At 38.8% G+C, this 60948-nt stretch overlaps 2 protein-coding genes across 4 annotated transcripts; both read left to right on the plus strand.

Moving 5' to 3' along the window:
• The first annotated feature begins 7803 nt into the window (after positions 1-7803).
• Positions 7804-21087, plus strand: LOC136788949 (serine/threonine-protein kinase RIO2-like). 2 transcript variants are annotated; one of them, XM_066988097.1, is made up of 10 exons: positions 7804-7959; positions 8130-8268; positions 9144-9260; positions 10262-10437; positions 12121-12209; positions 14011-14202; positions 14607-14699; positions 15606-16127; positions 16832-16925; positions 20771-21087. In XM_066988097.1, exons 1-10 carry the CDS (start codon positions 7894-7896, stop codon positions 20930-20932), a joined length of 1650 nt encoding a protein of 549 aa, XP_066844198.1. In that variant the 5' UTR covers positions 7804-7893; the 3' UTR covers positions 20933-21087. The 2 variants fall into 2 exon arrangements, with proteins under 2 accessions (XP_066844198.1, XP_066844199.1); XM_066988098.1 differs by having other exon boundaries at positions 9147-9260.
• Positions 21088-23949: 2862 nt separating this feature from the next.
• LIX1 (limb and CNS expressed 1) lies at positions 23950-52080 on the plus strand. Of its 2 annotated transcripts, none has more exons than XM_066988486.1 (6): positions 23950-24217; positions 35347-35510; positions 45168-45308; positions 47961-48056; positions 50582-50659; positions 51358-52080. In XM_066988486.1, the coding sequence occupies exons 1-6, from the start codon at positions 24136-24138 to the stop codon at positions 51640-51642; spliced, it is 846 nt and encodes a 281-aa protein (XP_066844587.1). In that variant the 5' UTR covers positions 23950-24135; the 3' UTR covers positions 51643-52080. The 2 variants fall into 2 exon arrangements, with proteins under 2 accessions (XP_066844587.1, XP_066844588.1); XM_066988487.1 differs by having other exon boundaries at positions 51382-52080.
• Positions 52081-60948: the final 8868 nt, after the last annotated feature.

The raw sequence follows: 60948 nt of genomic DNA on the forward strand, positions 1-60948 counted from the left end.
TAAAGAAATTACGCATGAATTTTTATATGTACCAGAATGCCCTATTCCTCTTTTGGGACGGGATTTGTTAACTAAACTAAACGCTACCATAACGTTTGAAGATGGAGAATTGATCATGAGAGTCCCGGAATCAAAAGTGGGACAAATATTAATGATTAAAGAGAAGGCTGTTCCTCATATACCAAAAGAGGTAGAAAATGCAGTAATGCCTACGATTTGGGAAACGGACGTGCCCGGAAAATCAAAAGTTGCCCAGCCAGTAAAAATTGAACTTAAGGAAGGGGCCCGACCGGTACGGATTAAACAGTACCCATTGAAGCTAGAAGCTAGGCTAGGAATAGTAAAGATTATAGATAAATTTCTTAGCTACCACATTCTGGAGGAATGCAAATCCGAATATAATACCCCAATTTTCCCAGTAAAGAAACCTAATGGGGAATACAGGCTAGTGCAGGACCTTAGGGCAATAAACGAAATAACAAAAGATATTCACCCAGTGGTGGCTAATCCTTATACATTGTTAACATCTGTAAAAGAGAAATATAAGTGGTTTACGGTAATTGATTTAAAAGATGCCTTCTTCTGCATACCCATTGACAAGGATAGTAGAAAACTCTTTGCTTTTGAATGGAAAATCCACGGAACGGACGAAAGATGCAACTGACCTGGACAAGATTGCCTCAAGGATTCAAGAATAGCCCGACCCTCTTCGGCGGTCAACTAGCTAAAGAAATAGAAGATTGGATTAACCAAGGACAGATTCAGGTACCAAAGGATCGATATCTGCTGTTACAATATGTGGACGATATATTAATAGCTACCGAAGGAGAGTCAGAATGTATTCAGGTAACTATTGATATTTTGAATCAATTAGGACTAAATGGGTACAAGGTTTCTAAACAAAAGGCACAAATCGCGTGCACAACAGTAATTTATTTGGGATGTGAAATTTCTCAAGGACAAAGAAAATTGGGAGTTAACCGAATACAAGCTATTTGTGAAATCCCCGAGCCGCGAAATTTGCATGAACTACGGGCTTTCCTAGGTATGGCCGGGTGGTGCAGACTGTGGGTAATGGACTATGGACTCATAGCAAAGCCCCTCTATGAAACCCAAAAGGCCTGTACATTTACCTGGGGAAAGCCACAACAAGAGGCCTTTAAGAAATTAAAGGAAGCCCTGATAAAGGCGCCTGCCTTGGGCTTGCCGGACTTATCAAAGGACTTCCAGCTGTTTGTGCATGAGAGACAACAATTGGCATTAGGAGTACTGACCCAGCGACTTGGGAGCTGGAAAAGACCTGTGGGGTATTTTTCTAAACAATTGGATGCGGTAAGCGCTGGATGGCCCTCGTGTTTAAGGGCCGTGGCAGCCACAGTCCTTTTAATACAGGAAGCCAGGAAGCTCACATTAGGGAAACGAATTGAGGTGTTCGTGCCACATATGGTGACTACGGTATTGGAGCAAAAGGGGGGCCATTGGCTATCGCCCAGCCGAATGATGAAATATCAAGCTATACTAACTGAGCAAGATGATGTAATCTTAAGAACTACTAACTTATTGAACCCAGCAGTGTTTCTAGGAACAACTACGGAGGAAGGAGACCTCAGTCATGATTGCGTGGAGATCATCGAACATACCTATGCCAGCAGAACAGACTTAAAGGATCAGCCTCTGGAGAGACCGGATTGGGAACTTTTCACGGATGGAAGCAGCTTTGTGGAAAATGGGACTCGTTATGCAGGATACGCGGTAACTAAATCAAAGGTAGTGATTGAGGCAAATTCCCTACCTCCGGGAACTTCAGCCCAACGAGCAGAAATAATTGCCCTGACACGAGCCCTGGAACTAAGCGAGGGTAAGAACGTGAATATTTGGACAGATTCAAAATATGCATTCGGGGTAGTTCATGTACATGGGGCATTATGGAAAGAAAGGGGAATGCTATCCTCACAAGGGACTAATATAAAATACCAGGAAGAAATATTGAAATTAATAACAGCTGTACAGAAACCCCAACAGGTGACCATAATGCATTGTAAAGCCCATCAAGGAGGGGTGTCAGAGATTGCAGAAGGTAACAGACTGGCAGATTTGACGGCCCGGAAGGTTGCGCGTGAAGTATGGAAAGTAATGGCTCTAATTCCATCAAAGGTAGGCCTCTCTTGTTTTAAATTACCTAAAGACCCAAAGTATTCGGCAGAAGATGAGAGACTTGCAAATTTGATGAAGGCCCAGAAGAATCCTGACAGATGGTATGTGACTACGACAGGACAACTCATAGTGCCTCCTATAGTAATGCGAGAAATCTTACAAATAAAACATAATGAATGTCACTGGGGTGCAGGAGCAACGGTGACCTATTTGAAACGAGGTGTCATCTCGGTACACATGTTAACAATGGCAAAGTCAGTAATGTCAAAATGTGAGCTTTGCTTAAAGAATAATCCAGTAGCGAGAAAACATGCTGAGATGGGAAGAACTAGGGCTGGTATAGAGCCTGGAGATTACTGGCAAACAGACTTCGTGGAACTGCCTAAAGCAAGAGGTTATAAATACCTATTGGTAGGGGTTGATACTTTTTCAGGATGGCCGGAGGCCCTTCACTGTCGCACCAACCAAGCAAAGGAAACGGTAAAATGGTTACTACGGGAAATAATCCCTAGATTTGGTGTACCATTGGGTATTTCTTCAGACAGGGGACCACATTTCATTGCCAATGTGGTTAAGGAGGTTAGTAGGTTACTGGGAATTACCTGGAACTTACATACCCCATGGAGGCCTCAATCTAGTGGTCAGGTAGAGAGGATGAACCAAACTTTAAAAGGACAATTAAGCAAAATCTGTCAGGAAGCTAAGATACAGTGGCCACAGGCCTTACCAGTAGCCTTGCTAAGAATTAGAATAAAGCCAAGAAGTGGGATGTCAGTAAGTCCCTATGAAATCATGTATGGAAAACCTTATGAGTCTCCTGAACCGAACCCGAATATGCATGTTATCGGTAAACAGGATGTATATAATTATGTTTTATCCCTTGGTAAGACTTTAGCTCAACTACGCGGCGTTCTGGTGTGGAACCGACCCCTGGCCTTGGAGAATCCAGTGCATGATATACAGCCAGGAGACAGAGTCTACATCAAAAATTGGAATGAGGAACCCTTGAAGGAATGGTGGGATGGACCTTACCAAGTTCTACTGGTAACCTTCACCGCTGTTAAGGTAGAAGGGGTAGATGCTTGGATACATTATACTCGGGTGAAACGAGTACCGAGACTTTGGGAGGCACAGCCACTGGGCCCTACGAAATTAAAGATCCAGAGTATTTGATATGATTGTTTATCAAATTTTGGGAGTGTTTTGGGGTTGGTGGGTACTATAGTATTATAGTGAGACAAATGCTGCTTCTCTGAAAATACCTCAGAAGAAAGAGAATAAGACCGTATATGTCGGAAATAATGCCACTCTGATCTGCAGGGTCAAAAGTGATTCCCCGATAGATCTGTCGAAAGCCCGGATTGTACAGGAAAAGATTCGAGACCCCCCGCAAGACCCCAATACAATTTACAACAACAAGGGCGGGCATGAGGGATTATGGGAACGCTGGAAAAAGAAAAGGTGGGTAAATGAAAAATGTCAAGGGAAAGAAGGAAGTGTAGAGCTGCACCCCCGGAACCTGACTCTCGAAGACCAAGGAAAGTATAGGTGCTTGGTAAGAACTGGCGAGAATTTGAGAGGAAAAGAGGGCTATGGAATTAGGCCTGGTCATTGTTGTAGGTTACAGGGTAACAGTAGAGCCAATACCAGCTGGACAAGGAACAACGATCCAGTTGAGGAGGATGAGAAACACAAGACAGATACAGGATTGGGAGGCCAGATGACCCTAACAATTAGAGGAGTTACCAGGGAGAACTTAGAAGAATATCAATGTTCGTATAATAACGGAACTGCTGGAGGATTTAGTAAGATTACAGTCTCCAAAACCAGAAGGAAAAGATCAATTCAGCCTACAACACCAGGAATGCAATGGGTAGTAAAGAATCGAGAAGAAAATCTGATGATAGGTTTGATTAGGGATTTTGCAAAAATGCAGAATGTGAATCAAGTAACTGCTTGTTTACCTATACCCAAGTCAGCAGGGGACCCTATACCACGGGGCATAATAACATCTTCATTGCCCCAAATTGAGCGGAATAAAACAATTCAATGTAAAGCAGAAAAGACTGTGGAAACGGAAAAGATCGAGGGATATTATAGGGAAAAGATAATTGCCTACTACTCACAATGCGAAAAGAAAAGAAACTATCAATTCACGAATTTAAACACCATGAGCAGACGACTAGGATGGTGTGAGTATGATGAGCAACGTACAAAATCACGGGAGAAAGTTAAATGGGAATGCGAGGAAGTAAGTGAATCAGGAGAATTAGAAGGCTGGGATAGCGCATGGACCATGAGCATACTGCAGAGATATCAATATGGAGGAAATACTCCCTGGTGCATACAGTGGACTGGTAAGACAAATGATAGCCAAAGGGACCAAGAATATATGGCAGATCAGAGGGAAACTAGTAGTCGAGAACGAGTGAAGGCAGTCCCATGGTGGAACTGCACCCAGATCCTGAATTGCGATACGGACCTGAAAACCATACCTTTACTCCCAGTAAAAATAGCTTTAGCGACCGGATGTGCATGTAGGGGACTGCGAGTCAACGGAAATATAACCAGTCAGAAGAGCAACAAGAGAATCAAGGTAAATTGCAAATATTCAACAATACGGAGTATGGGACACTTCGTATGGGCTGCTAATGATGGAACTTGGACAACACACCTGGAACTAGATGGTCCAGCGAAAGAAATAACACTAGGCTTGCCCACCTTGTGTCCGCTCTGGAAGAAATCTCCTTTTAAAGGGAGTTCGACAAACTTGCGAACTAGAATAAGAAGGGAGGTAGACCAAGATGATGACTGGCAAGACCCCTCAACTGCAATCAGGATAGGATGGGTGATAGAATCACTATTTGCCCCAATAGCAACATACCAGAATAGGGAAATAATATATAGCTTAATGGGCCAAGTAAACAGGTTGGCAAAGGTAACCAAGAAGGGGTTCAAAGATTTAAACTTACAATTACAGGCCACAACCAAAATGACCCTGCAAAACAGAATGGCTCTGGACATGCTTTTGTTAAAAGAGCATGGGGTGTGTGGATATTTGAAAGGCAGACTTGATCATTGCTGTGTACATATTCCAAATGTAACTACAGATGTGGAAAATGACATATCCCAACTAGCTCATGTGGAACGTGAGCTAGAGGAAGAAAAGCAAGAAGCTGAGCAAAATTGGTTGGGAGCAACTTTTGAGGGACTAGGCCTTCATCTGGAAGGATGGCTCAAGTCCCTCCTACAAAGCATTGTGCTGCTGCTAATTGTATTCGCTGCAATGGGAGTAATGTTCTCGTGTGTGAAAGGAGAAATAGTTAGGAGTAGTGCATGGAATCGCCGAATAATGAGAGTCCTTACTGGGAATCACCCAGAACACCCTATCCCACTTACTCCACCCCCATCCTATAGTACTAGCGTTAACAAGCAGGCATAGAGGAATCAATAAGATAGTAGACTAACGAAGATGCGTTAAGATTATACTTACTAATCTCTATATCAAGTTATACTCACTAACCTCTACTAACCTGATTCAACCTAATAGTAATGAAAATACTTGCTCTTGGTATGAGTGAAGTATTTTCAAAGGGGGGAAATGTTAGTGTTGGGGAGAATCGAATGGATGTTTTATTAATGTCTCTTATGTGATGGGTCATACAGTATAATTAAGCATTGCCAAATGTACTTACATTATCAATTAATTTATGTATACTGGGAAGTTTAGGGAGTATATTATCAAATAATCTATGTATACTGGGAAACTTAGGGAGTATACTGAACAGTCAAATGAATCTTTGAAGGGGAGCCTTGGGAGGGAACAGGTACAACCTGACCTTGGATAAGGGCCTGGAAGTGCTGAAATGAGTTGAAGCAGAACCAAGGAGCGGAGGGAGCATGTGTCGAGTGAGAAAGGTGAAAAGTTTAGCAGAGAGGAAGACTCCTTACTTCATCTGGACGACCACCTGGACGACCACCAGAGAGCACCACGCATGTGCAAATGGGAGGAGAGCTAATTAGAATGGAATGCGAGGCTGATGTTGCAACCTGTAATGAATATGTATGCCTTACGTAATGTTGAATGTATAAATAATGGCTGGGAAGTAACGGGACTTGAAGCCAGATTTGGGCACCTGCCCCGGCTTCCAGCGCTGAATAAAGCACCTTCATATAATCACTTGGTGGTTATGTGGTTGCTACGCTAACAAACACAGTGCTCCAGGTGGGGTCTCATGAGAGCAGAGCAGAGGGGGAGAATCACCCCCAGCAAACAGCTTTCGGGTCTTTTTTTTTTTTTTTTTTAAAAAAAAAAAGCTTGATAAAGTAAACTAATGTAGTTATTGTCTGAAGACTCATTTATGTACAGGTCACTTACGCATGTGCAAAGACTTCATCTGCTGATACTATGACAGTTTTTAGGGGATCATGCTACATAGGATTTACAATAACATCTAGGCTGGTTTTGGACACTCTTAAGTGGTGGTGCATTTAGCATTCTTCGTGATCTTCCTCCGTGGCTCCTTAGTATTATTTAAAACCACACATAACATTTCGAACTGGAAGTTGTGAGGACCCATCAGAGGTCAAACTGCCCACTGCTAAGCATGCTAACCACATATACTTCTTTGAAAATGACAGAAGGTGGTCCTCTGCCTTTCCCTAGGCAGGCTTGGGGAAAGCAAGGTGGCTCAGTACCAGGCAGCCGTAGTGCCCTATCTGAAGGGACTACTGATGGGCAAGACACCAGAGGCTGTCTGTGGAGAGAGAGAGACAGATGTCACCAGCCTCAGGGCCATAAATTGCACAGCCTGGGGTGCTGCCCTAAACCATCCGGGGTAAATGGGATTCTTTCTGAAATACAAACATAGTTATCGTATTTATGAAAGCACATAAAGATTCCTCAGTAGGTGGTATATTTGAACTGTAATGTAAGAAGCAAATTTTGAGAGCCCTCAGAAACATTGCTGGGCATTTTCACATTAACTGGTGTAGACAGACTTAACCTTGATAACATATATCAAAAAAACAGCCTCTGTGAGCAACGTCACACTGCAAGTTAGACATGATTTGGTTCCAAGTATTGCCACCTAACAACACACAGATGGAATAGCTGCAGCTGTATTTCCACCTCATTAGGTCCCAGTATTACTTATGACAATAACAGGATTCCTCAGCAAAGGCCGCACTTCACGGCCTGTGTCCGCCGCCGGGATTCGAACCGGCGGCTCCTGGAGCTCGAGCACGCCGCTCCCGGGACTCGAAACGGCCCGCACCCACTCCCCTCTGCCTGCGCACTGAGCGGGGTTGCCAGGCGCAGGCGCACTGGAAGCCTCCCCCCACACAGCCCCACGGCTGTGGCCGGGCGCCGCGCAGGCGCAGTTGCAGCCGGGGGCAGTTCTCTCGATGGTTCGTGCCGTGGGTGGTGTGCCCACTGGAGTCGGTCTGGGCAGATGCACACGCAACGCAATTAACTCCTTTAGAATAGAGCGAGGGGTTAAGCCATCACCAAGGGGTAGAGGCTTATTCTCTCTCGATTTTGAGCAGCTAGTGACCTCGTTACCAGCTCCGTGTGCGAAGATCCATCCGAGGACACGTGTCTATATGCAGCTGCCAGGACCCAAAACGGGCTCCGCCCGTCCGGGCGGAGCAGAGGGCGAATGGGAAGGGGGATGCGCATGCGCGGTGTGTCCGCGTGAGGCCCGTCAGGCTTGCGCTGAGGGTGCGGGTGCGGCCGCCATGGGGAAGCTGAACGTGGCCGTGCTGCGGTACCTGAGCGGGCAGCACTTCAGGGTGCTCACCGCGGTGAGGACGGGACGGGACGGGACGGGACGGGACGGGACGGGAAGGGAAGGGAAGGGAAGGGAAGGCCCCGGGGGGAGGTGATAAGCTCAGTCTCTGGGGTGATCTGGCGCTGTGCCACCCGCGAGCTCCCGTCCTGAGGTAACGGATCCGTTGTTCGCTTGCCCTGCTAGGTGGAAATGGGCATGAAGAACCACGAGATAGTTCCTGCCAGCTTGGTTGCGCCCATCGCCAGCCTGAAGCACGGCGGCTGTAACAAGATTCTGAGAGAGCTAGTGAAGCACAAGTTCCTGGCTTACGAACGGACTAAAAGTGAGTTTGTTTTTTTGCGTTGGGATCCTTCTCTTGTTCCTCCCAGTTTTTCAGCACCGTTGCTTGGCGGAGGTATTATATCTTATCTTGGTACGTTCAAGTATCCAGAGCATTTGCTAGCCTCATCTTGTCTTGGGCCTAGCTTGGGAATGTGAATTCTTTCAGCAACAAATGGCGTTGCTGATTTCTGAACTGCTGGTGCCAATAAAGATGCCAAGCCAAAAAGAAATGAACAGTTAAGGATTTTTTGCTCAGTCAACAAATTAATAGAAAAAAATAAATAATTGTTAGCTAATATAATATTCAAGTTCATGTAGGAATCAACCCAAATGTGTCTTCTAGCAGACAAACTGGAACAGACTGCAAAAGCTTTATACCTTCACCCAGTCAGAAACAATCACTAAATTAGTACTTATTCTGTCCCATTGTGTTAGTAGCGTTGGGTTTCCTTCAGTCTTGCACTTCCATCTGGCTTTGCAAGCATAATGTGGGAGTGTTCATGAGATTCATCTCCTTTTAGTCCCCATTTTTCAGAGCATTAAGGCTTGGTGTAGGTCTTTAAAACAATTCTGAATCCTTGCAGTGTCTCTGAAGTAATCATCCTTCAGAGTAATCCCATGCTATTTGAAGTACTGTCATTGCTTGCGTTAGCAAGGAGTTAACAAAATGTCTACCTTTTATCCAGTTAATTTTCGTAAGGCATGCAGGAATTTAAACTTACTGTCAAGTTGTGTTGATACTAGCCGACAGTAAAAATACTATTTGGGTGTTGTGTAGCAGAAGCAGAAAAAAGAAGAGAGACCAAGATGAGAAGTTCTTTTAAAAGAAATGTATCCATAATATGGAATTAAATGTTGTCATTTATTTTTATCTAGCAGTCCAGGGCTATCGGTTAACTAATGCAGGATACGATTACCTTGCCTTGAGAACTCTGTCTTCCCGGCAAGTCATCAGTTCTGTTGGAAACCAGATGGGTGTTGGCAAAGAATCAGGTAATTAAAAAAATGTTTTCAGTATTTAATTTTTTTAGAGGAAACATGTCTGTATTTTTGCTAATGTTTTGTTGGAAACTTGGTGAATTTCCCTTTGGATAATCATATCAGTTAATCTGTCAAACACCAAAATTTATGGGTCGCTTGGAGTTCTGTGCGAGTCTTTTGACTGCATTTGAATTTTTCCACAAGTGTTGTTCTACTCTGACTATTTCGTACAATTGTTGGATGATTCCTTAAAAGGTATTTTGCAGACAGGTGACAGTTGTCTCATGCCTTGCGAAGAATTGTGAAGCCTTCCGTCAAAAAGATTAACATCAGATTTTTCATCCCACCAAAAAAAAAAAAAGTAATATGCAGTACAAACTATTGGAGTGCTATCTTGTTTTCTCGTGCTCATATGTTGATTGTGATTTGGCACAGCATGTCTTTTCTCATTAAAGAATGAGCAGAGGATTACTGAGGACAAATAGTAGGAATGAAACATTAGCTAATTGCTAACACTGCTTGAAGTAAGAGGTCCTTTGAGTTTTCTGTCCAGTCAAAAGAAAGAAGTCTTTTCCAGTGTGTTATTAAAACCACTGGAGTTCAGCATTTGCCCTGTGTTTCACTTCTGGGGGAGCTTTTATTTGGTCTGGGCTTTACAGGTAGTCTGGAGAAATACCGGTCTATCCTGAGTATAGGAATGGTAAGTCGGAGAATTTGAATCATCTCAGTTCTTCATTTCAGTTAGTTCTTATCTCGTAGTCTGAAAGACGTTTCAGATCGGATTGATATTTCTACTAATGGAGCAGCATATCTTCAACAATAATTTCTTCTTGTTTGGATCTTTAATGTATAATATACAAGTTTAGTTGTCTTTTCTGTTAGAAGAAGTGTAGTTGCCATTCCAGAAATAGCAGTTATGAGAAGTCAAGTAAGATTTCTCACTGCACTGTTTCATTATATACCTGTCAGATACCATTTATTTATCAGATCTATGCTGCTGTTTTCTCTCGTAGATATTTATATTGTTGCAAATGAAGACGAGCAGCAGTTTGCAATGAAACTGCACAGGCTTGGAAGAACTTCCTTTCGCAGCCTGAAAAATAAGCGTGACTACCATAAGCACAGACACAAAATGTCATGGCTGTATTTATCCCGGCTAGCAGCCATGAAGGAGTTTGCCTACATGAAGGTAGGTAGTTGTTTGCACCATATTAACAAGGATGTGATAGACTGGAACGTAGTTCTCAGATTATCTTCTCATCACTTCGTATTTGCACTAGTAGGATTTATGCTTTTTTTTTTTCTAGTGGACTTAAATTATGCATTTCAGAGAATGACAGTGCTAATGTATCTTGTATACTTTCAAGTGATAAAATCAAACTTTGCCATGGAAGTCATAGGGAACTGAAGCAATTTCCATGAAATTTCAGGTGAAGCTGTCCAGTCATCTGAGTCTTAATAAAGGCAGTGAATAAACTGGCGTCATTTCACTTAACCTTGTCTTAGAAAAGCAGTGAAGAACATTCCTATATGTTAGGGAAAATTCGTGAAATATCTAGCGGTATTTTAGTCTTGTCAATTTAGATTACTTCCACAAACATAATTACAGAGTATTTGTTAGGGCTGTAAGCAGTGAGTTTCAAACTGGGAGGAGAGCTCACTGAGAGCAGCCCTGCAGAGAAGGACTTGGGAGTTCTGGTGGATGAGAAGCTCGACGTGAGCCAGCAGTGTGTGCTTGCAGCCCAGAAGGCCAACTGCATCCTGAGCTGCGTCAGCAGAGGTGTGGCCAGCAGTTGGAGGGAGGGGATTGTCTCCCTCTGCTCTGCCCTTGTGAGGCCCCACTTGGAGTGCTGCATCCAGGTCTGGGGCCCCCAGCACAAGAAGCACGTGGGGCTGTTGGAGCAGGTCCAGAGGAGGGCTACAAGGATGATCAGAGAGGTGGAGCACCTCACCTGTGAAAAAAGGCTGAGAGTTGGGGTTATTTAGCTTGGAGAAGAGAAGGCTTAAGGGAATGCTAATAGCGGCCTGCAGTACTTAAAGGGGGCCTTCTGGAAAGCTGGGGAAGGGACTCTTTTTCAGGGAGTGTTGTGATAGGACAAGGAGTAACAGTTTTAAACTAAAATAATGGTAGATTTAGATTAGATATTAGGAGGAAATTATTTGCTCAGGGTGGTGAGGCACTGGCACAGGCTGCCCAGAGAAGCTGTGGATGCCCCAGCCTTGGAGGTGTTCACGGCCAGGTTGGATGGGGCTTTAAGCAGCCTGGTCTAGGGGAGGTGTCCCTGCCCATGGTAGAAGGGGTGGAACGAGGTGGTCTTCAAGGTTACTTCCAACCTGAGCCATTCTATGAATCAAGTGAATGATTTGGTAAATATGGTTAGAGCAAGCTAACAGAGCTACAAAATACTATGGCCTACCTTTAGTTAATCTTTAATGTAGTGTAATACTGGATATTAATATTTAAGAAGAAACTTCCGCCTTACTGAAGCTGAGTGTGGATTACCTGACCAGGCCAAACTGTATTTACAAGAACTGTGGAACCTTTTTCTAACACCCTATTCCCAGTTATCTGCTGGTGGTTTCTTAAGCTAACAGACCAGATATGACTCTGCTGTTTTTCTATTCCATTGTGTTTTCCTGCCACATGCAGGATAACTAAACTCTGGAAAATACAGAAGCATATTTAGTAGTGAAAGTTCAGATTGCTCTTCCTTCTTAAGCACATGATTTGATTTTTACAGTTAGCACTTGAATGATCCGTAGGATGCTGCTTCCACAATGATACTGCTTATCTTAGATTTGTAGTTTGTCACGTATGTAATGTTTTCTTAAGGGTTATCTTTTATTTTTTCAATATGTTGTCTTTTTCCAGGCTTTGTATGACAGAGAATTTCCTGTTCCAAAACCTGTAGACTACAACAGGCATGCAGTTATTATGGAACTCCTTGATGGCTACCCTTTGTAAGTTTAGAAGCTTGAAGTCTCTGTTTTACAGAAACCCTAGCAATGATAGGTTCAGTAAGGCAGCAGGGATGGCATTTTTCCTTACCGTATGAGTCAATTGTGACCATGCTGAGTAAAGCTGTCAGGCCCACAATGGCTAGGGTTCTGCCTCATTATATTTGGAGAAACTGGTGAGAGAAGGAAAACTAAAATGATATTTTCTTTGTCCAAAGAGACTGGTGAGATAGACTTAATTTTTTTAAGTACGAATACGTAGAGAAGAGCAATGGGATATAGAGGTTAGTGCTACAACCATTTTCTACACAGACATTGTATGTTCTATATGTTAGTGGTGATATTCAGTATTGACTTGTATATCCTTCATGTTCTGACCCCAGTTCATGATCCATGATGTGGTAAAGATTCAGGAAAGATTAGAACTTGCAATTCTAGAACTTCTGTGTTGTTTTTTTTTTTAATTTATTTGTGTGCATTGAACACCATGTACACTCTGTGTTTTGTTCAAGGAAGATTACTTTTCTTCAGTTGTTCAACACCCAGAAACATGAAAAAACATTGAATTTTATATGTGAATGAATGGCTTGTTTTGTTTCCATAGCAGAATGCAAAATACCTATTTGATACTCTATATCATGTACAATAACAAAGGTTCAGTGTAATTAATCCCAAAGTATACAGTTGAAGAGTTACATTGGAGAAGTGCCTTTTAAGACTTTATCCTGTTTCCCCACCTTTGTTTGTTAAGTAGTTCCACATCTGTCCTGTAGACAGAAAGCTTTAAAGTTACATGTGGGCATCTGCAGGGGAGGTTTGCCATGCTCTCCCTGTTCTGCAGTTTTAACCTGAAGGAGATGCTGTACTAGATGAGAATTATCTCAGATGATCAACATCTCAGAAGATACCAGTTTAGATCACTTCCAAATTCAAAGAAGAAGTGATATAGTTTATGATACAGACCTCTGGCTATAAGAAATGTCACCAATTAATTTTGCTATCAATATGAAAATATCAACAGCAGCCTATTACAGAGCTGCTAGAATTCCCTTGTACTTTCTGTTAGTATGTGCAACTGATATATTCTCATAACACTACAGTGTTGCATTCAGGCCAAAACATACCACAGAATAGCTATAAATGATGGCTTCTTCTTGACAGTTCCTAGTATAATGAGACAGCTGCCTATTTACTCTGCTTGTGATGTGTAGGTGTGATAAGGTGATGTGTATTTTGCCCACTTCTGGGGCAAAATATATACTTTGCTTTTACTGGTGTATATTCTGGAGTGCTTTAAGCTTTTTTTTTTTTTTGGCTTTTCCTCACCACCAACTTAGTCTTGAAAATATGTTTTTTGTGAGGTATTTGAATACAGGAAGACCTAAGTTACCTAGAACAATCCAGACATAAAAATTTGTGGATCTATTATTTAAATTAGGCAGCATAACCATCATGCGTGGTAGGAGGACAAGAGACAAAGGGCTTTAGTTAAAATGAGAGATTTAGCCTGGAGATAGGAGAAGGTTTCTCCCCATGAGGACAGTGAGGCAGTGTGGCGGAGGTTGCACAGTATGTCTCCATCCCTGGAAACTTTTGAGCCCTCATTGGGAATGCTCTGATTAGTCTCGTCTAATCTCAGAATTGACCCAGCTGTGAGCAGAGCATTGGACTAGTAACTTCTGGAGATCCCTTATGACTCAAATTACCCTGTCATTCTGTCAGATGTAACTCATATGCCTTGTCTATATTTTTAAATTAATTCCTTCAGGGTTCAGGACATTTTCTTCTTTATTTAACTTTCCAGATGCCAAGTACACCAAATAGAAGACCCTGCTGCTGTCTACAGTGAATTAATGGATCTAATTGTAAAACTTGGCAATCATGGTTTGATTCATGGGGATTTCAATGAATTTAATCTCATACTGGATAATGATGATCATGTCACTATGATTGATTTCCCTCAGATGGTATCAACATCGCATCCAAATGCTGAATGGTACGTACAAAGTTAAGGATGTATGCAAAATGCAAAATAAATCAGTTAAGTGCTGATACCAACAAATAGTCAACCATGATGTGATTTCATACGCCTGCTTCAAATTGTAATGTTTTCACCATACATTACAAATGCTATTTGTTTTTATGAATGAGTGGAAAACTCCTTAGGATAAATTTGTAATTAATTGCTTCTCAGATAAAATTATTTCTTTCAGTTAAGAAATTAATAGAAATAATCTATATTTATGTATGTATACCTATACGTATGCTTTTTCACTTGGGATCACTGATGGTTGTTAATTTTCAAATAAAAGACAAGAAATGCAGAGTAAAAGTTTGTCATACCAGTAGACTTAATTACCTTGATTATTGCATTTGTACAATCCTGTATATTTTAAACAGGTATTTTGACAGAGATGTTAACTGCATTAAGGAGTTCTTTAAGAAACGCTTCAACTACGAGAGTGAGCTCTTTCCATCATTCCAAGATATCAGGTAAAAAATGCCAGCTGACTCTTAGTTCTCCCATGTTATGGTAGTTATGTTGGTTTTATGAGACAAATGGATGCCTCTGAGAGATGGTTTTAAGAGAAGTGAAGAGGGGGAAAAAGAGCCTAACTATGCAATTTGAAATATTTTTGTCATTCTTACAGTTAAAAGGATCCATATTGTCTTCATGTCTTCATTGGCAGTTACTAAAAGTGGTTTCCAAAGCCTGAAGCATGTCTTAAAATCTTCTGCTGTCTCCTTTGTCTTACCTCTTAGAGCTAAGTGAAGGAGATCCATCCAAAAGCCGTAAATGTTACGGTGACACAGAATTAGTTTCTCTCACTCTTAAAACCATATGTAACAGTCCTGGTGTATCAAGTATTAATTTAGTTTTCAATTTTAAATTTAATTTTCAAAATGCTAGTACATGTGGTGGCTGCCTCTTCAAATATTATCATCCTCAAAGTTCTCTTCCTAATGACATTTGTCCCTTTTGAAAAGCAAACTATTCTCATGTATTTTAAGAGCAAAGCTGCTTCAGTTAAAAGGGTTTTATACCACTCTGAGCCCTTTCTCAAAGGGGAATTGTCTGTGTGTGTGTCAACGTATCCTTCATTGTTCTGTATGCACAAGCATAATTTAAGTATTATATTTGTTAAAATCAAATTGTTTACTTTCAGTAAGTGCTGATTATGGAGATGGAATCATCTTGTATGAAAGTTTGGTTCTGTCAAGCCACATTCTGCTAACTACCCAAAGCCCTGCACTGTAATGTGTTGCCTATGTTCCAGTGGAGTATACTGTCTTTGTTAATAGCATGGTAATTATAGTCTAACTTGATAGTATTTTTAATCCAAAATCTAGCATAATGATTTGATATGTTAAAAGAAAGTTCACTTCTATTTCTCTCAGGAGAGAGAGTTCTCTTGACATAGAGATTGCTGCTAGTGGTTATACAAAAGAAATGCAGGAAGATGATGAACTGCTTTACCCAGTGGGTTCTGATGAGGATGATCATACAACAGAGGAGAGGGAATTTGTAGAAGATGCTGAAAGTAACGCCAGCATCCTCAGCCAAGATAAAGAAAACAATGCAGACTTCATATATGAAGTGGTTTCTGAAAGCAGAACCTCTGAAGACTTGTATCACAGTAAAGATGCTGAAGCCACTGAAAGTAGTGAAAATTCACGAAGACTGAGTATGTCAGAGTTGAGTTCAGCCTTAGAAAAGGTTGAAGGGCAGCCTGTGCTTTGGAAGTCCAGTGAAGATGCAGAGAGTTGTGCAATTGGATTTTCTGAGCACAAAAGAATACCTGAAAATGCTGCTGAAAATCAGATGGGTCCAGGAGAGGGCTGCAGTGGTAAGGACAACGAAGATGAATGCCCTGATCTGGTTGACTTGTCAACTTTAAATAAGGAATTGATGCCTTACAGGTAAATACTTATATTTACTGTCTAGGAGTGTGGTGAATTTTTCTTCCTTTATTTCTGGTAATAATGTGAGTAAAAGATTCGTTGATATTAAAATGCTGCTGCTGCTAAGTGACTTCTATGAATAAGTTTATAATTAGAATGCTCTTTCTCAGCCTCTGCTCCTCACTCATCTGAAAATAGCAAGAACAAACTCTTTGCAATATATTATTCAAATATATTTTCCTGAATGTCATACCATTTGGCTTTTAATGCCTTTACTGACACACTTGGAAATTCTTGCTTACCTTTAGGCTAACTCCTTTTTATATGAAATTCAAACTATTAGTTAGCAAGCTCCCCCATGTACCTGAATGCATATACAAAGTTCATACACCCTCTTTTCTTTTTGCATTTTTCCTTTTTCATGAAATTCTATGCCTAGGCAGTGTACAGAATCTGAATTAATCTTTTTAGTGTTCTGAAGCTTCTTTTTCTTACACTACTTTGTGTACTATATATGTGGCTATTGCACTATAATCCTTCCTGTCATAATAAGTGTTTTTTGAACTAGTGTTAATATTTCAAATGTAAATGTTGTGTAGTACTCAAATGTTCTGCTAGCAGTTTTGAGTATATCTCAAAAAATTGACTAAAACATGATGGTCATAAAGGGAAATGATGTTTATCTCACTAAATGGAATAAAACATTAATTTACGTATTTTAGAAATGAAGACAGTATGGTTCATATTGCGGAGCACAGAACAAGAACTAAAAGTACGTCAGCCAGCAGTGTTGGGAGCTGTTCAACCATTCCACCGGTAATTATTACCTAGTTTACTCTGATACCGTCCTGCCGTGTAGCTGTTAGTAGGTATTTGTAAAAATATCTTCTAGCAGTAACTGTGTACTGCGTACCTCTTTGGTTTGTAGTTCCTTGCTCACAGAAAAATAGGTCTGATACTTTCTAAGTGTTTACAAGTGAATTATATCCAGTGCTGTACTTCATGTGTTGCTCTTTGCTCTTTCACAAAAGCTCTACTCCAGCATTAGCAACTTTAATTTCGTTTTTGTTGCTAGAAATGAGTTCTGTTCCCCATAATTAATGTTTTTGTATTTTAAATGTGCATGCTTGAGTAAAGATTTACCTTGGCCTTTTTTCGTCTGTCTTTTTAACGCATCTCTTAACATGTTTCTGAAACATATATATGAATTCATTGTAGTCCTAGTGTCTTTGGCAATATGAATTTGACTTTCAGCATTATATAAACCAATACTTTGTGGCAGAATTTTACATCTTTCTTCATCCCTACTCAGCATACTATCCAGTATGGCTACCTCTATCACATTTTAACAAGTGTATCTAAATTTTAAATGGAAGAAAGGCCAGTTTTATGTATAAATAAATGTGTTAGGGAACAGCATGTTTGCAAGTTGTGAAAGACATTTTTACAGGACTTCATGTGAAGGAAAGAGAGAGACTTTGTTAGTCATCCCTGTTCTCACTGTAGGACATGGCCTTGTATCTTCTTAAGGAGAAAAAGAATTAGCCTTGAATTATGAACTGAAGTAAAGAAGAGCTAGGATGACAGCTAGGAATTGCCTGGCTTCTGATCCACACAATATATATTTTTTCCCTTTCAGTTTGCTAACCTAAATGTGTAGGATTTCTTTTGGAATCTCCTATAGATCTCTATTTGAAATTATATTTCTGTACACCAGGAGGTGGTAGCAGTGGTCACTCACTGTAGAAACCTTCCTGATTGTTTAGCAAATGCGTGTTTTTTCTGTAGGCAGACACATCAAACGTGTTAAAATATTCAAATGGCATTTAAGTACCTAATATTCTGTTCTAAAAGAAAGATAAAAGCAGAAGCGGCTTTTGAGAGATTCAGCCACATAAACATCCTGTGTCAATTTACTTTGTGTAATCTTTCCATTTACACGTTCTTACGCTAAGTAAAACGTTTCTGCCCATTGTTAAATCTTATTTGAAGTTTTCAATACTAGAACTAAAGGAAGGATATGCATGATGAGCTATTTGTAACATAAGAACGTGATTGCAAAACTAAAAATACAAAAGGCACTGCAGTAAGTCCCACTGAGCTGCTTAGAGCCAATGCCTCTTATTGCTTCTAGCACTTCTCTGTTGTTTATACAGCTTTCTCAATGGAGAAACATATTAAAACATAAGGAGGTTTCCAGATTAAACACACAGAAGGAATTCATATGGGCATGTATAAACAATAGTAGTAATAGCAGTAGGTGCAGTCATAGCTGGGTGACTGTGCCAGAAAGAAAGCCTTACGAGTTACAGACAATAAGCTATTCCAGACAAAATGAAATGTCTTGTTGTGCTTGTACAAATCTTTGTAGGGACTGCTGTAATTTAATTATAGGAAATAATGCGAATTATGCAAAAATTTAAATAATAAAAAAAAATTGTATATTCATTTTGCTTACAGTCAGGCTTAGGATGATGGAGAAACTAGTGAGACTTGCATGCTGTGATTGAGCAGTAGCATTTTGTGAATTTACATTTTTACATAGTGAAAATATCTGGTATTTGTATTGCAAAATTTCTTCTAGCAAGCCTTGTATGAACTGTGAAGGAAGTCATCTGTCCACCAAAGTGGGAGAAGTAGAGAAGCCTTCTTTCAGAGCTCTGCCTGTAAAAAGCAGAGGATGACAGTTGTTTTACTAACAGAAGAAAAACATCAGTGGACCAGTTTAAACCAGTTCTTATCAGCTTTCTACAGGAATTTCTTCAGGAATATTTTTAAAGAGCATTCACAGATTTAATTTCCAAAATGCTGTTGGTTAAATACTGAGTTCTGCTAAATTTCCAAGGAAAGAAGGACAGATCATATACTACTCTTTTTATTCACATTTTTGATAGTCAACCTGCATGTGGTAAAGCTTAGGAAACTACTGTTCAGGTGAATACTATGTAATTACTACAGCATTCCTACTGAAATCAGGATTGGGTACCTGGATTTATTGACTACCTTGCATTTTCTTAATTTAGTTGTATTAGTCACAGCAATTTTTAAACAGTGTAACTTGCCAAAATAATTCTTTCTGGTTCCTGACTTAACTACCAAACTACTACTTCATGTGCTGCACTGAAGTTGAGCTGACACTATGATAAACTAAAAACAAGGCAACAGAAATCGGGGTAAATGCAAAAGAAATGTTACTAGATTGTGTGGTGATTTCGCACCGGTAGGTAACTTAGGTCCTCCATGCTTCTCTTAGCCCCATCCTCAGGTGGAAAAAGGGGGAGAAAACATGACGACATAAAAAATATTCATGGGTTGTGATAAGGACAAGGAGATCACTCCTTGTGCTGGAGCAAACTGCTCCAGCACGGGTCCCCCACGGGTGGGCGGTAGCTCCCCACAGACCCCCTGCTCCTGCATGGGCTCCTGTCCACGGGCTGCAGCTCCGGCCCGGGGCCTGCTCCTGCGGGGGCTCTCCATGGGCTGCAGGCGCCTCCTCCAGGCCACATCCACCTGCTCCACCGGGGGCTCCTCCACGGGGGGCTGCAGCGTGGAGATCTGCTCCGTGTGGGACCCATGGGCTGCAGGGGGACAGCCTGCTCCACCAGGGGCCTCTCCTTGCACAGGCCGCGGGGGAACTGCTGCTGCCTGTCTGGAGCACCTCCTGCCCTCCTGCTGCACTGAGCTCAGGGGCAGTCCTGACCTTAATGGGAGAGTGCCTCACAGCAGGTGAAAAGCAGAGGAGGGATTCCACATCACTGACTGCTGCTCTCTTAGCCGCACTTGTGATAGAGTTGTTTTCGGTTAGAATTGTACTCAGACCATTTGTAATCCAAGTATTGTAAAATCAAGGTGCTAAAAAAATGTAGCCACAAACCTGGTAATTATTGTAGGGCATAAAATACTCTCTTGGTCCTTTTTCTACGTACAAGATGTTTGTCAAATCTTCAAGCACAGGACATTATCATTTTTGTTGAAGGCATGTATTTTGCACTGAAAAGTACTAGTTCATTATGATTCCTGTAAGAAAGGCACTTAAACCCTGCAAGATATCACCTAAGATGCTTTTTATTAGAGCTAACACTAAAAGAAAGAAAATAGCACAGATGATCGTAAACCCCTTCAAATGCTGGAGCCCTGAACATGACTCCAAACCGCATACCAACAGTGCAGACCTTGTCTGTAGCAGAGGTTCTCCCCTTTCTCTCAGTTGAGATAATTATATGATTTTCTTACAAGGAAACAACTCTACTTCTACTGTCAAGCAGAGGTGATGTTCTTATGAGAACTTCTTGCTGCTCTGTTAAAGGCAAGACCACAGAGCAGTGGTAATCACTGGTACCAAGCGGAAGCTGCCTGCAGGCTCCTCTGTCACAAGGAGCTGGAAGGAGTTGACTGAGTTTGCTTCAGGCCAAGGGATTTGTGCAGCCCAGCACAGGCCTGCTGGCCACACAGTCTGAGCAGCACAGCACAGGGCAAGCCTGGGCAAACTTGAGTTAACCCTGGTGTGGATCACCAGCTGCTCAGTGCATGGTGGCCTTCTCGACAGGTTCACTACTACCACATGTTCATGTTAGTACTGATGATACAGTGTCATTATGATATGTCTTAGTACTAAATGATCTTCAAAAAGTTCTGATACTGAATTGTTTGTTTATTTGTAGGAACTGGTGAAAAGGAAGATAAAACGCCAGCTGACGAAACAGCAAAAGTCTGCTCTGAGGCGACGACTACAGAAAGGAGAGGCAAACGTTTATACCAAACAACGTCGAGAAAATATGCACAACATTAAGTCAAGCTTGGATGCAGCTAGTTTCTGGGGATAATTTATCATAGCTGCCACAGAACATGAGAAAACTCACAGTACATACAGCTGAAACAGTTACTTAATAACCAACAATCCTTTTATACAGTGGAGGAAAAGTTCTTTACAACACAATGTATTTCTGGAAATTAATAAACATCACTGTGGTTCCCCCGATTTTGTTTGCATGATTTTGTTTTGTGTTTCTAGTTAAAAATTATTGACTGTAATTTAAAATAAATTAGTAGCACTAGGTAAGATCATATAAATACAGTATTTCCAACAGTATCTTAAGTCAATTTTACTGTTTTTGTATAGATTAAGAATCTTCTACTGTGCAGAGGATCCCTCTTTAAAATTTTTCCTTTGTTCCTTAAACTATTTTTTGCAATGACATGAAATTTAAATTTGAATTCTGCCCTCGTGTTACAGATATTTGATTTAATTAAAAATCACAAGAAAATACAAACTGATAGCTTGTAGTACCCTATAAAATTTCTTTTGAACCTGTACGAGGATCATCAAACAATATAATACACATTCTTTGAACCAAGCAATTGTTATTTTTCCTTTCACTCCAAGATCTCGTATAGATCTTGTCCAGAAAGAAAAGAAATAAATAAGTGCTGTACAGATCTGGCAGTCACTCAGGTTTTGAATTTGCCTGTGCAGTTACCAATAAATTTAATTCATTTAACAATTTACATGAAGTGGTAAGCATTCTGAACTCTTTTAAAAAATATCACCATGTATTTTATTATGTTATGTCCTGGGTCTCTGAAGACCTAGAAAAACAAGTACCTTGATGTATCTGTGATTTAGGTGAAGTAAGAGCCTTCCTACCGATGTGTGACATGGTAAAGTTTGTCATCAGTCTATAGTTTGCAACGTTTTAAATCTTTTACTTGCTTGGGGAAATGAGGAAGTTTGGATTTTGAGGTTGATTTTATACTTACACCTGATACTATCTATTCTCCTTTGCCCGAACTGAAAATCAGCTTTTAGTCTATTGAGGAGTCACAGCCTCTGTCCTGTCTTGCAGCATACTCTGCTTTGAAAGTTTTTAACTTCTGTCTTCTTGCTGTTACTGTAAAAAAAATAGTCTTAGCTAGCAGCAGTATACATTCTTAAAAGCATGGCAGGCCAGTGCAGAGATGCGATAGGTAAGTGTTTCTTTTAGCATCAAAGCTGCAGGAAAGTCTGGTGACAGAATTAAGGAAGTCCAACTAAATCTTACATGTAAGAGATTGTTATCAAGGTATGTAGGGCTGTTTCCTGATGCAGATAGCTCTTTTTAGCACGGGCAGAAAAGCAGCCTAAATGAATTTATTTCCATTTTAAATGTTAAGGGAAAAAACATCTTTTTATGTTTCTACACTCATCTGTTAAGAGGTTGTTTCAGTGACTGCTTAACAAGATTTCAGTTGCTGCTCTTTGCATAAGATGTGCACGCACTTTCTGGCTTCTAATTTAGAACTTTTCACAGTGAGTGAATTCTTTCTGGTGCATGACCTTAAGTCTGTCTTGGTAATGGGTTCCAAAAATATACAAAGCCTGTCCCATTTGATTGTGCTCCATGAGAATAGAAAGGATGGAATGATGGAAATCTATGCTGTTTATTTTCAAAATGTTCCTTTAAAGCATCCATTAACTCTTTTAAAGGTATTCTAATGGATAGCTGTAAGTTATCATTTTCATTTATTCTGCCAGACGAGACTTTTCAGAGAGTAGAGTTAGCGAGGGAGTTACAGCTTAATATATCTTTATTAAGCTTTTTTTTTTTTTCAAAGCAGCAGAATTCCTGAAATATCTGAAGTCATCAAAGGTCGCAACAAAGTTTACACATGGAATGAACTTTAGAGCTCTCTTCAGAGTGAACTTAGGAAAATGCAGAGGTTAAGACAATAGCATTATTGACTGTCTTAGCAAATTCACCTAGCAAGGAATGTATGGGTTATAACAAAATGGGTTTTACATATTTTAGTAAGTGTTAGTTCATTATTTGTTAGTTCATTATTTTGTAAACAAAACCTGAAGATAAAGAGCAGATACACATTGTACAATGCACACTCTATAGATGAAACAGTATGTATTGAAACTTGCAAGTGATGGAGGTACAAGGTTGTGTAGCAGTTTTCCACTGCTGCATCCTTAAAAATAATAATAATTATAATTATAAAATAATAATATAATTATAAAATAATAGTAATTATAAAATAATAATAATAATAATTATTATTATTATTACTGTTTGGGAAAGACTGCACAGTAATTAAAGAACACATGCTTGCTTTTGGATTTTTTCCAGATCAGGAAGACTTTACTGGAATTGAAATAAAAGTAATCTGAGCAAAACAACTAATTTGTACAGCTTATGCCTCTTAAGAGAAATGTGTATAACAGCAGTGTATTTGCATTCATGCTTCAAGCTTTTGCCAGTGCATCTGTGTCTGTCTTGATTGGAGTGCCTGTTCAGACCTCTGCACATCCCACAGGTCCTTTTATACATAAATAGTTTAATTCACTGGCATTTTATTACATTTACTGTATAGGGAGTGGGAAACTGCTTTTCAGTAAAACAGATTCAAGTTGGGTTAACCTAATACATCACAAGTTTAACTTTGCTAATTGGATTAATTTTCCATTTGCCGTTAATATCGTTCTTCTCCTGTTACATAGTTAAAGGAAGAAAAAAATCATACTTTTTATTGAATTTGTTTTTTTTAAACAAGTCTGCACACTACCTTCATGCTATTGAGTTTAGTACAGCTTTACATCTTAATGAAGTATTTCCTTATATTTGCAATATTTTCGTACACTTTGAGAGTCTTGGTGAGCAAAGGAGTCTCTTTATTCACTTGGTATGAGCCAGAGCAGTCTTTGTGGCAGCACATTGTCAATAACCTGATGAAACAAACTTCTTTCTCGTCGTGATTAGCTTCTCTCCCTGGCCTGTAGGTGGGTGTGTTTAACAGAAGGAAGGAGTAGGAAAGAGCCTGTCAGTCTGCCTTTACAGCTAATTAGCTCAGCATACAGCAAAGATAAGCAGTCCGGGGAGGCGGACCCTCCGGAGGGTCGTGGAGGTTGGGCAGTGCCTGATTGGGAGACGTGGGGAGATTCCTTAGGAATCCAGCGCATCAATGAGCTGCAGAAAGTTGGTACAGGACTTGCCTGACTCAGGCATGAGGGCAGCGTGTGGCTGCTTTCTGGAAAAGCAGAGCAGAGATGGACAGAACCTGGGAGTCTCTGCAACTTGTAATTGCCCACGTTCTGCCTCATCGAGACCCTGCCCTGGTATTTAAAGACTGTAAGTACTAAAGATAACTGTTTTACTTCCTTGATAGTGAATTTATTTAATTCAAATGTCTGTTGTAGCCAAAATATTAAGAGAGAGAAGTAATTAATTTGTTTGTATTTGTGTGCAAACCATGAACTATCTTTATTTTATCCTGCCTATTGAAGGCAGTGTTGCTGCTTATTTTTTAAGTTTGCATTTCAGAAAACTGATTCACAACCTTTTCTTAGGATATTTAATTACATTCTAGTAACATGGTAAAAACTTTACTGCTTGACAATTTTGGAAAACTGTATGCCAACTCCTTTTCTGTGGTTAGTTTGTCCTATAAATCTTTCTTAAGTGTCTTTCTTAACTGTAGAACTGCAAAACATCAAATATTACAATCTTTGTGTTTACACAGATACAGTGCAAAATGCTGCTTCTCAAGCATAAGATGTTTTCCTGCAAGTATTTGAAATGCGATTTACCTCCCAGCCCTGTACCAGACTTGACTATGGATGCACTTTTTAAACCTTGCCAAAACTCCTCACTTAATTATTCTCTTTCTCTCTCATTTTAAAAACTGTCCCTTGTGAAATGTTCTGAAGTACTTTTCAGTAGGTGGCACATAATAAACTGGCCTGATGTATCCCTTGAAACAGAGTTCAATGCAACTCACATCATGGAAATATGAGTATTTAAATGTGAATTTATGATTTGAGTTGGGCTATGCATGGAATGAAGTGCTATTTAATCAGCAATTTCTTAGAAAATACATCCACAGATTTCATACAACGGAAAAAAAAAACCAACTCTTCAACAGATCAAATGAAACAATAGTTAAATTCCATTGTTCTCACAGTTTTCTTCACAGGTGAATGAGATCTCTTAATCTCATGCCCCCAAATCCCATACTACATAAACATTTTGATTGTAAAATTAGTATTTTGCTGGGTGCCATTTCAGTCTGCATCACTTAGTCAATCATTTAACATGCAGACAATGCTGGAGCAATGTTAGATTTTTAGGAGGGAGTTTTATTTATTTATTTATTTGACATTCACTTCTAATTGTAATCTGCTCTGTGACCTAAGGTACACTGCAGAGACATTTATTTAATCTCCACTTCATTCATTTGTCAACAGCTCTGTTAGAGTTAATAAAATCAGTCTCATACAATCAACTGTTCCCTTTTAAACATGCTATAGAAGGAATAAAGACTTCAAGACATGGCTAGTGAGGGACCTAGGGGAAAAACCCATGTACATCTGCATTAAACAACTCCATTTGCCAGATTCTTATGCTCATAGCCACACTGAAAAGTCAGAGGCTGACCCAGTAGTTCCCTGGGACTAAGTTGGATTTACTATTGTAGAAGGATGCTACTCTTGTGTGGCTGTAGCATAAGGCTCTGTCCCAGAGTTTAAGAGTCTGACATCTGTTTCTCAGGCCACCCCACAGGAGGTTTTTATGCTGCTGGGTAGGTTTGTATTACTGTTGCAGTCTTGGGACCTCGTGGTGCAGTCTGTGAATGTACACACATCACAGGAACATAGAATTTGATCGGGGTGCAGTGTGGGGGGTGGGTTGGAGTAGAGGGGCATTCCCTTTCATAAGTTTCCACTGGTAACCAGTTCCTGCAGATCTACTGACAAGGCTTTTATTGAAAGTGTATGTACAAGCTGCTTGGACAATGTGTTTGTGACCACCCACAGATCTAAGGGAGGGAGAGATGATTAAATAGAAACAAAAGTGCAAGTGGCTTGGAGTAATTTTTTTTTTCTCCTTTAGATTTTCTGAGGTATGAAAAGAATTTTGAAGGCATTCTAATATAAGTTTAGCCTATATAGGCTTGAAGTTGCTGTGAGTATGTGCCACCAATTCTGACTGGTGACAGACATTCATAGTGCTTTGTCTAGAAGTCAGATGAGAATTTACATGCATTCTTTTTATCTTCAGCAAAAAGCCATCTTTAGATTTAGATGGTGACCATCTCTGACTTTTAATCAGATTTAAAGGAAGCAAGCAAGTATTAGACTGGAAAGAAGATAAAGGCTCATGTTTCCCCATGGGACCACGTCCACATCTCTTACAAACACATTACTTTTAGACCTTATTGGAAAGAACAAAATAAGAATGAAAGCCATTCAGGATCTACTTTGCTGCAGCAGCATCTACCTTTTTCACAATGTGGTCTGACTCAGTATGTCCACAGGACTGAATTTTGCTAGGGCAAGATGTCAGAGCAAGTCTGCTTGTCACTGCTCAGCACCACATACACTTTTTGTTCCCATTCCAGCCAAGGGGTCTTTGCTTGCTCTGGCCCAATGTTTTGTTCTGTTGGGAATGCCTCCACAGAGGGCTTTCTTCAGCAGCAGCAGGGAGAGACAGGAGGTTCAAAAGTCCCTGTCCTCCTGGATGCAGCTTGCAGGAGCAAACACAGTGAGTGGTGCTGTGCCTGCTGCAGCAGTGCTCCTTCTGGGCTAGCATCTCCCCAGCAGAGGCAGAGATGATGGGATTTGGGAAAGACGAAAGACCATGGCTGTGTGCCTTGGCAACAAGACAGCAGGGACAGTTTGTTTCTCCCAAGTCCTCCATGCCATTAGAATGCTTCATCCTTATAGTGACAGGCAATCTTTGGGAGAAAAAAAAAAAAAAAGAGAGAGAGAGAAATTGAAAAAATTTGATCATCTTTCCTAGGTTATCCTGTCAATCTATAAAACAGAGAGGTGAGTAGGCAGTTGCCTTGCCTATTAAAATTTTGTTCTTACTGTCTGCACTGAGCCCGAGTGTTTGAACTGGTCATGTTCACACTGAAACTTCCAACTGGCACTAGATTAAAAAAAAAAAAAATACCTCAATTTAACAAATTATTCATCTCTCTTTGAAGAGCTGTAGTCCATGATTTTTGACAAGATCTTGTGGTTTACCAGCACAAGGGACCTTCTGTAAGAGGATGTGAGTTAACCACATTGCTGGTTTTGGAAAAATCTCAATTAGCACGTGTTGAGTGGAGACAATCCTCAGGTGTGAAATTCCTTTCCCTGATAACTGCCTGTCTGCAGGGAGGAACCGTGCCCTCGCAGTGTCTCTGGGCTGCTGTGAAGGAGCACGGTGGCTGCAGGGGCCCTCGTGTCCCTGCACAACCACGCAGTGGGCAGGGCCGCGGAGCCAATGGCGGAGAGCAGGGGTCTGGCCAAGGCCCTGGGGTGCAGGCCTGTCACCAGCCCACCCATGGGGGACAGCGAGCAACAGGCTGCAGAGGGGCTGGCAGCTCCAGCAAGAATGAGACAGGCAAAGACATGAAGGAGGAGGAGGCCAGAAGAAGGAACCCAATGCTCAACTCGTGCTACTGCAAGAGTTGTGTTTGCTTTTTTGTGCATTTCCCTGAACTGTGCTCTTTATGTAGCTCCCATCCCAGGTAACAGAAATCCTAAAGATAATGCCTTCTACCATGCAGTCCCTAATTAACCCCAGCACTGGTCTAACTCATATGCTGACCTTATTACGGCTTTTTTTTCACATCAAAAAATATTCTGGTATCAGGTAGAAGTTACGATACAACTTGGGAAAAAGCTAAGTACTTCCAGAAAGTCTTTTTAACCCCTGACTTGAATTCATGGTTCCTAGCTGGATTGCTACTTGGTTGGTTTGTGAACATTTAGCAAAGTGATTTTGCATCAGCTGAACAGCACTGTCTCTCCATTTCTTTTTACTGGCAGCAACAAATTGTTTCCTTTGCACGTTTTACCAGCAGAGGTTTCAGGTCAGCAATAGACGGACAGGTTAGACTGTAGATGTTTTAATAAGAAAGGATGTTAACTTATGGGGATCTGTCCATAATTTTTAGTAGAATCAGCCCAGCTCACTTATCTTCATTTAACTTTGAAATAGATTTGTCAGTGGGTACCATGTTAGCTCTCTGATGCAAGCTTTTAAATTGAAGTGCAGCATAGCCAGAGTAAGTCAGTTGCCTTGGAGAAGTATTACAAGATTAAAAGTTTTATCCAACAGTCTTTTCCTTTCTAGATTACTGTTATTATTATTATACTGTTCCTGTGCAAGTCAGTTATACTTCTGATTATCACAAGAGATTGGTATAATTTCAATATCTGAAAATAGCAATAAATAATTATAAATTGGTCAAAATTTTTATCATTTTTCCCATGTAATGCTAAATAAGAATGTCGACCAAGCTAAGCTGCTCAGCAATGATTAACAGTTGTCTTCAGACTGTCAACTTGAAAACACCTGATTTTAGTACGCCTACTTATTCTGTTCCAAGTGATAACCTACTTACTCAATTCATAACACTGCAGGGATTGACTTTTTGCCTCAGTCCAATGGTGGTGTCAGTGAAACCCTCCCAGCCGCTACCCTTCCTTTCCCTAGCTGCATCTAAATCTGCTGTGACTATGAACATACCAATGTCACAAAACCTACACCATTCTCTGAGCTGCTTACTTCCAACACCTTCTTTCTTCCTTTACTTGGTAACACGTTCAGAATGGCTCAGGAGGCCATCCAGTTCATTTATTTAATTTTATTTTTTTCTTTTTCCAAATCCTTGAAGTCTAGGAACCGCCATTCAGTGCTGGATTTAAGGGATTCATTACCAATTAAAGATGTTGCTTCTCACAAATGGAGTCTCACCCCACAATCAGATCTTCTTTTCCTGAAATAACATCTTGCTACTTTTTGTGCCTTTTAAGGGTTTTAGACAAGATCATCTAGCAATCTGCTGTTAGATCAGCTCACTCATCTAGCACCCAAGTCCATTATGGAGAAGGAAGAAGGCCCCCAAAGTCCTCTCAGCATATTGTTGGTGTCCCAGTATGTGATATTTGTTAATGTTTTTATATATATTTAACAATATGCCTAATTTCATTCTGGTTTAGTAGGGATTTGGGGCTTTTTATTTTTGTACATATACATGGAGAACAGAAATTATAGCATACGGACCAGAATATCCTAATGAAATCACTGCTAACATGCTAATATATAACAAAATATGTATGATAAATGCATAATAAGATCATGGGAAAATTAATTGATATTGCCTACTCACATTTGTACCTCTTCTTCCTAAAGCTATTATTTATATGTTTAAAAATATGCAAAATGAATCAAAAGAGAAGCAATAAAACCTTCCCTCAAAACAGCTGGATCCCACTCCAATTGCTGTCCTTTTTTTCTAGAGGTTTAAACAGTATCTCTTTGCTAGCCTGAGCCCAATTTAACAGCTTCCCTAAGATGTATGCATTAAGTTACAAGCCATAATAGGCTACAGCTGGGGAAGAGTGCACTTGTAACTTATGAACTTTGTTTAAACGATATAGTTTTACTGATTATGTGCCACGGCTTGATTTAAGACATGTAAGGCAACTTTACTAGCCTCTCACTGAAGAATCTTCTTTAATAGATTTCATATTACATATTTCTTTCATTCAAAAAGCTTGTATTTTTCCTCTGCATTCACGTATTAAATTAAATCCACAAAGGCAGTTAAAAGGACTTTTAGAAACAGCTGTTTTAAGTTTTAAAATGACAAAGTAGGTGGTTATCTTGTGTGTGTTCTTTATACTCCACTCTCTCGGCAGTGAGACGTTGTCAAGTATATGACTCCATTCCACTTCAGTGGCAGAGTCACTTGGCTCCCACTCCCATTAGCCCTTGCAGTCTTGGCCAAAATTCCCCCCTCCCAGTTGGCCAGCCTCCTGTTTACGGCATTGTTTGTTTGCCTTGGTTGAGGTGAATGGCTAGCCAGTATTTTTAGCAGTAATTCACAGAAACCTGGAGCTATTTTTTTTTTTTTCTGGCATCAGTGTAGTGCAAACTTACTAACATAATCCAAGTTGGAGAGTTCTGTTTCCCACTTAGAATGATATTTAATTTGACCCACAGAATTCCTTGAGCAGAGGGAAGACAGTTGCTACTGAAAGTTGAGAAATTGTCTGGAAAACAATGCTGTGTTATAATATGCGTTATCATTTAATCCTCTTCCAAACACGGTTCACATCAAACTGTATTTCTGAACTCTGTAAAGAGCTCAGGGTTCATTTAGGGTAAATGCAACAGAATAACCCACATATTTGTTGTTCCACAGAACTTAAAGCCTGTCCCACATTCAAAAATTTGGAAAAAAAAAAAAGTAAAAAATAAGAAGTCCTTGGAGTCTAGGAAAACTTCAAGCAGTCTACCAGGATTTGCACTCTAGGACAGCTTCACCTGGTACAATGCTCAGCCCCTGGGCAAGAGGCTTTTCCGGCTGAGTAAAAAGCAGAGTAGAGAAGAAAAAATCACCTTCTCACCTCTTAACTAGGCATTACAGCCAGCATCAAATAGACTATTGTGGGACCCTTAATATTCACAGATGGGAGAGTACTAAAGGAGGTTATATGGAATTTTTGCTCTTGAACTTGGTGATGCACGTACTACTATGAAACTCTAATTGAGAAAGATCTGGGGTATAAAGTGGATAAAATATTGTCTGAATGGGGTCTTGGCATTGCCTACAATAAAATCAATACTGTTAACTAATTCAGCAACTGACAGTGTACAAAATAAATTGTTTGAAAGTATGGATGATTTAATCCTGAAGAAAATTGTTTGTCAGTGCATACAAATACTGTAAGCATTATCTTAAAAACTCAACCACTTCATAGGCATCTTTCAAAATACAAAAGTCAATTACAAGAATGAGAGAATGGCCTTTCAAAATGAGATGTAAATTACAGTATTCTGCTGCATTAAACCTCTCAGATAAAAGCAAATCTTGCTGTTTCATTTTTGTATTTCTGAAAATTCTCATTGTTTTCCATACTGCATTTTTAGACTTAAAGCCAGTTGGATGCAAAATACTGATGTACAGCATAGAGATTGAACAACATTCTGCCTGGAATGTTTAGAAATGAAGGCAAACAATGCATGTTATTACAGGAAAAATGAATATTGAGAGATCTTAATATAACATTAGTAATCATGGTACTATCTTAGAATAGTAACTTAGTATATTTGATTGTGCATCTGAACATATGTATACATTTTTCACATCTTCCTAAACAACTACAAATCTATGTGACATATAACGAAAAGAAAAACACAAATTAGTGGTTGTCAGGCTTAAATAAAATCAGATTTTTTTTAGTAGAAAACTACATACTCACACACGCACAGAATTTTTACTAGTTTAGCTGAAATTGTTTTAATTATATATTTGAAATTGATATGCTGTTTTAATTTCATGATGATAAACATACTGATTCAAGCTAAACAGTTGAATAAAATAAAATTAATTAAATCAAAACATAAAGAACTCTTGGAAAAAAAAAGTTTGAGACTTTGATGTCGTGTCTGCATTTTGTAGTTTAACCTAATGCATCTTCATGTTCATCATTGTTTTGAGGTGCTAGCTTTGGCTAGGGTTGAAAAAATCACAGCAAAAACTGCAGTGATGATTTGATGCTGCTACTACATATATATCAGCAAGTATTTCCTGCTACCATTCTCACAGCTAAGCCAGGTTTTATGTTTATCCAATTCAGTACAAACCCAGGCACCTTTAATTACTTAATTACAGAGATATCCAACTGCAATGTTGGATAGACACATAGTTTTCTTTTGACAGAAATTCTAACCAGAATAAAAATGATGCTGCTCAGCTACTGTTTCGGTGTTAGTCGTATTAATTTAATCTGTAGCAGCTACTCACTGCTTAGTAGTCCTCTGGTAAAATATTGCTTTATCTGTAAAATTTGAGACAGCTCAAAGCATGTTTGAGGATTTCAGCAAAAGGAGGGAAATGTATTTTTGCTGGTGTACTGCAGTGAAAGGAGATAGCTCTCTATAGCACTAAAAAAGTCTTTTGAGTAGTAGTTTTCAGAGTGGAAACTTTCAGCCAAGTGAGAGATGCAGGCTGTCCAAATGCTGAATTACCATCGAAAGGACTCATGAACAAAAATGGAAATTAAAACAGAAATTTTACACTGTGAACTCTTAATTTCTGTAAAACTAACAACAAAAGAGAAGCAAGGGTCAGACACACAGCAATTTAGAAGGTCACGTCTTGCTACCATTGGTACTAAACAGTTTAAATACCTGTTTCTTTTATAGACCACTATACCAGTATAATTTCCTCTCGGTAAGCAAAAGCATGCATGATATTTATGGGTAGTTCCCCCCTCCATCAATGAGGGGCATAGGATGTTAAAATCTAGGGACTTGGACTGGACAAAAATTGATCAATAATGCTTGGGATTTCCCTGTGCAGCTTTGCCAATTGCAGTGTACATCTTCTTAAAAGACTCAGCAGTTTATTATCTACAGAATAATCAATCTCATCATGATGTGGGAGAAATCAAGCTTTATTAAAATTTATTTGTTAATCATTTTACCAAAAGTTGTAGCATACAGGTTGAATGATGAGACCAGAAAGAGTACTGTGGGTTACCTAGACCACCAAATTTGTTATTCCTGTGGACTTTGCATTATTGTTTTTAAAGTCTGCACTCTTGGACAACAGTTGTTTCAAAAACCAAAGCACTTTATGGAAACATCCTAAACCAGGGGTATTCTTAAAGCTGATACATTCTGTTGCTATCTACTTCAATACCAGTAAAGGACTGAATGTCACCAATACTGTTCCCTTACTGAAGTAACAGCGTCTACTGAATTGTCATGTTTAAACTTGGAAATTTTACATTCATTAATTTTATGTTCAAATATCAGTTTTCACTCAATGGGTTTAAAATTAGGTTGTTACCCAATATGTGTGTGCATGCTCTGTGGAGCAGAAGGTCTCATAAAAAAAACACTCAGATGTTTACATCAGTGAGGTACTCAGCCAGAGACCAGTTTCTGAAGGTGGATTACCATTTAGAGTCTGTACTGGTAGCAGTTTCCCTGACTAGTAGACCAGTTTTTCTCCCACATTCATCATCGTTTAGAAAAGCAGAAGTCAGTTTTTGTGGTTAAGAGTTCCTCTGTGGTTAAGAGTTCCTCTATATTTCAGTTTTTCTCACAGCTGCACCGTGACAGTGGTTATCCCAACGTGTTTCCTGTTACAAATACTTTTATTCAGGTAGCTTTCTTCTTTATGGCGAAACAATATTCCAATGCCATGAGAGTTCTGCAGTTTTAACCGCTCAAAATGCCAGAACTGGTAGGGGCCAACACTGCTGCTGCATCTGTGACACCATCCAGTGGCAGACAGCAGTGTGCTCCAACCACCCTGCCTCGCCTCCCCAGAGCTCAGACCACGCTGCCTGCACTTCCTCATGGCTTGAGCACAGCAAGAAGGGAACTGGTGATGACCACACTCTGTTCGTCTGCCCTTGTCATGGCTAAACGCCAAGAAAAGCTGTTGTGCCAAGAAAAGCTGTTGTGCGGCTGCCAGAAGTAAGGAAACAGGCGATGACAATATTGGAGCTCACATTGCTCACCCTGCAGCAAACAGAGCAATGCCCTGTCCATAGATTGCACGTGAGCTACCACCAGGGTGACACTGTCTCAAAATTATTCACTTTTCCATTATTCCACAACTAACAAGCTCAGATGAGATGAAGAAAGGAGAAAATTATACGAGGAAAATTATCTCTGCCAGTGATTCCTGTATGAACTAATACTTGATAGCATCATGATACTGAACCAGTATCAGTACTCTGAAGTAGTAACATACTGTTGCCTAGGGCTTCCATACTCCACTGGAAGGTCCAAAGTAAGAAATATAGTTCTTACCTTCTGAATTTAAATTTTCAAGTGAGAAATGATGAACATCATACACAGCTGTTTGGTGTTTTTGTTTTGTTTTGTTTTTTCTTTTTTTTTGCATAGTGTTGTGGTTTAACCTATCAGACAGCTAAGCACCATGCAGCCATTTGCTCACCCTCCTCCCTCCCTCTGTGGGATGGGGGAGAGAATCAGAAAAAAAAAAAAAAAAGCCTGTAGGTTGAGATAAAGACAGTTTATTTGGACAGAAAAAAAAAAAAAAGGAAAATAATAATGATGATGACAACAGCACTAATACCACTAATGTATACAAAACAAGTGATGCACAATGCAATTGCTCACCACCTGCTGATCAATGCCCAGCCTATCCCCAAGCAGCCTGTCCCCCCACCCCGTCCAGCATCCCCATATTAATTGCTCAGCATGACACCACATGGCATGGGACCATCCCTTTGGCCAGTTTGGGTCGGCTGTCCTGGTCCTGTCCCCTCCCAGCTCCTGCTGCACCCCCAGCCTGCTCACGGGCAGGACAGTGTGAGAAGCTGAAAAGTCCTTGGCTTAGGGTAAGCACTGCTCTGCAACAATTAAAACATCAGTGTGGTATCAACATTATTCTCATCCTAAATCCCAAACACAGCACCATACCAGCTACTAGGAGGAAAAATAACTCTATCCTAGCCAAAACCAGGACAATAGACTGGTTTCTATGGCAAGATCTAAAGAAAGACTGGTAGCTTTGACAAAGGTAAAATGAAAATATGTATAGTGCTCTTCCTTCTGTAGTCATTTCCTAGAAAAGTAACTTATCTCTAAGCTACAAATGGCTTTGTAAAAGGAGTCTAGATAAACTACACCTAAATTCTTTTTGAGTCCAAACCAAAAAGTGTTGAGAAAACTCCACCACAGAGTGTAAAACTTTGAAGCCCTGGCTCAATAAGTCATGTCAACTGGATTTCTGGTTTTCACATTGCTATTTTCACATTAGCCTGCAACTATTATCATCACAATATACAACACCTTTTCCCAGCTACTTCATAAAGTTTTGCATTAAAAGTCAGCTACTTTCCTTGCATGACCATGTGGGGTTTTTTTTGAGAATGGATAAAGAGAAATTTGAGTATAACATTTTCTCTTGTTTGAAAGTGAGCAGCTCAATGGCTGCTGTGATATTAAAGTTCCAACATATTGACTTAATAGTACAATGTTGCTGACCTGCAATTTATGTTCTACAGTAGCCTGTAATCCCAGAAAGTCCAAAACTGCAACAAAATCATATTTTCACACCAGCAGAGACAATCACAGACATTTTATTATCGATAATGGTGTATAAATGCATCAAGCTCATATGTCTGCATTTCTTGTGTAACACAGAAAACACTAAGATCAAGGACTTGTAGTGCATCCTACATTCAGCATTTTTATGTCTTTGACAGTGAATGTCGTAGCAATATTGCAGGAATTCTGGGAAAGCAAACAGAAGCAGAAGGCCGTATTCCCAAGTGAAGGCATCATTGTGTATGAATCACTGAGCTCCCTGGGCCCACCATTTGTGAGCTATGTTACCTTGCCGGGAGGAAGTTGCTTTGGTAACTTTCAGGTAAGTGTCAGCTTCCAATCTTTGCCGGGGGAATTTTATCTATTTATTTATATATTTATTTATGAAAATTGTTTTGCTATAAAAGATACAGGGCAACTACTTCTGTAACAATGAATTCCACACTTGACTTCTCCAATCTCTTTCTGTCCCAGCCCTCACCGATTTGAGAGACAAGGTACCAGAAGGAAAACAACACACAGTTCTAGGAATAAATTGAGTATGGAATGATTTTACCAGTCTTGTCTCTGGTTTCCAGTCATATCTACAGCAAAGGGAAACATTATGAGTAACTCAAGCATTTCTGTCAGTTGAATCTAAGACCAAAGTGTGTGTAGTTTCTTTCCTTCAGAAAATAGTAAAATCTTTTATGGTAGAGAAATAGCTTTTTTTTTTTTTTTGTGTGTGTTTTTTAATTAAATGGGAAGATATTTCTCACCATAATGTAATATGCAGCATCCGATCCATGCTAAAGCTGTGCTAAAATATACAGAACAGGGAGAAAAACTAACCAGATACAGATCAAATTTCACTTTCAGTGAAATAACAATTGAAGCTAAATTTGACGCCTTCAGTCTCCAGGAGGAGGAAGGTTGTCTTGTAAAGCACTCCACCCTCTATCTTCCTTTCAGTAGATAACAATAGCTTAAACTTTCACTCCATCAGTATTGACACTATGAAACACCTACTTACTATGCAGGAATTAGGCCTGCACAGAAGGTCTCAGAATAGCAGTTGAAGAATAATCTTCAACTACCAAATATTTGACACAGAATTAGAATTCTTCCCAGAACATCAGTTACAATTTTAGTAAACTACTTCAAAGCTCCCCTTTTTCACTAGGAAAATAATAGCCTCTTCATGGACTCTTCTGAACATTCCAGGCCTATTTTTCCTAATGATTCAGCCCTCACTATGAAACTGTTGGAAGCACAGTTCACAGAGTTGCTCCTAGAACTTCCTGAATACCAAACATTTCAGGAATATGTGATGACGCCAAAGCAAGATAATTGCCGTTATAGTCTTTAAACTGTGATGTAAGAAAGGAAAACAGCATTTTTTTTACAATTTTTCTCTTTGCTAAAATCTTATGCTGCCTTGCGTGTCATTGACTTTATACATATTTTGCCAATATTTTATCAAGACCAGCTCCCTCCTTTTTTCTTTTTCTTTCTTTTTTCTTAAAAAAAAAAAAAACAAACACATATTCACTGTGCATTACAAAATGCTGAATCAGGTATTTCTCTTATATAGCTGCACTGTTACATTCAGCCAGGAATACAGTTCAGAAGCATCTGACTGACACAGAAGCCGAGGCAAGCCGGCTTGACAGTGCAGTTTCCATGCTAAGCTATTGCAGACAGACATTAAGAGACTGGTCCTATTAATGCTTTCAGGAAAAAAAAATATATATATATATATTAGGAACATACAGAGGGGTCTCATTGAAAATGTCTCAACAAAGACATGTACTGAATAGGTTTAGAACAATTTAGTAATAAATTGCCAATATCTTAATTTAGAGATATAAAGGATTTCAGTGTCCAGATCACTTAAAAAATATTGTAGTTATATTTACGACATCACTAAATAATGGTAAGCAACACAACACAGGACAAAATACAAATGTCCCTGCTTAAGTCTTTTTTTAAATAATCCTTATAATAATAATGTTCTGAATCCTTATCCCGAATGCTTATCTTGCCTAAAGACAAGCAGATATGTATTACATTATATACTTCGTGGTACTTCACAGTCAAAATTGTTCATATGCTTAGATATTTTAAAGATTTACTCTCCCGTTTTTGTTCTGGGTACTTAATATCAGGAATCATATACCATGACTAACTCTGAAAACTGCAATAATTTTCACTTATGACAAAGGGACCAACTTAAGGCCCATCTAATCGGCCTCTGGCTCCCCTCTTGCTGAAGTCAGGCATCAAACTGCTCATGGTTTTAGCATATGTTTTTGTTTTTAATACCAAAGGGAAATATGTCGAATATTTTGACTTTATAAATGCAGTGAAAAGGGTTTGAAAGTCAAGCCTAGCTTTCATCTTTGCAAGTGAGATCATCTACAGCAATGAATTCTTTTGAACAATGGGTTTGTAGCTCACCAAGGATAGAAGCACTAAACATTCCCTGAACTGATGATTCAAATATCAAATTATTGTTTTCTTATGTACTTGCTGGCATTTCTCTGCTACTATTAATCAAAATAAGCTTTATAATGAAAGATTATATCTTTTATTAGACTAGGAAATATAGCTGAGAGCAAAAAATAAAAATTACAAGATTCTGAGTGCATTAGCACTTCTTGAATCTGGAGGACTTGAATACACACAGGTGTATGCAACTAAAATCTCATCCTTTTTTTTTCCACTTTAGTGGAAGTTTAATTGATTAAATAGAAGGTCATTACCTAGTGAATATTCCCTCAATTACATCCATAGATTTTGCTCACAACAATATTAATACTATCAAAAGTACTACAAGTTTAAAGTAGTACTACAAGTTTAAAGTAGTACTACAAACACTACTTTCACTAAAAGTAAAAAGTACACAAGCTTCAAAATGTATGTAATGGTCATTGGTGACATTCATGGTGGTACTTTCAACTCTTCATCAACAACTTGTGAAGAAACTGGTCATAGCTAAATACAGTGTAGGAGATGTAGAATAAACATCCCAGACAGATATCTGGGACAACACATCATTCTTTAAGTTGAAGATTGTTTTGAGCTTCCCACAGAGTAAAACAAAAGTCTCTGTGACAGTGTCACATTTTTCAGCTTCACAACCAGGAGGGTAAGAAAGTCACCTTTTATTTATCTATCTTTTAAAGAAAATACAAGGCTGTATTATCTTCTCAAATACTAACTCTTCAACAAGATACATTATGCATGCCTCTGCATTATTTTAAATTTTTAAATTTTCGTATCCACTTTTGCCACAACATAAATAGTTTGCAAAGAAACTAGAATACGAGTCTGGAACATGGCTTCCTATGCCTTCATCAGTACAAAAAAAACCACCACAACAAAACAAAAAAAAAATTGCTTTTCCTAAGATCCCCATACTCTTAAAATAAGACCTATTCATTTACTAAGAACCCATAACACCCAAGGATTGTCTTTTGTCTTTCCTGGGTCCCCCCGACTTGGTCCACAGCTTCAGTTCTGTAATGGACTAACCCACCACCAAAGTAAAGTAGTCTTATTCCACAAATGACCACACACAAGAGATGATCCTTTCTCTACTTTTCAGTGAAGCAAGGACTACAGGACAAGAGCTCCATTAGCTTTTCTATTAATGTAAAAATTATCTAAATTATCATCAGCAAAGTGTTGGACACTTCTAAAAGAGTTGAGAGTCAAAAAGAATGGAGACACTTATGAATTTAAAAATGAAAGAACTGCTAACTTCAGAAATTTAGAATAATGTTGTGGTAGAAAATCAGTGAAAGTTTAAGCTTTATGCATCTATTATTGTCTTTGGTTTGAAAATACCACATGTATTGCAAAATAGGGAAAACGTTATTCTTCTGCAAGCTCATTAAAATATTGACACCCAGAAAGTGCTGCACAGCTAGTGAAAATGGCTGGTAACTAGTATTTGAGCTAGAACACTTTGCAAGTGCTGGTGTGAAGACAGACATGAACTCTATATATAGCCAATATAAGAGCTATATAATAGCCAATGAATTTAGAACCTTTTTAAGTCTCAATAAACTGGAATTATAAAATTAAATAACTCAAAGGAGTTATAAGTAAACAAAGTCTTTATTGTATGAATAGTACATGGTTTGTGATCTGGCCTGAATATTATTATATAATCTTAATTTAAATAAATTATGACTTCATATTTAATTCAAACATTCCTAACACCTTCCTTGTAAAGCCTGAGCAGATCTTAGCTTTAACAAGGGGTCTGTTTAAAATACTGTCTACTGTCTAGTAAAGTTACTTTAATGCTGGTCATTTCCATCTGGAGACATACGAAAAAAGGAACACCATTTTTTTTTCCCCCTGAATTGATGTACTCTATGATTTTTTTGCACTTTAACAATCTGAAGGACGTTAGTTATATGTTACTAGCACTCCCAAGTGATATATAGCCGAATTAACAGTTTAAAAGACCACCACCACAACAACAACCAACCAAAAACCAGAAGAACCATATCTTCCTACAAAGGACAGAATATTTACTTCTATACCCAGCCTTCATCCACACATACTCTGGCTGACTCTTTACCATGAAGCAGGGTGAAAGATGGGAACATCTCTAGGTAGAAAAAGAGAGTGCAATGGTGATAAAGGACATTAAAAAAAAGAAGGGCAATGAAGAAGCCAAGTAAATCCATAAAGCTCCAGTGCTCTACTTCCCTCCCCAGCTCCAGGCTACAAGTTTTTTTCTGAAATTTACCCTCATAAAGTTATGACTAAAAATAAAATAAAATAAAATAAAATAAAATAAAATAAAATAAAATAAAATAAAATAAAATAAAATAAAAACACCTTTTCGTGCAGCCTGTGTGATGTCACTAGTTAAGGTCTCAGTTCAATTCTTGTTAAGGGATTTAACAAGGGCCAAAAATCAGCCATTTAAAATCAACAAGTACTGTCTCCCTGATCTTAAAGGTTTGAATAATTCAGTAGATGTTTCAATATTTTTTTCACATGTGTATAAATAAGACAGCAAATATGGGGCATGAGGAAACAGCGTAAATAGCATAGTGTTTGTTACCAGTATTGCCTGCAGTCAGCAAGGACCAATTAGGCTCGCTCACTGTGCAGCAATATAAATTTGATGTTTGTTACAACTTGCTGTCCAAAAGAATTACATGAGGCACAAGCCAAGGTAAGGCTAGTGTCTAAACTCTGAAACCACAGCACTACAAATGGACAAGGAAAATGTTAGTTTTCCTAAAGTCGCTGGCTCATATTGGGGATTAGGTAAAGAGGCCATGAATTCTTCCCTCACTGTTGCCGTAACAGTGCCAGCAAATACTTGTGTGGGCTTTCAGCTGCCTCAACTACCAAGCTGTCCAAGATGGCTGACGTAATATTTGGGAGCTGCAGCAGTTCCTGTCCTGGATGTCAGGGTTAGGGAAGATAGCAGCAGGGCAGGAGGGACTTCCTTTTTGCCATTAAGGACAAGTGGGACTCCTTTTATTCATCCAGGTGGACACAGCTGGATAGCCAGCCCCTAGAAACAAAGGAATCACTAGAAAGACTATTGAAGCAGAGGTAGAAAACTTCACAGAGGTCAGGGGAAGTCTTCTGGGTCTGAAACATTACGCCCAATGTTTTGGTCTAAGTGATTGCTCCCCACACTTTATTGTCCAATGTCAGTTTTTTAACCTCCCTTTACAGGCCTTTTCCTCTTCTTTGCATCACAGAATGGTTGAGGTTGGAAGGGACCATCTGATCCAACTTCTGCTCAAGAAGGCCCACCAAGAGCAGGTTGCCCAGGACCATGTCCAGGCAACTTTTGAATATCTCTGTACCTGTCTGGGAAACCTATGCCAGTACTTGGAAACCTGCGCAGTTGAGAAGTGCTTGTGTTCCAGACTGTGACCATTACCTCTTGTCCTGGTGCTGGGCACCACTGACAAGAGCCTGGCTCTGTCTTCTTTACACCCTCAGACCACCTCCCCACTGAGCCTCCTCTTCTCCAGACTGAGCAGTCCCAAAACTAGTTTCACTGGTTACAGGGATGATGCTTCAGTGTTTCAAGTCCTGTCAAGCATCCAGCAGAAGGGGAGGAGACAGCCAGGAGGTACCTGGCTTTGACTGTGATCCTCTAGGGTGATTTCAGGTCTTGCTGTGACTGGCAGCAGGAGGCAGGTTTTATCACAGTGCCCCAGCAGTGCAGCAGCAGTCTGCATGGAGCTGTCATGGGATTAGACGAAGCCAGAGCTGACTTGTGCACTTTGCATGTGCTCACATTGCAGGGGGTAATTGACCAGCAGAAGTGCATTTTACATACGCAGGGTTTGGCCAGTAGCATTAATGCTTACAGCACCATGGCATATGGGAGGTAAACTTGCTGTTTAAGACAGATAGCAATTATCCAAGTAGGAATGGGTTACAATGAAACATTCATGCTTTTTGAATATACTCACCTACTGAGAACAAAACTATCATCTTTAAACTGAATGTTACTTTCCTCGTTTTCTGCTTTTCAGAAGTACTGTGATGTACCTGCTTCATTGGGTCTTGCTCATTGCCAGCCATATTAGCCCAGTCAACGTCATCTTTTCCCTGTGGGGACCGAGGCTAAGGCTTCTTTATCCCTTTTCAGTTAAAATATCAAAAGTCCTAAAAAACAGCATGTTAAGAGTGGGCATGACTACCAATATTTCAGTATGTGTTATAGCATAACGTCACAGAAGAAATGTCCCCTACCCTATCTTTTCTGGAGGCTGAAGCTCCTGAAGAGCTAGATCATTGGTATGGCTGGCTGTGAGATCTTCGCTGCATTTTCCACCAAAGCTTCAGCTTTGGATAGTGCAAGGCTTCTTTGTAAAACTGAGCCAAAGAGTCATTGAAATCTTTGCCCTCTGAGAAAATATGTTAAGATTTTACCATTTTATTCCCCAGCAAAAATGAGCTCTAATCAGTTTCATCCTTTTAGGACTGAGAAAATAATATATAAATTAAAAGAAAAAAAAATCACGGAGAAAAGTCATGTGTCATCGCTTTAAAATATAATCTCCATTTTTGGTTTAGTTCTTATATCTCCCATTAAATTTAGTAAATCTTAAGGTGTTTTTTTTGTTTGTTTGTTTTGTTTTGTTTTGTTTCACTTCTTACAGATTTGTAAATCTCTTGATCTCTCAAGACTTACCATTTGCCTATAAATATATGCAGACTGCTTTTCTGGTCTTACTTAAAAGTGAATAGTATTCTTTTATCTGTCATTTTACTAGTTTTCATCTGCACAAAGATGGTTTAAATCCAAATTCTTTGGCTTGGTTTATATTATAACATTTATTATTGAAATCACATAAGTCCATGTTCTGTTCTCAGATTTTTGGAAAACAGAGTCATGTGCAACCTGCAAGAGAATCTTTAAGGATAATGAAAGAAAAATACACAGTGATGAAAGACTTGACCTGGGCATCTTTAAACAGCTATAAAAGCATTAGATATTTTGCAAATTCAAGGAGACAGCAGCTTCTGAGACAGCATGATAGGAATAAAATTAAAATAAAATAAAATAAAATAAAATAAAATAAAATAAAATAAAATAAAATAAAATAAAATAAAATAAAATAAAATAAATAAAACTCAATTTTCTTCTAGAAAACAAATTTTTGTGAATAAACTTGTAAAAAATATTATTTTAAATGGGATGGTAAAGTGGTTTTCTTTAAAATGAAGAAAAATATATTTTACCATAAAATACAACAAGCATTTTAAACTTTACCATTACTTGTTTCAGAGTATTATGCTTCCATTTTCACTGCATATAATACAATTAGCAGTTTGTTTGATGGAAACCAACGATTACATCATAATTAGAAGCCTCCCAGTAGTAAGGCAATACAGTGTATTCACACCTCTTATTAAAGTGGATAGAAGCAATCCAGCAGAATTAAATAAAAAGTTTTAGCTACTGAATATGTTAAGGCCTGGAGGAATAAATAAATAATACTAGTAATAAAAAAAAAAAAAAAAAGCTTGTAGAAGAATCTGTAGATATTGCTGTAACTGAACACAGAAGAGTATGCAGTTTATCATTTCAAGCATTGCAAATGAAAATGGATAACTAGTTGATGTATTAATTAAAGTAAGATAAAATCTCCAAGTCCAGCACAGCTTGCCAGCCATGAAGAAAGTTAAACACTCGAATTGTAAAGGTGTTTATCAGTGTTTCTTGCCATCTGAAATACATTTAGGTATTTTTAAAAGATTGCCTTCCTTCGTGTCTAACAAAAATGTAATCAGGACATCTTTACAAAGACAGCTTTGGTCTTGATAACCATGGCAGGTTCTGATTTCCCCTGTTCTTTCACTCCATTCATAATATAGTAGAGGAACACAGTCATACATTGACTTAATTATATCCATAATACTTCATTTCTATATTAAGACAATTGAAATCAAATGTCAATTAGTTGTTTTGAAATACTAGGAAATTGTTGTTATAATTATTATTATTACAGTAAAATATAATATTTTTCTCAGCCCATTCCCAAATGAATTATTGTGTATACATGCAACTGGTGGGGTGGAGAGGCAGCAGCTGGAAGAATGGACAAATCAGATTTTGAGAGTGACTGCTTTTCATTGCATCATCAGAGAAGGGCCCTGTCTGGTACTATGTCACCAGCCAGGACAGAGCAGTAACTTAAAACAGCACAGAGCATCTGCACTCTGCTCTCCATCTTGAGTGCCTTACTTGCTTGTTCAGGTCCATACTGTTTACCAGATTTGAGATTCCAGAAAGGTTTTACCCTTTGGTCAGTTTAACATAAATCTTTGAAGGCATTTTTAAGCCTGCCTGAAAGCCCGGGGTGCAGTTTCATATGGATTTAATTCCCTGTAGTTGCTGAGACTCAGGCATTGTTGGTACCTTGATTTTTACTTTTAGCTGTCCATGGACACTATTTAGTCTTGTAAAAGCTGTGACATAATTAAAGTCTTGGGCTTGATGTAGGGTGTGTGGAAGAGTCCTGATGACATATGTAGTGCAAGAGGTTGGGCAAGATGAAGTGGGGAAGTCTTCTGACCTTAGACCACAAAACTAGCAGTGTGACACTTCGTCCAGGTCACCCCACAGAGTTCATGTTTAAGAATTTCCCATACCTCCTAAGTGAAAAAATCCCAGCCTTAATAAAATTATGAGCACATTGTTTGCTTGTTGAAAGAACTAAGAATTTTTCATACCATATTACAAAACCAAAGAAATTTAACGTGAGCTGGAACTTCTGAAGATTAGACTAAATTAGTGAGTAGCCCCCTGTAAGCTGTGCAAGGACAGCAGCTACCAGCAGCTGGTAACACAAGCAGCTGCTAGTTTAAGGAGCTCTGCAGCAAGGTGGAGTGAACAGTGGGTGACAACTTTGTTACAAAGTTGTCCCTTTCCAGTGGTCAGACCTCCTCAAAATTCCTCACATAGGATATTTGGTTTAAAAGAAGCAAAGCACAGAATCACCAAGAAATTCAATGTCACTCTACTTTACAGATGGCAAAGCAGACTCTTGTTCTGAAGAAAAAACAAACAAACAAAAAAATTTAAGATGCATTTTCACTGGAATATTTTTTTGAAATTTAATTCACTCCCAACATGGCTGTTGGTAGAAAGTTTGATAAGCAGTAAATTGATGCAGTAACTATTTCAGTAACTATTTAAAAATTCAATTAAAAGCTTACAAAAATTACAGAATTTTGATAAAATAAATTAATATTTACTCAAGCCAACAAACTGTATGAAAATTTATGGTAAAGCTCTTTCCTGCTTGAAGTGTTGGTTTTCAGAAGTCAGATTTTGTGAGAAAATCAATTAATAAGTCATAGAAATCATTTTTTTTTTTTTTTTTAAATCTAATTTATCTTTCTGGTACTGAAAGACAAAAACCACACATAAATGCAATGGGAAATACAGACTTCACCTGAGACCTGCAAAATTATTTATGTGCTTTTTCAGAGCTGCTTAAGCAGAGCAGAAGCAAGGCGAGATGCTGCGAAAGTGGCACTCATCAACTCTCTCTTCAATGAACTTCCCTGTCGCAGGATCACAAAGGAATTCATCATAGAAAGTGTTCGGGAGGCTGTTTCCTCAACCAGCGTAAGTACAAAAAGAATAATAAAATAAACCAGGAGAGAAAAAGCAAGTGAACGTATGTATGATCTTGTAGATCATCAAATCAAAGCTTCACATACCCTACTATCTTTTCTCTACCAATGATCAACAGATAGCACATGAGAACAGTGTTAATGAATGAAATATACATGATTATTATTCTCCAAAACTAGTGGATTTTTCACCAGCCAACAAATAAGGTTTTAGTGATTTTTTTCACCTTTGTGGTAGTAAAGATTGTCCAAGTCAATTTTGTGTTTAATGTAGTCGTATTAAAACATCATTTTTGAAAAGCTGTGTTAGTCCTTAAAGTCTGCTCATGATTTGTTTTCTCTGGTATACCTAGATAAAATATTTACAGTTGAAAAAAAAAAATATTCACAGTTTAGAACACTACAATGTAGCAAGTATCATCTGAGGGTATTAGAAATCTTTTAAAATGAAAATATTGATTTGCTAAAAGGCATGTATCATAGATTAAGGAAAGATTAACTGATTTTCTCATATGTTTGCAGAAGATATTTCTGATAGTAAGTGTGGAAGAGACATTTAAAATTTTAGAAGCATCACTATTGTATTTTGTGACGTGATTGTAGTGTTCACCTTCTGAGCAGAAAGTGTTGTAGTCCCTCATGAGATGTATTTGGGGAACGATGTAGAAACAGATGAGTGTAAGGAGGTCTGGTCTGTATCTGTTTTACAGATGAAAGAATGTTTTTCTTTCCCAGTATTGTGAATTTTATACATTTTAGAGGGACAAAAATCCATAAAAGTTAGGAAAAGTAGAGCATGATTTATTTGCGTATGCAATTTAAAGGGAGTTTTGATTCAAGTAATTTATCATTTTTTATGGAAATTTTCGAGGTAAAAGGTTATATGCTTCACAGAGTTCTGCTTGGATTTCCTTAGGGATATTTAAAAGCCAGCATAAATATTGCAGAAGTGGTGTGTTAACGCTACAGCATCCAAAAGCCATAAATTTACTTGCAGTTCAGTGGAACCATATTGGGTAGAAATCTGTTTAACTTTCTTAAGTTGCCATTGAACACCTGGGGTTATGCAAAGGAATCTGTCCAAAATTATCTCATTCCTTTTTCTAGGTTTTCCCCTACAAAAGAGAGGGAAGAGAATGAATTTAAGTGAAACTCAGCCCCTTGCTCTACCTGGCTAATTCATATAGCTTTTGAATTATATTGAAAAATTAAATGTAAGACTATGGACCATGTCATCATGCTTCATCAGTATGGTCATAGATATACTTTATTAAATGTACTCATTCTATAGACATACATTACGAGATACGAAACCTACACAGTCAGCATTTGGGTATTAGCATTTGGGTACTATTTGGGTACTAAGAATTTCTTAGATGCCTGAATCTAGACAGAACTGGTTTAATTGAAGGGGCATTTTGTTGACTCGCCTCGAACAGTTATACTTAAGGCTTTAGATGGATGAGCAACAGTACCACAGAGATTAGTAAATCCTGGAGCCAGGAGATGCCTCTCCTATCAATAGAGCACTGGGACTTCAAAGATCAGTTAAAGGGCAGCAGGGTATTAATGTAAGAATATTATATACGGCTGAGCCACCAATCACTGTCAGTTTATTTCAGAAGTGCTCAGGAGGGATGCTGCTTTGGTTTATAAGAAAAACCAAGAACTGCTTCAAAAATCTAGTCCCTCATTATAGTCCCATTACAGTCAATTTATGTTAAGGCTGTCAAAGCAAGAGAGTATTTTATCTTTTTGACTGAGGAGGGAAAAACAAGTCTGGACAGAACAATAACAGATTTTTTCCCTTTCTTTTCTGCATCTTTTCCTTCCCCAGTCTCGTATTTCCTTTTGTCTTTACACCTAGTATAAGCCTTTGTAGGAGCTTCAGGATGACCAGTTACTTCACCTATACAATTTTTCTTTTTGTAGAGAAATTAAAGCTTCCTAATGGCCTTTTTTCTCCCAAAATTATATGTCTTCTTTACAATAATGCCATTCTTTTTTTGGGGAGTAGAAATAATCAGACGAGTGGCAGCCTGGCTAGACAGAAATGAAAGAACTCTTGAGCAGGTAGTGTGAAAATCACACCCACGAGGAAGGGCACATCAGATAAACTATAAATATATCAGCAGAAAAAATATTTAAGGGTCAGTAGGAGCTGCATTGGAGGCTAGCTAGGGAAGCCTCTGGAGTGCTAAATGCTTACTGCAAAGTAAACATTAAAGCATTTCTGGTTAATCCCACAACTTCTTTCCTCCTACCGGTGACCAACGGGTCATTAGGCACTTTAGCACTCTGATTTTCTGTCACTCTGGGAAGACCCAGGAACATGTGAAGGCACTGAAATCTCTAATGCTAAATTCGTCAGTGTTTAAGGAGAAAGAAACCAGAGTTTACCAGTTGCCAGGGTCATTTCACAGTAATCAGATGGTACACAAAACGTTGGTGAAAGCAATAACATCCAAGGTAACTATGTTTTACAAAAACAGACTCCCAAACAGTTTGCTGGGGAAAGGAATGGAAGGGCATTAAAAATGACTCAGGATTGCAGTAACAAAACATGTTAATAACTTTAAAATATGCATCACATCTAAAAGCAACCACTTGCATTCTAATCACATTCTCTTGTTTCTTCCCTAAGGGTAACCTAAAGGATGCTGATGACCCCAGTACTAGTATTGGAGCCTATCATTACATGCTAGAGTCAAACATTGGAAAGACAATGCTGGAATTTCAGGTATCAGGATAACAGTGCGGCTTCTGCATCATTCACAGCTGAATGAAGCAACTTAATTTCATTACTAATATCTAAAAGAACGATAAAATGCGCTCTTTTATTCCACATCCTGATGAAAAATATGAAGATAAATATATATAATTTGAGAAAATACGCTGGACGCTAAACTTATACTGGATGTATACTGGACTGGTGCATCCTAGTGAGAGAGCACCTGACTTCCTGCACTGGAATTTGAAAGAGAACCTAGAAATATTGTAGGAAGTGGTTGAGTCACCATCCCTGGAGGTCTTTAAGAGACGTTTAGATGTTGAGCTTAGTGATATGGTTTAGTGGAGGACTTGTTAGTGTTAGGTCAGAGGTTGGACTGGGTGATCTTGGAGGTCTCTTCCAACCTAGACGATTTTGTGATTCTGTGAATATGGGTGAATGAATTGTCACACAGTGCCTAATGTAACATCTAAGGGCAAATATTCTTGTAATTCTGGTCATTTCAATGGAATGTTGACCACTTCTGATCCTCTGTCAGAACCTTTTCAAAATTTTACACCAAATTGAAAAAACCTTTCAGAACTGAAAAAAAACACTTCAGAAAAGACTATCAAGACAATATCAAAATATCAATATCAAATATCAGGACAATAACAAAATCTCCAGTTGCTTTTTTGCAGCTTTCTAAATTAACCAAACCGTACGTAAAACCTCCATCCACAAACAATTATTTCATATAGGTACCAATGTAGGTACATATTTCTATGTTTGCTTTTCCTCCATTTGATGAAATATGAATTGGGGTGAAGTCATATAAACCTTAAACAGCCTGCAGTATACTGTAAAGTTTTGCCTGAGGTTAACAAATAACACAAGGTAACTGGAAATAGGTGCTATGTTATGGGGGGGCCATTCTGCTTCACCTTACTGCTGCAAGAAAGACACAGCCACACACAAATTTCAAATGAGTGGAGAGGGGGAGCAAATTTGGGAAAACAGTATGAATATTCCTAGAGCATGCCCATTTTGAACTGCATTTTTGCAGAAGCCTATGCATTCAAGCTGAGTTACAAGTAACATCTCATTGTGGCATATCTAACCCAGAGTGAAAAATGTCATCAAGGGAAAAGCTGCCCTATTTATTTAATATCATAAATAATGATACTGCACTGGAAATAGTAAACTTTCAGGAGAGTCGCTGTGGCTTAAGTTACATCCTTCTGATGTCCAGTCTTACCCCTTCTCCTGTTCCCAAGATGCACTTCATGCAGGGGTGGAAGCCAACAGGAATTTGAGAAATGACTTTAAAAAATCGGGCTTTGAGAAAGAACACACTCAAAATGCAACCACATTTAAAGGAGTAATATGTTGTGGCCTACAAGAAGAGAGTTTTGTGAAAGAAAATATGTTTATAAATCCAAATCCAAAATTATCCTAATTAAAATTTAGTGTCTGTTCCTCACCACTTTGACAAGTAAGACAAGAAGCTTTGAGTGACTCATGGTGAATGGAGTTAAATCCATTTGGAGGCCAGTCACTATTGGTGTCCCCCAGGGTTCAGTATTGGTGTCAGTTCTCTTCAATACCTTTATCAATGATCTGGATCAAGTGCACCCTCAGTAATTTTCCAGATGACACTCCATCACAATGAAGGTTAGAAAGTAAGTAATTTAAAGCTCTAAATACCACAGCACTATGACCACAGGCAAGGTTGTAGTGGTCACCTAAAAGCAAGTAAGAGCTTCTTTGCAGATCACTCTTAAACCTATATTGCTTAGAATATGATTACGGGTGGCCATCGTGCGTGCCTGCAAGTAATTGCATTCCTGGAAACCTTGCATGTTTCACAGCAGGCCCCTGAATGTACACAGTTGTTTAAAGCTTCCAATGTGGAAAGAGCAGGTGTCTCCCTTTTTGATTCAGGATCCTCAGGCAATCCTCAGGCAAAACATTCCTTTGCATGTAAAATGCCACCCACTTGGCGGTCACATTTTTTTAATTGACGGCACATCCTGCATATATGTGAAAATGTAACAGCCTGCTCAGACGTAGGAGATCTAGACCCCCACAAAGATTTAACTACCTGGGAGATAAATCCCTCAGTTTTAAGTATTTACATCCCTCACCCCCACCACCAAATTTGGCTTTTTCAGTGCTGAGCTGCACTGCCTGTTTGATTCCTCCACAAGCCTGGGAGGATAGCCTAAAACTTAGTAGCATGGTTTAGTGGTGGACTTGTCAGTACGAGGTTAAAGCTTGGACTAGGTGATCTTGGAGGTCTTTTCCAACCTGAATGACTCTATGATTCCATGATTTTTAGTACTCTACTTGCATCAAAAGAAGAAATACTAGCTGTCAGCTCCCTGGCTATAAGCCTTTCATTTTCTAATTCTTCTAATGGGATTTGGATTAATATTATTCCTTTATGTCATCACTTTTAAACACCGAATCTGCTCTATTTCTTTTTTCTCTTAAGCAAAAAGGTGTGTTTTTCAAAAATTTCAATCTGTAATCAGTATGCTTCCATTTTGCAGGAGCTGATGATTGTCTTTCAGCTTCTACATTGGAACGGAAGCCTTAAAGCGCTACGTGAAACAAAGTGCTCCCGGCAGGTATGACATAACTAACATCTAAAAGTTGGCTGTGTGAGTGGGCAACTACCTGAGGTTAAAATATGTAAATCTATATACTTTCTGAAGTTCTGAATTAATGTATTTTTACTTTATTTTGATATAAGCGGGACTTCAGACAAAGCTAAATTTTAAAATACATTTACATGTTCTGTATTTGTCCCTTGTTATCACTGCAAGAAGCCCTGGACTATTTTCAGTTTTATCTATCAAGAAACAGGTGGAAAATTGACTGGAGAAAAACTGTTACCCCAGCATGGTATGACTTCCATTTTTGGGAAAACATTTGTAAATGCATTAGATTTAAAAATTTCAAGATATTTTTTAACTTCTGAAATTAAGTTTTGTACTGTACTACAATCTACAGAAAAATATGCATTCGGAGTTTTCCAAAGGGAAGAAAATTACTTTTAACATTTAAAAAGTCACCTCTCTTCAAGAAAAATCATAGGCAAATTTAGTTCCATCTTAGCATTTTAAGCCTCTTATAAAGTAATTCAACATTTGATGGACATTTTATTCCCTTGTAGTGATCAGCTTATTAAAGATGTATAGAATGTTACAAAAGGATTGCTGTGTAATTTTTGCCCAGCTGAATTGTTCTTGAGGAAACTGTTGGGAAAAAAAAATAAAAAATTGTAACTAACTTCCATAACTGTTGTTACTTTCCTGAATAATAGGAAGTAATTTCCTACTATTCCCAGTATTCCTTAGATGAAAAGATGAGAAGTCACATGGCCCTGGACTGGATTATGAAGGAGCAAGAATCTCCAGGAATTATTTCCCAAGAGCTGCAAGTGGCTCTTAGGGAACTGGAGGAAGTCAGGAAAGCCGGGCAAGAACTGAGGTTCTACAAAGAAAAGAAGGAAATACTGAGCTTAGCACTGAGTCAGATCTACAGTGATCAAGTTACCACTTCTTCATGGGATGATCAAATGAGCTTGGCCCTACATGGCTACCAGTAACCTTGAAGAAGGTGTTTGACTTCAAACTGTAACATATTTGTCTAGGTTGAAAATACCCCATGTGTAAATTGGTAACGTTCTTTTCCATGGATGTTTTAATTTCTGTATCTAAAAGCACTGATGTCTTTTTTTGGTTTTCATTTTTATTTGGTGGATAGAAATATTCTTCAGGTCACGCCAAAGCTACCACGAATATTTGATGTAGTACTGGTACTAAGATATATGTAAACCTAAATGGAGACAAACCACAGAAAGGTTTTATGGTACTCTGGATTTTGAGTTCTGCGAAAAGGCTCTGTATTTTCTTTACTGAAGATGTAAAAATTGTTGTCAGAAACCTACAGACTGTTAGCAATGAAAGACAAAAAGGGCAGTTTAGACACTGGTGCCTTTTTACTCTCAGACTCCTTCACAGCATCTGTGTGTCCTCTTGGCAGTGTTGAAGTTCATTTATTCTGTTTATTCAAGGGTAGCAAGAACCTTCCAAGCAGAAAAAAAAAAAAAAGTTGCACACAACTATTACTCTGGATTCAATGTGCTTCAAAACTCTGTTGCAGCCAACAAGATGTTACAAAGCTGTAAAAACATAAAGATAAGCAAAAATTAGTAGATTGACCAGGTTCTGTCTAGTATGGACAAAAAATGGTATGTGATAATAGTCTGCCAGTCAGACTTTATCTGCCTTTTCAAAGAGATTTGACTTACTTGCACTGCAACAAATGCCTACTGAGATTCAAGATCTTTCCTTTCCCCTTTCTGACTGTGAACATAATTCCTCTGCCAGAAGGTGCTGCTCCTGGAGCAAAGTCAGCAGCATATGGCTGCATCAGGCAAGGGCTCATAATAACCGGCATGTTATTTTAGCAGATGATGAAGACAGAAAGGTGCTAAGACACTGGACAACTAATTTGAGCTAATTTCTTTCTAATTCTGCTTCCCAGAAGCTTCTGCCAGAAGAATGGACACCTGGCAGAGCTGTAATTTAAATCAACCCAGTAGTATCAGAAGTAATTTGTAGCATTATTACAATTTATTTTAAACTTTGTATATTTTCACATAAAAGAGCCAAATAGTTCAACTGGAAGAGAAACAGGCTGGGAAAAAAACATTTTTGTCCCTTGTGGAACTGGGCACACAACTACGTCACGTCTCATATATATAAAAAAAAAAAAAAAAAAAAAGCAAGGAAACAGGTCAGCAGTAATAATCCTGCTGCAAAACTGTTCACACTACTGCTAGGGAAGTAGTCAGCAATAACAATTCTGATGCAGAACTATGCACACCACTGCTAGCGAGAGGATGTGGGACGGCTGTACAGTACAGATGCCTAGCACAGGGGGAGCCAAGCTGCCTTTAGAGCCTACCTACAGAAATCACAGCTTGAAAAGGAACAGGAGTAGTGCAGAATTTGAGAAAATTGTGATGGAATTTTATTTCTGAAGGAAGAAAAACAGACATTGCTGTGTTCCTCCCCGCCCCCCCTTCTTGTCTACTGTACATGAATTTTCCAGAGGAAAGAAAAGAAAGCAGCCTCCCTCCACAGCAATCTGAGATCTCTGCCTAAGATGATAGTGGCATGGACTTTAAGAGTCTGGGATTCTTTCTTTATGCCCACTGAGGAGGGAAGAATCTTAATTTATTGGCAGGAACCAACAAGTCCCAAGAGCAGAAAATCATTTTGAAGCAATATTATTATGTAGGATGAAAAATGGAAAAAAAATGGATATTGAGCAATATACTAGTTAATAGGAAACTTCATTTTTTTTTTCCTTTTGAATGACACATCAAAAGAGTGTACACAGCCGGCTGACTCTGTTACTCAAAAACCATGTTTTATTAACTGGAGGAGTAACTTTTTCTAACTTTTAATACTTTGACAGGACCGTTTTAAACATACTCCTCTTTCAGGACATTCCAGATGTACAACAATAAAGTGAAAACAATTTTCACATTGCATCAACAGATTATACATACTACCTTGTGCATTTAGGTTGAGTAATTTATGTAATGGTTTGTCTCCCATCAATGCAGTATCTAAATTATTTAAAACAGCGGATTATACACAAAGTACTGAGAAAAAAAAAAGGATTTCTCTTTGTTGATCAGATGAAGAAATAAACAATTACACTACAATGGACTGACTGATACTTCACCATTCAAGCTTTATTTTTCCTATTAGCTACTTCAGCTCTAAGGATTTCTACATAAATCAACGCATCAACACACAGACAAATAAGTCAGAAGCCACGTCCCAGCTCTCTGTGCAGTCTGAGCTAATGCGAAGACACAAACTAGAGGCTGCCTTTGCCAGGTTGCATTTAACAAGTACTGCCTACTTTCCCATTTGCACCATCCTCACCTCACTCCTGTCTCTCCTCACCATATTTTTATCTTAATATAAGCCTTAGCACGAGATAAGCCCAGTTGTCGTCAGCACAAACTATGCTCAGGTACCTAGCAGAAGATAAGTGAAATGTCCCTTTGGATTACAAAATGTACATGTAGCATGGATTACATGGGTTACTCTGGCATTACCCTCAATAGATACATAGACACCTGCAATTTCTGGAAGTAACTGTGTTGAGGGAACCAGACTCAATCCCAACTTTTCTGTAACAAAATACACCCATTTGCCAGTTGTTGGGAAGATGTATAGCCATCTTACTGTGCAACCACATCATTCCTTCAGAGGGACAGTCAGGTAAAGGATGCTTTGAAGTTTCGTAGAAAAAATTCCTGTTCAGGGCAGCTGAGAAGCAAAGGTTATTGTAGTTTCTAATACGAGCCCTCTGAAGTGTTGCCCCTCTTGCTCTTTATCTTAAACTCTTCGCTACTTGAGAAGAGAATGGTACATGCGTATTTCATCTGTTTACATCACAAAGAGATGAAGTTGTATCAGGAGATGTAATGCCATGAACAGAGTGGAATGCGTCCAGAAAATTCAGAAGTGATGACAAAAGTTTGCTAAATAAACCAGCAGACAGGGAAAACCAGAATCCTTTGACCCCTGATGCACACTCCTGTCAGGAAGCTTGTATCATTTACTTTGGATTAAAATTGGCAGAGAAAGCTCTCCCACCAGGCTATTTCACCATCTGCTTGTGAAAATATCCAGAGTATTTTTGCCTTCACCCTATTAAAGAGAGGTATATGGAAGCTCTGCTTTGCCACATTTATCCTAGGTATTGTTGTTCTCACACACATTAAAAGCTGGATTTTCAGGACCAAAACAAGTGGCCTGAAAGAGGAAAAAAAGAAAATCAGTGTAAATGTTGTTGCTCATGGTAAGATGCAGCAGTTTACTGTGCCTTAAAACTTAGCTTTATTTTTGGTATATCCCAGTTAGTGCAATATTAACAACAAAGAACAACTGTAGAAAAAAAAAAAAAAAAGCCTAACACTTTGAACACATTGGATTTAACAATCTGTCAGACATTTGACAACAGAGGTTGCCAAAAGCAAGTCTTTTGCTGCCTCTATTCAGATGGATGTTCACTACTGTCATCTACAACCTCAACCCTTTTCAAAGGAAAACACTGCGTAAGACTGACTGATGATCTCATCTCAATGAAACCAAAACTCTGGGCGTATTTGATAATGTACCAAGTCACTGTCACTAAACTTGGAGCACCTGAGCCTGTTCCTCCTGGTCTTAGATTCATTAGCCTTATCTCCCTCCCCACTCCCCCCCCTCCCCTTTTTCTTTTTCTTGAAGTTTATTCTTTGTTTTCTGTTGGTCAAGGTATTTCCTAATTTAAAGGAACAAGTAAGTAGGGGAAAAGGTATGTAAAGGTATGTAAATCACAATTATTTGTACTCTCTTTGTGTGTACTTATTGTATTAATCTTTTAATTATAGCTGAGCTTTAAAATTACATATTTAGCCAGATTCTTCCTCCTCATGTTAAAGTGCCCTGGTTGTAAGATATAAGACATTGGCTTTTTCACTCTTCCGCACATGTAATTTTAGCTCTGCCTTTTATATGCATCACTTCTATTCACAGCTTCTCCACAGCTTTGAGTTCCTGTATGACACTTCCTGCAAATCATGTATGGAGAAGTACATAGTAAACTCTAACTGTTTGGTAGGAAATATAGATATAAAACCAGGAATTATTTCCCGTGATCTGGAGGCCAGTTAGATTCACAGCCTACTTGGTTATGACAGCTATAAAAAGTTGTGGTACTGATCTAAAAAGCATGTACATTGGATTAATATTGACAATATTACTGTAAAACACAACTCAGATAAAAAAAATCCATGTATTAAAAAGTCAAGAAATACAAGTAATCATTGTGGCCATTACAGACATAAAAAAATAGAGATTCTGTACAACAGTGCAAACAGTAAAGAAAAGGGTTTTAAACACACAATAAGTGAATTAGCCCAAGACAGCAATTGTAACCATTATTCATAAAGTGGCAGAAACCATCAGTCAAGGACCAAGAAGTCCCTGTGGAAGGCAGGGTATAATGTATAAATGTATTACACATTTATCTATATCTATCCATATATGAATATAATATATCTACATACCTATCTGCTTTTGTTTATGAAATATTTATAGTTAGGAACATATAAAAAACGTTTCATAGATTTTTGATTCTGATCTGAATTGTTACATGTAAAATATATAAGTTGCCTGCAAGGCTTTGCAGTATCTTGTGCTCTCCTCCCCTACAGATCTCCTGAAGGATGCAACTTTTCTACTAAGGCAGTCACAGATGAATGATATTCCCCTATGCAAACTTTAAAACACTTAGCTACCCATCTGTGCCTTCTGGAAATCTCCTTTTTATTTTTTTTTTCTTTTGCACTGATTGATAAGGCAGGTAGAAAGTTTTATCATATTTCATTGACCTGCTCATCAACTGACCAAGTGCAGAACACTTGTAATAAATAAATAAATAAAGCATGGTCCTAAATGCACTAATATGAAACTTACCTTAAAACCAAACATCAGTATGCAGATGCCCTCCAAAAATGTCTTTTATCACAAATTTTGGAGGGAACATCCTGTCCATTTAAAAAATAAAAAATTAAAAAAAAAAAAAAATAAAGGAATTTAGTTAATCTGTGAATTAGAATTTAGTTTCCTATTTTCCTTCTTTATATTATACAGGTATTTTACCTCAAGACTTGAAGGATGGAGAAATTGTAAATCCACTGTGAATCTATTCCCTTACTATAAATGTAATTAACAGTATAAATTGTCTTACTGTTACCTGATTTGCTTCTGAATCACTTTAAATGTAATACAGTTGAATCAGTAGTGTCTGTGCCATATTATGCCTGTTTTGGAATATGTAGAAATATCAAAACAGCTCTCATTCCCAGAACACATCTCAAAATATGGACTTCTCAGACAGCTGTCAGATGCAGACTGGTCTGAGCTCCATGGAATATGAAGAAGGAAGCCTGTGAAATCTAAATACATAGCATATTGACTTAGCTTAATACAAAGGGAGCACAGGGAATTCTTACAAACAACGTGCAAGTAAAAATAACCAGTAAGTAGCAGGAAAATGTTAGCTTCTTTCTTTCATGCTGATCTATTGTAAGCATTACTCCAGTCATCCCTTAATGTTAAACTGAAACAATACTGCTGTTATTTTACTCTCTGCAACAGAGAAATAAGAGTCTGTAGCAGACTGCAAAACAGGCACTTGTCAGCGAATCTCATACTGCAGGCTGACTATCAGTCATGATTTGATCTGATCTGATCAAGTGCCACTGTAGAATGTATTAAGTTTTGCCCTCACCCCTTGCCTCCTACATCTCTTTGGAAGGTGATATGAAGCCCTTTTTCAAGACAAAAACATGAGCAATTAGAGGTATGCAAAATATGATATGGAAAATAAAATTCCAAACATTCTCCAGTGTAACTTCTCCAGCTTCCAGAACCTACAAATGGAACTGGCTGGGAATCTTGCAGTGCCTTTTATTCCTCCACTCCCCACTCCCCCCCCCCCCCCCCCCCCCCTTAGAAAATGTTTCTTAGTTCTAAAAGGAGATGAAAAGCCACAAAACCTGGCTGCTTCACCCTATATAGTGTTGCAAGTCACTTCTAACAGACAACAAGAAGACCCCATGGTGTCAGCCAAAAATGAGGTTACTCAGTCCAGAAAAGGATAAAAATGAGACCTCAGTTTATGCACAGGTGAATCACTAACTTCTTCTACAAAGCTGAACTTTTCATAAAGATGAGTTATGACAAGTGCTTGTCAAAAGATTTCAGTGTTTAGGATTTGCTTGGCTGTGGAAACTGAAAATTTCAGCATACAGCTAAGCTTCAATCTCTCATTTCAGAGGTGGATTGTCTAGTATTTTTGGGTTACTATTTGTGACTAGACAGAGAAAAAGAACTCGAAACCAACATTTTATATCTGTAACAAATTCATATTCCAAGATAAATTGAGTCCAGATTGATATTTGCTTTGCAACTTCACGTGGAAGAGTAGGAAAAACAAAACAAAAAGAATCCTTCAGCACTCACTGAATACAGGCTCTAAGAGAACTAGAAAATATATCTGAATTCAAATCACAGCCCCAGACAATTTCAATTATAGATAAACCATACTGACAAATCCCACAGCTTTCAAGACAATATGCATTTAGATATAACTATGCTTACATCCTTTTCTTAACATCAGATCTATCCATCAGTTATTGCCTTCTTATATGCCGGGTATAAATTGGGCCCTGCATCTGGGGTGTAACAACCCCAAGCAGTGCTACAGGCTGGGAGATGAGTGGTTAGAAAGCTGCCTGGCAGAGAAGGACCTGGGAGTATTGGTTGATAGTCGGCTGAATATGAGCCAGCAGTGTGCTCAGGTGGCCAAGAAGGCCAACAGCATCCTGGCTTCCATAAGAAGCAGTGTGGCCAGCAGGGCTAGGGAAGTGATTGTCCCCCTGTACTCGGCTTTGGTAAGGCTGCACCTCGAGTACTGTGTTCAGTTTTGGGCCCCTCGCTACAAGAAGGACATGGAGGTGCTCGAGAGAGTCCAGAGGAGGGCAACGAAGCTGGTGAGAGGTCTGGAGAACAAGTCTTACGAGGAGAGGCTGAGGGAGCTGGGGTTGTTTAGCCTGGAGAAGAGGAGGCTCAGGGGAGACCTCATCGCTCTCTATAGGTACCTTAAAGGAGGCTGTAGCGAGGTGGGGGTTGGTCTATTCTCCCACGTGCCTGGTGACAGGACGAGGGGGAATGGGCTAAAGTTGTGCCAGGGGAGGTTTAGGTTGGATGTTAGGAAGAACTTCTTTACTGAAAGGGTTGTTAGGCATTGGAATGGGCTGCCCAGGGAGGTGGTTGAGTTGCCATCCCTGGAAGTCTTTAAAAGACGTTTAGATGTAGCCCTTAGTGATATGGTTTAGTGTAGGACTTGTTAGTGTTAGGGCAGAGGTTGGACTAGATGATCTTGGAGGTCTCTTCCAACCTAGACGATTCTGTGATTCTGTGATTCTTCTAACGTATTTCAAAACTGTTACCAACTGTTAGCATATATCCGAATTTAGCCCTCATGAGATGATACAAACCCATGTCCTTCAGTATTTCCCTTTTAAATCTCTGATGACCCTTGTTATTCATCCTTTAGACTTTTTCCAGGAAAGACACATGCTAATTTAGTGTAGCATCAGAAGCTGTATAGAGTGGTTTTGTCAAAACCTTACCAATATAAAGCAGAACAGTTATTTTCTATGTCTAATCTAGAAAACTCCTGCGTACAGATCAACTTGAAGCTCAGTGGGCAGGAGTTTGCAGCTGGATGACATTCTTGGGTGTTCTGGGTGTCCACTGGCTGCATTGTAGGTACCTCTAAATAGCATACAGTGGCTATAAACACCTAATTTTAAATCTCCTGCAGGCTGATGGGGGAGAAAAATGAGGAAATAAATCATTCCGTTACAAAGCTGTCATCCCCACCCCCCCCACCCCCAATATGCTGTCTTTTGTAAATTATTTCTGTGCTGGGAGTAGAGTACTGTGCTGGGAAGGACACATTTTTGTCACTGTGCTGGGAGTGGAGTACTGTACTGGGATGGAGCTAATTCTTTTCACGGCAGCTCATACGGTGCTGTGTTTTATATCCATGACCAAAGCAATGCTTTATAACACAGCAATGTTATCAAGCAGTGTACCAAGTCACAGGTTTAGCTCATGTGTAGTAATGCAAAGTTCTGTCAACAACTGAACTCAGGAGGAATAATTTTCTTGTGGACTTCGTTCTTAGTAGCTTTTTTCATTTAGAATAAGAAAATTTTCAAAAAAAAAAAAAAAAGAAAAGATACTCAAAAAGTCCTCAAATATAACTGCTTGAGATGGTTACAGAGTATAGGAATTGTAGATAATGTTTTCCATGAAAGGCATAGCAATCAGATCTTTTTGTATAACCTGGCCTCCAAAGATTTGGTACAGAACTCTTGTTTGCTGGGCATCACCTGCAGTACACATTGAAACAACAGAATAATTAAAGCTTGTTGTGGTTTGACCCTAGAAGGATGCTTAGCACCACACAGCTGCTCGCTCATTCCCTGTCAGTGAGATGGGGAGGAGAATAGGAGGAGTAAAAGTGAGAAAAAATGTGGGCTGTTATAAAGACAGTTAACTAGGTAAAGCTGAAGATGCATGTGCAAACAATACAAAATAAGGAATTCATTTGCTACTTCCCACTGGTGAGCAGGTGTTCAGCCATTTCTAGGAAAGCAGGCCCCATCACATACAGTAGCTACTTCTGTACTATATTTTCCACAGTGAAATTTTGCGTGATACTTAATTCAGTAATGACGCCTCAGAGCTGCAACTTTTGACAAAAGCTGTTCCACACCACTTATAATTTAAGAAGACACATTCTTTAAAATAATAACAATAATAATTAAAAATAATAAATAAAATTAAAATAATTTTTAAAAATCAGAAGGTAGACTCCTCCCCAGAGGACATAGGACAACATTATAAATCCTATTAAGAACAATTTTAAGTCTACATGTATTTGACAAGTTGATGCTATCTCTTTCAGAGTTATTTTAAAAGTTGTTTGGTGATACAGCTCTAAATAATCAGTATCATAGAGTCATAGAATTATAGAATCATAGATTGGCTCGGATAGGAAGGAACCTTAAAGACCTGGTTCCAGTCCCCCTGCCATGGGCAGGGACACCTCCCACCAGACCTCGTTGCCCAAAGCCCCATCCAACCTGGTCTTGAACACTTCCGGGGATGGGGCATCAAAAACTTCTCTGGGCAACCTGTGCCAGTGCCTCACCTCCCTTAAAGTAAAGAATTTCTTTCCAACATCTAGACTAAATCTA

The sequence above is a fragment of the Anser cygnoides genome, chromosome Z (genome assembly GCF_040182565.1).
Source record: "Anser cygnoides isolate HZ-2024a breed goose chromosome Z, Taihu_goose_T2T_genome, whole genome shotgun sequence".
NCBI classification, from domain to species: domain Eukaryota; kingdom Metazoa; phylum Chordata; class Aves; order Anseriformes; family Anatidae; genus Anser; species Anser cygnoides.

Excerpts from the sequence above, each read along its gene's own strand:
- LOC136788949 (XM_066988097.1), top strand. The coding sequence starts at position 7,894 with ATGGGGAAGCTGAACGTGGCCGTGCTGCGGTACCTGAGCGGGCAGCAC. Across the intron at positions 9,261-10,261 it reads GGGTGTTGGCAAAGAATCAG|ATATTTATATTGTTGCAAAT; the intron begins GTAATTAAAAAA and ends TTTCTCTCGTAG. Across the intron at positions 14,700-15,605 it reads CCATCATTCCAAGATATCAG|GAGAGAGAGTTCTCTTGACA; the intron begins GTAAAAAATGCC and ends TATTTCTCTCAG.
- LIX1 (XM_066988486.1), top strand. The coding sequence starts at position 24,136 with ATGGACAGAACCTGGGAGTCTCTGCAACTTGTAATTGCCCACGTTCTG. Across the intron at positions 45,309-47,960 it reads AGGCTGTTTCCTCAACCAGC|GGTAACCTAAAGGATGCTGA; the intron begins GTAAGTACAAAA and ends TTCTTCCCTAAG. Across the intron at positions 48,057-50,581 it reads AGACAATGCTGGAATTTCAG|GAGCTGATGATTGTCTTTCA; the intron begins GTATCAGGATAA and ends TCCATTTTGCAG.